This window comes from Dendrobates tinctorius, unplaced genomic scaffold, assembly GCF_039654945.1.
Source record: "Dendrobates tinctorius isolate UK_male_01 unplaced genomic scaffold, ASM3965494v1 ptg000034l, whole genome shotgun sequence".
Lineage (NCBI taxonomy): Eukaryota > Metazoa > Chordata > Amphibia > Anura > Dendrobatidae > Dendrobates > Dendrobates tinctorius.
Genome location: NW_027361702.1, coordinates 10,072,095 through 10,144,183, shown reverse-complemented (window position 1 = coordinate 10,144,183; position 72,089 = coordinate 10,072,095). Strand labels below are relative to the sequence as shown.

Sequence of the window (72,089 nt, the reverse complement as noted above, 5' to 3'; positions counted from 1 at the left end):
TTTATAGCCAGGACCTTCCGGAAGCTTCCAGATCCCTGAGATGGACCAATCAGATATGGAGAAGGACCTGGACATGTGACTCCCAATCTCCAATAGGAGATCGTCTCGTGAGCATGCTCAGTAGAGCGACGGAGGGACTTAGCATCTGGAGCGATTTGCTGCTGAGCAGCCTGCATTGCCATTGCTGACCCAAAGGTGGCAGCAATAGCCAGACCCACAGAGCAGGTCTGGGCAGAGCGTGTGGGACGCTGGGATTGCTGACCGCAGAATATGAGGCTCTGGATTCCTGTTGAACTGCTGCAGGAACCAGACGCCTAACAGGCTGATGTATATACAGGTGCTGGGGCTGGTGTATATATAGGTGCTGAATAGAGGCTGATCAGTGATGTATATACATACAGCCCATATATACATCAGCCTCAAGTCAGCACCAGTATATACATCAGCCCCAGCATCTGTGAATTACACAGGTGCTGGTGTATATACTGGTGCTGAGGCTTACGTATATACTGTTGCTGAGGCTTACATATAGATAGGTGCTGACTTGAGGCTGATGTATATACAGTGTACATACATCAGCCATTTTGGGCACAGTGGCTGGTACTGAGGAAAAGAAAGAAAGAACAGAGAGAGAAAACAGAGAGATAAAGAAAGAGGGGACATAAAAAAAGAAAAAGGAGAAAGAACATAAAGAGAAAGAATGAAAGAATAAAAGAAAGAACAGAGAAAAAGATGGGAAAGAAAGGACAGAGAAAGAAAGAACAGAGAGAGAGAAAGAAAGAACAGAGAGAGAAAGAAATAGGGAAAGAACAGAGAGAGAAAGAAAGATAGATTAGAGAGAGAAAGAATAGAGGGAAAGAAATAAAGAACAGAGAGAAAAGAAAGAAAGAGGGGAAAGTAATAAAGAACAGAAAGAAAGAAAGAAAGAACAGAGAGAGAAAGAAAGAGAGGAAATAAAAAGAAAGAAAGAAAGAAAGAGGGGAAAGAGAACAGAGAAAGAAAGAACAGAGAGAGAAATAAAGAAAGATTAGAGAGAGAGAAAGGAAGAGGGGAACGAAAGAAAGAACAGAGAGAAAGAAAAAAAGAACAGAGAGAGAGGAAAAAAAAAGAAAGATTAGAGAGAGAAAGAAGGAAAGAACAGAGATAGAAAGAAATATTCTATAAAGATACTATAGCAGCCCGGCTCCCATTGTAGTGCCCACCTGAGCCTCTCGGTGCAGGACATATCATGATCCGCTCACATGGCCGGCAACCCCGATCCAAGGCAATCCCGCTGTCCGCGCTGTCGGAGGAGGATACAGTGATTTGAAGCATTCTCTGAAGTGCCTCCATGGTTCCGTCACAATCTCCTCCCGAAATTACTTCATTTCCGGTGAGCTTCTAGCACGTCACTTCCGGTAGAACGTCACGTGCGAGTTTTAAAGTGCTCCTCGGGGCTCCGCCGTGTACTCCTGTGTCCGCGGGAAAAGTAAGCTCCCAGCTGGGGCAGTCTCTCGCTCTCAAAATCGGGACTGTCCCACTGGATACGGGACGGTTGGGAGGTATGAATGCTCCTCACCATACACCTCGTACACTTTGTATGCCTCGTACACACACGGCTCCGCTCCGTACACCTCGTGCACACGTGGCTCCACTCAGTACACACATGGCTCCGCTCCGTAAAACTCGTACACATGCAACTCTGCTCCGTTCACCTTGTACACACGTCGCCAAGCTCTGTACACCTTGTACACACATGGCTCCACTCCGTAAACCTTGTACACATGCGGCTCCACTCCGTAAACCTTGTACACATGCGGCTCCACTACATACACCTCGTACACATCTGGCTCCGCTCCATACACCTCGTGCACCTCCGGCTCTGCTCCGTGCACCTCATACACACACTGCTCCGCTCCGTACACCCTGTACACACCCGGCTCTGCTCCACTCCGTACATCTCGTACACACACGGCTCCACTCCGTACACTTCGTACACACGGCTCCGCTCCGTACACCTCGTACACACACGGCTCCGCTCCGTACACCTCGTACACACACGGCTCCGCTCCATACACCTCGTACACACACGGCTCCGCTCCGTACACCTCGTACCCACACGGCTCCGCTCCGTACACCTCGTACACACGCAGCTCCACTCCGTACACCTCGTACACACGCAGCTCCACTCCGTACACCTCGTACACACACGGCTCCACTCCATACACCTCGTACACACACACAGCTCTGCTACATCCACCCTGTAAACCCCTCCTGACCCCACACAAACTTCCCTCATCCAGCACCATGACAACCAGCACAGCAGACACCAAGAATCCGGAATGTGCGCACAGGACCTGTGACGTTTTTAGGTAAAAAAGCTACGTCGGAGAGTGGACCCTCTGGATCGCGGGTCCGGAGCCCCCGGGCCGAGCACTCCAGGTGAAGACCGACCCCTATACAGGGATCGTTTGGGGCAGGACCACAGGGGACGGAAGCACAACAGCCGGAACCAAGAGGGACGGCTCCACGGACAGAAAGGACTAGGGAGAAGGATGGCTTAGATACGGACCCAGGACTGACGGACAGAGGAATGTAACACAGGGCACGGCAGGGAGGCAGAGCACGGACAAGAGGAACAACAGAGGCATGTAACACAGGCAAGGCAGGGAGGCAGAGAGACAGGGAGTGGACAATAGAAACTACAGAGGACTGTAGCGGCCAGAGGGTGCAGGAGACTACACGATCATCAGGCGTCCTCCTTACAGCGAGGACGCCTGAAGTATCCTAACACCCGGAAGTGCGTCCCCCTGTCCTGCCCCTCAGCGCCGCCCACCGCTGGAGGGAGAGAGCGGGAGGGGGCGTGCGCGCAACAGGGAGCGGGTGCCAGGAGCCGCTGTGAGGAGGATCGCAGGACGGGGGCGCGCAGGTAAGAGGAAGCTGCGGCGTGCGCTGCTGCGCGAGGGACATCGGCAGGCATAGCCGCCGATGTCACAGTACCCCCCTCCTTACGTCCTCCCCTACTGAGATTGGCCAAGAACTTTTTCAGAATCCGGGGGGCATTGATATTCTCTCGAGGCTCCCAGGACCTTTCCTCGGGGCCAAAACCCTTCCAATCGATAAGAAAAAGGGTCTTTCCCTTGACTCTTTTCATAGCCAAGATGTCTTTGACCTCAAAGACGTTGTCCGAGGCAACTGGTGAAGGAGGGGCAATGGAAACCGGTTGGAACCGATTCAGGACTACGGGTTTCAAGAGCGAGACATGGAAAGCGTTGGGAACCCGGAGCGAAGCAGGCAACCTCAGCTTATAAGCCACTTCATTAATGCGTCCGATCACTTCAAACGGTCCAATGTACCGAGGGCTCAACTTGTAAGAGGGAACTCTCAGACGGATATGTCGAGTTGAAAGCCAGACTTTGTCACCTGGATGGTACGGAGGCACGTCCTTTCGTCTTTTGTCCGCATGTTTCTTGATCCGGTTATTGGCACTCTTGAGCGCTTCCCTGGTCTCCCTCCAAATCTGCGAGAATTCCATTGTGAGTGAATCAGCTGCGGGCACTCACGTAGGCGTGGAAAAGGGTAGCGGAATACCTGGATTTTGACCGGTTACCACAAAGAATGGTGACTTGGCGGTAGATTCGCTGGGATGGTTATTGTGCGAGAATTCAGCCCAAGGTAGGAGCGCGACCCAATTGTCCTGATGGGCGTTGGAGAAGTGACGTAAGAAGGTAGTTAACACCTGATTAATTCGCTCCACTTGCCCGTTGGTCTGAGGATGGTATGCAGAGGAGAAGTCGAGAGACGTACCCATAAGCCGGCAGAGAGCCCTCCAGAAGCGAGAGGTGAACTGGACCCCCCGATCCGACACAATCCGCTGAGGAAGACCATGTAGCCTGAAGATCTGGTGGATGAAGATCTCGGCCAACTTCGGGGCGGACGGCAGTCCCGGTAAGGGAACAAAGTGGGCCATCTTGGAAAAACGATCAGCTACGACTAAGATGGTGGTACATCCAGCTGAGCGGGGTAAATCGGTCACAAAATCCATAGCGATTTGCTGCCAGGGAGCCTCTGGAACTGGTAATGGGTGAAGAAGACCGGAGGGCAAAGCCCTAGCCACCTTGTTCTGGGCACAGGTTGTGCACGAAGCTACATAGTCCATCACATCCTGGCGAAGCGTGGGCCACCAGTAATACCGGGAAAGCAGCAAGAGAGTCTTCTTAGTCCCTACGTGTCCAGCAACTTTGGAGGAATGCCCCCAGCGTAGCACCTCTGAACGTCTGCCTTGAGAAACGAAAGTTTTACCAGGCGGAGGAGTGGAAAAATTCACAGGAGCCACGGTGAACATCTTAGTAGGCTCGATAATATAGGATGGGTCTTCATCCCTCTCTGGTGACTGTAACGACCTGGAAAGGGCATCGGCCTTGATGTTCCTATTACCAGGTCGAAAGTGAAGTTGAAAGTCAAAGCGGGAGAAATACAGGGCCCACCTGGCTTGCCGGGCATTGAGTCTTTGGGCAGACTGCAGGTAAGCCAGATTCTTGTGGTCCGTAAGGATGGTGAAGGGATGTACAGCCCCCTCGAGTAAATATCGCCATTCAGCCAAGGCCATCTTAATGGCAAGTAATTCCCGGTCTCCAATGGAGTAGTTGCACTCCGCAGGCGAAAAGGTTTTAGAAAAGAAGCCGCAAGGGACCAGGCGCCCGGATGAAGCCTGCTGGGACAGGACCGCCCCCGCTCCAGTGGAGGAGGCGTCCACCTCTAGGATGAAGGGCCTGCTGGTCACTGGCCGATGCAAGATGGGTGCCGATGCAAAAGAACGTTTCAGAGCCAGGAAGGCGTTTTCAGCTTCGGGGGACCAGCTGTTGGGTTTCGTTCCCTTACGGGTCAAGGCCGTGATGGGTCTAGTAACCGTAGAAAAATGAGGCACGAATTGACGGTAATAGTTTGCGAACCCAAGGAACCGCTGGATGGCCTTTATCCCCACTGGACGGGGCCACTTGAGTACCGCACTGAGTTTTTCTGGGATCCATCTTCAGACCGGAATCAGTGACGATATATCCCAAGAAGGGCAATGACGTCTGCTCAAAAAGGCATTTCTCAATCTTGGCATAGAGTCGATTCTCTCGAAGGCGATGCAAGACCAAGCGTACGCTCTTGCGATGCGAGGACAGATCGGGCGAGAAAACGAGAATGTCGTCTAAATACACCACCACACAGGAATAGAGCAGATCCCGGAACACCTCGTTGATAAATTCTTGAAACACAGCTGGTGCATTGCAAAGACCGAATGGCATGACTAAGTATTTATAATGCCCGTCACGGGTATTGAAGGCCGTTTTCCACTCATCCCCTGCGCGGATCCGGATCAAATTGTAAGCTCCCCGCAGATCTAACTTCGTGAAGATCCGAGCTCCTCTCAGCCGGTCAAAGAGCTCAGGAATCAACGGAAGGGGATATCGTTTTTTAACGGTGATATTGTTTAGGCCCCGGTAATCTATACAAGGCCGCAGTGATCCGTCCTTCTTCCGGACGAAGAAAAAACCCGCGCCCGCAGGAGAAGAGGACTTCCGGATGAACCCCTTGATCAGGTTTTCCTGAATGTATTCCGTCATGGCAGAGGTCTCGGCTGGAGAAAGAGGGTACGTTCTTCCTCTGGGAGGGACAGCTCCGGGAATCAGGTCGATAGGGCAGTCATAGGACCGATGTGGAGGCAGGGAATCCGCTTCCTTCTTGCAGAAAACATCAGCGTAGGCGTGGTAAGGAACAGGAAGGCCCGGAAGATCGGTTGGCTTAGGCAAAGAATGGGGACGAACAAGGGTCCGCAAACAGCGTGCATGGCAGGTGTGCCCCCAGCGCAAGATCTCCCCGGAGCGCCAGTCGACAACTGGCTCATGCCGCCTGAGCCAAGGTAACCCTAAGAGAATGGCGTGGGATAGTTGAGGCAGGACATAAAAGGCAATCTTCTCGGAGTGAAGTGCACCAATTTGTAGCTCAACTTCGGTGGTAACCGTGGTGATGAGTCCAGGCAGAGGTTTGCCATCGACGGAGGTGATAGCTCGCGGATTTCTTAAGACGACCACGGGAATCTGGAGTTTGTCCACTTCTTCCTGGCGGATGAAGTTGCCTGCTGCGCCCGAGTCCACATACGCCTCCACAGAGCCACGCCCCCGACCTGTAATAAGCAGAGCTGAAAGAGTAAGTGGAAGAGAGGGGGTCTGATCACCTAGGGGGCCCTCTCCTACCTGGCCTAGGCGGATGCGTTTCACGGTCTCTCAGGACAAGTGCGTACGAAGTGATTGGCCCCTCCACAATATAAACAGAGTCCACTAGTCATCCTCTCCTTGCGCCGTTGTTCGGACAGCTTGACGCGATCCACCTGCATAGGCTCAGGAGCGGAGTTACTAGAGGGAGCAACAGCGCGCGGAATGGGGGCTTGGTATAACCTAAAGGGCCTCCTCTCCCTGGCTGACTCTCTAGCGCGTTCCTGAAAACGCAGATCAATACGAGTAGCTAGAGAGATGAGATCTTCCAGGGTGGTTGGGGAGTCACGCCCGGCCAACTCATCCTTGATCTTACTAGAAAGACCTCTCCAAAAGGACAGGGTCCGGAAACGGATGGCGTATTGCCCTGCCGTCAGGGATCCCTGGCGAAGGTTAAAGAGGGCCTCCGTAGTGGAAGCAAGGCGCCCGGGTTCATCAAATACCTTGCGAAATGTCTCCAAAAAACTCTGGATACTGGTGACCACGGGTCATCCCTCTCCCATAAGGGATTCACCCAAGCCAGCGCCTCTCCCTCAAGATGGGACACTATAAAGGCCACCTTAGCGCGGTCCGTGGGATATTGTTGGGGCAGGAATTCAAAGTGCAGTCTGCACTGGTTTAAAAATCCCCTACACAACTTCGGGTCCCCTCTATACCTGGGCGGTTTTCCAAGGCGGGGAGGAGGAGCTGAGACAGCGTCCCGCGGTTGGGTAGAGACGGCAGCAGAGGACTGTAGAGCAAGCAGTCGATCATCCACGGACGCCATGTACCCCAGAATGTGAGATTGAGCGTTGCGCTGCTGCGCGAGCTCCTGCTGGAGACTGGCTAAGAGGGGGGCGTGCCCAGGGTCAGTGGTTTGCAGGGCGGAAAGCCGGGTGTCCATGGATTTCATGAAGGACATAATCCGGGTCTGATTTTCCCTTAAAAACAGCAGTTCCTTTTGAGTGGCAGCCACGGCACCGGCGGGGTCCATGGCCTGATGATACTGTGACGTTTTTAGGTAAAAAAGCTACGTCGGAGAGTGGACCCTCTGGATGGCGGGTCCGGAGCCCCCGGGCCGAGCACTCCAGGTGAAGACCGACCCCTATACAGGGATCGTTTGGGGCAGGACCACAGGGGACGGAAGCGCAACAGCCGGAACCAAGAGGGACGGCTCCACGGACAGAAAGGACTAGGGAGAAGGATGGCTTAGATACGGACCCAGGACTGACGGACAGAGGAATGTAACACAGGGCACGGCAGGGAGGCAGAGCAAGGAAAAGAGGAACTACAGAGGCATGTAACACAGGCAAGGCATGGAGGCAGAGAGACAGGGAGTGGACAATAGAAACTACAGAGGACTGTAGCGGCCAGAGGGTGCAGGAGACTACACGATCATCAGGCGTCCTCCTTACAGCGAGGACGCCTGAAGTATCCTAACACCCGGAAGTGCGTCCCCCTGTCCTGCCCCTCAGCGCCGCCCACCGCTGGAGGGAGAGAGCGGGAGGGGGTGTGCGCGCGACAGGGAGCGGGTGCCAGGAGCCGCTGTGAGGAGGATCGCAGGACGGGCGCGCGCCTGGACGGGGGCACGCAGGTAAGAGGAAGCTGCGGCGTGCGCTGCTGCGCGAGGGACATCGGCGGGCATAGCCGCCGATGTCACAGGACCTGTGATGAGGTCACAGGAGGGGAGGAGTTAGGAGACACATGATCAGGGGTCTGAACAGAGGCCCCTGATCATGTGACCCCCTGACTCCTCCCCTCCTGTGACCTCATCACAGGTCGTGTCCGGAGAAAAGAGCAGCCAAGCGACGCTGTGAGTGGCTGCGGAGAGGGGGGGTTTCTGGAGGGTGAGGATGGGGTGCGTGGGGGGCGTGGTGGCTTATCTCCCTGCAGTCAGTGTGGGAAAGAAAAATCCCGGAAGGGTTGGGAGCTATAACCGCCATGCCCGCAGAGGGCCAGCAGCAGGAAGAACAGCCAGGACAGTGGCCACATCAGCAGGCAAGAGGCCAGATGAGCGGGCGCTGCCAGCCCGCGGCCCACATGACAGCGGCCCAGCAAGATAATGCCCGATTGGGCACATTATCAATCCGGGCCTGCCGTCTAGCCTGGCAGAGCTGGATGGTTACGGACCTCACCGGTTACATCATCAGTGTGCGCCGTTGGATTGCACGCGTCCTCAGGAGAGCCGCTGGCCAGAATGTGCACTGTTCTGATCTCATTCCAATTTATTTTTTCTCAACTGTTTGACTGTGCCCCTACTTGTATATGTTTGAGGAAAAGGTGTGTGTAAATGGGTGTAGGGAAGTGGACTGACCTATGGTCCTGTCTGAAGCAGGAAAGTGAATGTAAAGATGGGCAGTAAATATACTTGACGTGAATTTGTATATTCGTGTGGGAAACAGCTGGAATCAGGAAGAGCTGGTGTAGAACCGGGTTTTGGTCACTAGGGGGAAACAAAGAACAGCAGGAAAGGAGACGGTGCAGTACTGAAGATTGGCCACTAGACGGAGACAAGAGAAAGCAAGGAAAGGACTTAGCAGCTAATGCTTAAGAAACCGCATAGTCATGGTGGGCAGGGTTATGGGAACTCGAGAGGGGAATTCCCAGGCAGGGGAATAAAAAGGGAGAGAAAGTTCCAGAAGGGAGCCAGTCCAGGAGGAGAAATTCAGCATCGGAAGGGACGGAAGAAGGAAGAGCTCCGGAATAGACTGGAAGGAGAGACAGTTAGGGGGGTGGCCCTGACAGGATAGCTGCAGGACAGAAGACGCCCGGGTGTACCAGACAGACGGACTCGGACAGGCGAAGCGCTGTAGTGGTAGGTCTAGGGCAGCCACAGCCATAGAACCGCGAGGGACGTCACTTTAGGAGAGAGAAGGTGCAGGGTAACCGGGCCTGTGTGTACGGAAGCTGTCATGTTGCTGTGGTCGTCGGGAGGACGACCAATAAAGAGGACCTGTTGAACGTACACCGGTTTCTGTCTCCAGTCTGTTCGCTGCAAAAAAGGGACCACCCCCAGTCGGTGCACGTATCTACATGGGTGTGGCTTAAAAAATGGGTGTGGTTTTCCTACACACAGACACAGAACCTGTTGTTAAAAATTTGAATCCCACCCCTGCACTTAGATTCCATCTAAAAAAAGAGGCGAGATAAAGAGGTTTCCTCTACATTACACCAAATAAACACTATGGAAAGAATTCACAAAAGGTTTCTGGCAGAGGCAGCCCAAAACGATCTCTTGAAGTTAAGAAATAGACTTAGAAACATCTTAAATATAAACTCAGCTAAACTCTACCAGAGAAGCAAACAGAAAATGTATTTACCCGGCTATAAAGAAAACAAACTTACATCCTCGTTACTATGTAAGAAGGAGGACTGGGCTGCGGGCACCTGATGTTATGAATGAGTCACCGTAGGAGGCAAAAACAGAAATACTAGCTAAGTCCAGAAAACCAGAGAAGTTGGCAGCTATCGGATTGCAGACCCCTGAACCTATCAACAACAACTAGCAGTAGCCGTGGGGGGTTCCTACGGTGCCCTAGACCCCTCGATCACAGCCAGAGAACTAAATAGCCTAAAGACAGAAAGGGAAATCTAAACTGCCCCAGAGCAGACCCCAAAGCAATAGGCAGCCCCCAAAATATAATGATGGTGAAGCAAGATGAAAAAACACTCACACAGATAGAAAGATAGGCTGAGCAAATGATGGGGCCCAAGCTAACTAAATAGGACAGGATAGAAAAGCTGCTGTCTGTAATCCGCCCAAAACCCTATCAAAACAAGAGCCAACAGACTGATAGGGAAAAAAAGCCCTGAAGACCCTAGGCTTCAAAAAGACTGTATCAGTACTCAGGTATTTTCTGAAGACAGAGAAAAAGGAATTCAGCTCACCCCAGCAGGGAATGGCAGAAATCCAGAAAAACAAGGCAAAACAAAACCAAAACAAAAATGCAAAAAGCAGAGCAGAAAACTTAGCTTTTGAGGAGCAGGAATCAGACTGGTATCCTAGAATCCCTCAGAGAAATCACCCGCAAGGCAGAAGGGCGTCGGCTGCCTTATATCCAGTCAGCAATTCCAGTCACCCAGTCATCATCCTGCACAGGTGCTTGGTAATCAGCCTCACTACCTTCCTTCACCAGAAGAGGGAGTTCATCAGACCTCGATGGTGAAGGGGAAAATTAACTCACAACACCTGAACTGTCGAGGCTGCATCCCAGGTTGTTTGGGGGAAAGGATAGGAGACTGGACAGACTTTGTCACCTCGACGCAGGGGGCGTGGAAAACGAAAAATCACACAGAGCGACGGACAGTTTCCCGCAGGCAGTGACTGAGCAGGCGTGTGTGCAAGCGTGCTCCACTGGATGTGCAGCGGCCCGCAACGTACCGCGGTCGGCTGTACACGAGCACGCCACTGAGCCCAGCAGAAGAGGAAGAGCCGTGGGTTTTGTTAAGTTCAGTGCCGCGCATGGGCATAGGAATGGGTGCCATGTTCAGGACGGTTCATTGTGGCCCTCTTTGCTGGACAGCATACCGCAGACCCCCTTGTTGATAGACTGTACGGAGCTCCCTTGACTTTGCCTGCACAAGTTTATGGACTATTGGCTCAACAGGTAAAAAACGGAGACCGCCCGTTGCTGCCAGAAGATATACCGTGAGCTGTGGAATCTTCTCTGAGGACACTGAATTGGATGTTTCTGGTACTACTAAGCGCTGACACGTTCCGGACGCTGGAAGCAGAGCCGCACTGCTGGGGAACGTCTGTGAGGTAAGTATTAAAAAACTTTTTTGTTTTCTTTATAAAATTAATTAAATGGGTGAGGGGAGGAGTAGGAACTGCACATGAAGTGGTGGGGTTAAAGGGGAGTGCACATGATGAAGTGGGGGGGCTAAAGGGGAGTGCACATGATGAAGTGGGGGTAGAGGGACTGCACATGATGAAGTGGGGGGAGGGGACGGAAGATTGCAAATGATTGAGAGTGAGGGACAGGAGACAGCAATTGAATTGAAGGTGGGGGGTGAGGAGAGCTAACGATGATCTGGGGGAGAGCAAATTATGAATTTTGATGGTGGGGGAGTAAATGATATATTGAATGTGGGGCGAGAGTTGTTGATAATGAATATAGGGTGGAAGAGAGAGAAGACATGACAATGAATTGGGGCGGAAAGAGCATGTAAATGAATCGAGAGAGCGGGAGGCAAATAGTGGGAGCGTTTAGGATGCAGTGACTGGTAATGAATTGGGGGAAAGAGTACAGGTGCTAATTAATTTATATTAGGTGGGGAAAGTTGTGATGTATAATGTCTGTGAGGTATGGGGTTTTGTCCACAAAATATGATGTTTTCTGTTGGAATGTGGTAGAAATTCCCTTCTGAGTTACATGGCACACTGAAGCTATAGCAGTGCCTACCCTCCCCCAAGTGTTATCACCTCTCCAGCTAGCAATAGGATACTTCCTGCTATCACCATTTGGCTCCTCTTCAGAGCGGGAAAAACTTCTTTGTTTGAAACGAATAAAACTATGAGAGACTATACCATAAGAACCAAATACCCTAGAGATATGAAAATCACATTTTTGTAATCCGGGCGGTCACAGCGTCGCTGCCGTGGTTCTTGCGAAGCCTAATCCTTTCAGAACCTGAGATATGTGTTCCAGCTAAACGGTGTATCAGAACTACTGCATATTTGGTCTTGAATTATTGTACTCAACAAATCACAACCAATGATGCCCTATATGTGTCTGTGCGGGCTGCCCCCACGGAGTTATGATAAGTATAAGTTTTCTAGTGTAATTCTAAATCCAAATGGGAGAGGTGGGATTAACCCAGCATGCATCTCTCCGTGATGTCACATAGCAAGTCTATAAAGCATTTCCTGGACAAAACCAGGGCAGAACAGCTCAAGTCGTCGTGCTAGAAAGACCCAGATGAGCGGAGAAGTGCAGCTCCGCCTCCACCCACCTTAGCCGCATGGTCTGCCTAAGGAACAATATGGAACTGTGAGTGTAATCTCTTTGTTTTCTCCACTTTTATTTTATACCTGTACTGTACATATTTTATGTCTCAATTTTATAGCAACTTTTATCTGTAATCACTGTCCTCTTTCGGAAAATAAATGAAATAATTATTTAGATCTGTCTCTATGCTCTAAGAATCGAACTATACGCCTTTGATAGATAATCGCTACTAATTCAAGGGGTTTGCCACGGACCCTCTTAATTTAACACTGTGAATTAAGTAACCGTGACTGGTGGCAGCGCGTTGTGTACGGCTATTGCGGCTTGCTGGCAGTCTAGAAGGGTCTTATATAGCTGAATGAGGGTCTGCGGCACCAGCATTCATAATTCCCTTACTGCAGAAGCCTAATTGCCGGTTCACAACTGGCAGCCCGTCCGGCGACCAATTATCCTAGGTGCAGTTCCCTGACTGACCTGAGGGTAAGGGGGCGCCGGAGAGCTGCAAGTTCCAAAGTGGAACTGAGAAAGTGGGATATACATAAATCCCCGCAGTACTTGGAAGATTGATAGCAGTGGTGGGGCATCCAAATTAAACTCCCCCTGTGGCAAATTGTAGAGCGAGATTAGCTTGCTGGATATTTTTGTCACATGGTGCCAGTGGTGGGATAACTAAGATAAGCCCCACTGTGCCTGTGATAGCCGTGTGCCGGCATTGTGTCTCGTCTCTCCGTCCGCTGATACACCCGTGTCAGTGGTGGGACTGTGACATAGTGGTGACACAGGGTCCGCTGTCCGTCGCGTTTTGGTGGCAGCGGGACCCCCGTTAGTCGCCTCCGTAAGTGGACGAACGGCCGTGGGCTGTTCGTCACATATTGGTGGCAGAGCGGTGGGATAATCCTAGAGCATTAGTGATTTGGTTTGAGCAATCATTCCTCTCACTAAAGACCTGCACGGTTCCTGCGGGAATCCTGCATCATAGGTTTTGGAGAACAGACTCAGTGGTTACTAGTCCTGAGACATTAGTGTGTACTTGCAAGTATTCCCTCCCTTTTTCTCCATTTTTCTTTTCTGTCTTTTATTTGGCAACCATGGCTACGATGGGAGCAGAGTGGTATAAGCAGCATAACAAGGCATCTCTTATTGCCCTCTGCGGGGTGTGGCGGATCGACACCACGAACAAAAACAAAGCCCAAATGATCGCGGCTCTGGTGCAACGGGAAAACGACCAGAGCCCAGCGAACGCAGAAGCGGGCTCAAGTAACAATGGGGCTGCAGCAGAGGCTCCACTCATGAGCGCTGGCCCCACATTCAACCATAACGGGGTGGACCCCTATCTGCAAATGGCCTTGGACGAACTCCCTGCCGAAGACAGTGAGGGTCGTCTGACACTGATCCGGCAATATCGGCAGGAGGCCCAGGCCGAGCGTCAAGCCCAGGCTGAGAGAGCCGAACGTGAGCGTCAATCCCAGGCTGAGAGAGCTGAGCGCCATGCAGAAGCTCAGAGGGCCCATGAGCTGGAGATGCTCCAGCGGGGGTGGAATGCCCCCACAGCCCGAACCAGTGAGCCCAGCAGCGTCCAGACTCCTAAACCCCGGACAGAGCATTTTCCCGTGATGGAAAAGGACGGGGACTTGGACACGTTTCTGCGAGCCTTTGAGAAAGCCTGCAGACAGTACCGACTGCCCGAAGACCAATGGGCCACGTACTTGACCCCAGGGCTAAAAGGCAAAGCCCTGGAGGCGTTTGCTTCTCTTCCGCAAGCGCATGATGATGACTATCGCGCCATAAAAGAGGCGCTGATCGCCAAATATCGGCTGACACCTGAGGTATACCGAAAGAAGTTCCGGCACCTCCAACGTGGCCCACATGATAGCTACAGTGATGTGGTGCAAGGACTCAGGACCCACTTTGACCAGTGGATCCATGGACTGTCCGTTGAAACCTTTGAGCAGCTACGGGACCTGATGATCAAAGACCAGTTCCTGCATCTCTGCCCAGCTGAGGTCCGACAGTTCATCCTGGACCGCGAACCAACGAACGCGGACAAAGCGGCGCAGATCGCCGACAACTACGAGGCCAACCGGAAGCCCGAGACGCGGAGGCCAGTCGCCACCAGCTGGAAAGGGGGTAAGCCAGCAACCAACCCCAGTGCCCCAGCTAGCCGTCCCTCCGGAGGCCCAGTCCCTGTTGCCAACAGCAGGCCGGCTACTGACAGTCGCCTGTGTCACCACTGCCAGCGGCCTGGTCACTTCTTTTACACCTGTCCGAATAGGCCGAAGAACCCCCCAGCCAAGGCCCCCGGGCCCAACGCCTCTGTTCTTTTGGTGGGAGGTGTGGTTGGGAGGGCTGACGACAACGTTCAACCTGTTCAGGTGGGGGCCCATCTTGCTACAGGCCTCAAGGACACCGGGGCTGAACGAACCCTCATCCGTCCTGGACTGGCGGCCCCTGAAGAGTTTGTTGAGGGGAAAACCCTGTCACCGGGATTGGAGGCACCCGTTGTCCCTTGCCAGTGGCACGAGTTTATCTCGATTGGGGTGCTGGGAGCGGGTTGAGGGAGGTGGGAGTGTCTGAAAACCTGCCCACTGATGTTTTATTGGGGACTGACTTGGGGCGGATGGTTGCATACTACGTCCCTGACACCCTTCCCCAAACTGATAATAAGGGTAACGTTAACCCTGATGATGATGATGATGACGGGAAACTGAATGTGTTAGCTGCTAATGCCTTGATGAGTAATGATGCAACTAACAACCATTCTTTCCCCAGGTATGATGCTGATGTGAATGTGCCAAAGCAAACTGATAACCATTCTTCCCCTAGGAAGGATGATGATGAGGTTGATGTATCTGTGCCGACTGAACCCGTTAACCCTTTCTTTGAAGCGGTAGATGTGTCCACAGGTACCGAAGTGCTCAGCCCCGTCACTCTGCGGAGTGAGACGGCTGAGGAACCCCTGGCAGGAGTAAGCAATAGTGCTCAAGAGAATGGGGAGGTGCATGGAGACCATGAGGAAGGTAATGCCATGCAGCTGACCAGTGCCACCGAGGAAGGTAACTGGCCCATAAGTAGCCCTGCTCCTGAAGTGTTGGGGGTGGATGGGGAGGTAGAGCCCAAGCCAGCACCGGCTGGTGGGTCTGTAGAAATCCCCAGGGAGACAGCATACATAGCAGCTGTCACACGCAGTCAGAGTGCCCAGATCGCAGGTAACGCACTGTCTTCTGGACCCTCTGCTGCTACAGGAGAGACTGAACCAGAGGTGAACCCAGAGCCGGTTCCAGAGGGTCCCAGTAAAGAGGGGACCCTGACGTCACTTCTGGCAGCCTCCAGCATGGAGTTCCAGGCTGCTCTGCACTCAGATGCCAGCCTGGAGAAATTGAGAGGTCTCGCCGAGACGCCCACCTCCAAGTCTGATAAGGAGAGGGTGTTCTGGGAACGAGGAAGGTTGTACCGGGAGACAGTACCCGGAGATCCTAAAAAGGAGTGGTTGAGGGAAAGACAGCTGGTCATCCCCTATCAGTTCAGAACTGAGTTGTTGCGGATTGCCCATGAGATTCCACTCGCTGGACACTTGGGGATCAGCAAAACAAAGGCACGGCTGTCTCAACACTTCTATTGGCCCAAGATGGGGACAGATGTAACACACTACTGCCGCTCCTGTGCCACCTGTCAAAAAGTGGGTAAGGCGGGGCCTGCTCTTAAGGCTCCCCTTATTCCTTTGCCGGTGATAGAGGAGCCTTTCCAGAGAATCGCGGTGGACATTGTAGGACCACTGTCCGTCCCCAGCAGCTCCGGAAAGCGATACATTCTCACCGTGGTAGACTACGCTACCCGGTACCCAGAGGCAGTAGCTCTGTCTTCAACCAGGGCAGATAAGGTGGCTGACGCACTGGTGACCATCTTTTCAAGAGTAGGATTTCCCAGGGAGATGCTTACCGATCAAGGGCCCCAATTCATGTCTCGCCTAATGGAGGCTCTCTGTGAGAAAATGCAGGTGACGCAGCTGGTATCGAGTCCGTATCACCCACAGACTAATGGTTTGTGTGAACGTTTCAACGGTACCCTCAAACAGATGCTCCGCATACTGGTTGAGACCCAAGGGCGCGACTGGGAGCGGTACCTCCCACACCTGCTGTTCGCTTACAGAGAAGTTCCGCAGGCCTCGACCGGGTTCTCCCCCTTCGAGCTCCTGTATGGCAGGCGAGTCCGGGGACCCCTTGGGTTGATAAGAGAATCCTGGGAAGATGAGCCAAACCCCACAGAAGTGTCCATCGTGGATTATGTCATGCGTTTCCGTGACAAGATGCAGACCTTGACGCAGTTGGTGCATGACAACATGACGCAGGCTCAGGCTGACCTGAAGCGCTGGTACGACCAGAACGCCCGGGAGCGGACCTACCAGGTGGGTCAAAAGGTGTGGGTGCTGGTCCCTGTACCAACGGATAAGCTTCAGGCAGCCTGGGAAGGCCCGTACGTCGTCCACCAACAGCTCAACCCGGTCACCTACGTGGTCACGCTTGACCATGCTCGGGGTAGGCGCAAGGCCTTTCACGTCAACATGCTGAAGGCGCACTACGAACGTGAAGCTTGCGTCCTACCGGTCTGCAATCTGCCAGAGGATGGGGAGGAAGATCCCCTCCTGGACATGCTGGCCCAGGCCAAGGCCAATGGGTCCATTGAGGACATGGAGATAAGTGGTTCGCTCACCGTGTCCCAGCGGTTGCAGTTGATGGCCACCCTGAAACTCTTCCGGCCCGTGTTCTCCAACCAACCGGGGAGGACGGAGTTAGCGGTTCATGAGGTGGACACCGGGAATCACGCCCCGTTACGGCGAACACCTTATCGGATCTCTGAAACGGTGCAACAAGTCATGCGCCAAGAGATCGATGAGATGTTAAGGCTGGGGGTGATTCGACGGTCAAAAAGCGCGTGGGCTTCACCTGTAGTCCTCGTGCCTAAAAAGGATCGAACCACCCGGTTCTGCGTGGACTACAGGGGGCTCAACGCCATCACAACCTCTGATGCCCACCCAATGCCGCGCATCGAGGATCTGCTCGAGCGGTTGACAAACGCCAACTACATATCCATCATGGATTTGAGTCGGGGATACTGGCAGATTCCCCTGAGCCCTGAGGCGCAGGAGAAATCCGCCTTTATCACCCCCTTTGGACTGTACGAGTCCACGGTCATGCCCTTCGGCATGAAGAATGCCCCTGCCACTTTCCAGCGGATGGTCAACCACCTGCTTCGGGGACTGGAGGAGTACGCGGTGGCGTACTTAGACGATATTGCCGTCTTCAGTTCCACCTGGGAGGAACACCTTCAGCACCTCCAGGAGGTGCTCAAGCGTCTTCACCAGGCAGGCCTGACCATCAAGCCGGGGAAGTGCCAGATAGGCATGCGCAAGGTCCACTACCTGGGGCACCGGGTAGGTGGGGGTTCCATGAGTCCGGAGCCAGAAAAAGTGGACGCAATCGTGTCCTGGCCCACCCCCAGGACCAAGAAACAGGTGAAGTCCTTCTTGGGCACTGCAGGGTACTATAGGCGGTTCGTACAGGACTATAGCGCCCTTGCCAAACCCTTGACTGACCTCACCAAGCAGAGGCTACCCCAAACAGTCAACTGGACAGATGACTGTGAGGCGGCTTTCCAAGCTTTGAAAGCAGCCCTGTGCAACTCTCCAGTGTTGAGAGCAGTTGACAGCAGTCGCCCGTTTCTGGTACAGACCGACGCCAGCGAGTTTGGCCTCGGTGCTGTGCTTAGCCAGGTCGACTCGGGGGACCAAGAACACCCCGTGTTGTACCTGAGCCGGAAACTTTTGCCGAGGGAAGTGGCATACTCGACCATCGAGAAGGAGTGTCTGGCCATGGTGTGGGCACTGCAACGTTTGCAGCCCTACCTGTACGGGCGCGCCTTCACGGTGGTAACTGACCACAACCCTCTGAGCTGGTTGCACACAGTGTCCGGAACCAATGGAAGGTTGCTCCGCTGGAGCCTTGCCCTTCAACAGTACGACTTCACTGTAAAACACAGGAAGGGCAGTGAAAACGGCAATGCCGATGGGTTGTCCCGCCGGGGCGAACCCGCTGAGGTGCGCATGGCCGATTACCGAGAGGTAATGCCTCCTTAGCGCCCTCTTAAGGGGGGAGGTGTGATGTACAATGTCTGTGAGGTATGGGGTTTTGTCCACAAAATATGATGTTTTCTGTTGGAATGTGGTAGAAATCTCCCCTTCCCTTCTGAGTTACATGGCACACTGAAGCTATAGCAGTGCCTACCCTCCCCCAAGTGTTATCAGTGTTATCACCTCTCCAGCTAGCAATAGGATACTTCCTGCTATCACCATTTGGCTCCTCTTCAGAGCGGGAAAAACTTCTTTGTTTGAAACGAATAAAACTATGAGAGACTATACCATAAGAACCAAATACCCTAGAGATATGAAAATCACATTTTTGTAATCCGGGCGGTCACAGCGTCGCTGCCGTGGTTCTTGCGAAGCCTAATCCTTTCAGAACCTGAGATATGTGTTCCAGCTAAACGGTGTATCAGAACTACTGCATATTTGGTCTTGAATTATTGTACTCAACAAATCACAACCAATGATGCCCTATATGTGTCTGTGCGGGCTGCCCCCACGGAGTTATGATTAGTATAAGTTTTCTAGTGTAATTCTAAATCCAAAAGGGAGAGGTGGGATTAACCCAGCATGCATCTCTCCGTGATGTCACATAGCAAGTCTATAAAGCATTTCCTGGACAAAACCAGGGCAGAACAGCACAAGTCGTCGTGCTAGAAAGACCCAGATGAGCGGAGAAGTGCAGCTCCGCCTCCACCCACCTTAGCCGCATGGTCTGCCTAAGGAACAATATGGAACTGTGAGTGTAATCTCTTTGTTTTCTCCACTTTTATTTTATACCTGTACTGTACATATTTTATGTCTCAATTTTATAGCAACTTTTATCTGTAATCACTGTCCTCTTTCGGAAAATAAATGAAATAATTATTTAGATCTGTCTCTATGCTCTAAGAATCGAACTATACGCCTTTGATAGATAATCGCTACTAATTCAAGGGGTTTGCCACGGACCCTCTTAATTTAACACTGTGAATTAAGTAACCGTGACTGGTGGCAGCGCGTTGTGTACGGCTATTGCGGCTTGCTGGCAGTCTAGAAGGGTCTTATATAGCTGAATGAGGGTCTGCGGCACCAGCATTCATAATTCCCTTACTGCAGAAGCCTAATTGCCGGTTCACAACAGGCAGCCCGTCCGGCGACCTATTATCCTACGTGCAGTTCCCTGACTGACCTGAGGGTAAGGGGGGCGCCGGAGAGCTGCAAGTTCCAAAGTGGAACTGAGAAAGTGGGATATACATAAATCCCCGCAGTACTTGGAAGATTGATAGCAGTGGTGGGGCATCCAAATTAAACTCCCCCTGCGGCAAATTGTAGAGCGAGATTAGCTTGCTGGATATTTTTGTCACATGGTGCCAGTGGTGGGATAACTAAGATAAGCCCCACTGCGCCTGTGATAGCCGTGTGCCGGCATTGTGTCTCGTCCCTCCGTCCGCTGATACACCCGTGTCAGTGGTGGGACTGTGACATAGTGGTGACACAGGGTCCGCTGTCCGTCGCGTTTTGGTGGCAGCGGGACCCCCGTTAGTCGCCTCCGTAAGTGGACGAACGGCCGTGCGCTGTTCGTCACACACGTCGGCGCTGGAGCCCGGGAGCATTCTCGGACCTGTGCACAGCTGTCTTACCTTGACGGCTGCGCAGCTCCTGCTCCCTCCGTCTTCTGTGCACTTCCTGTCAGGTGACGGCGGCGGCACGTACGCGATGACGTCATCGCATAAGCGCTGACACGTTCCGGACGCTGGAAGCAGAGCCGCACTCCTGGGGAACGTCTGTGAGGTAAGTATTAAAAAACTTTTTTGTTTTCTTTATAAAATTAATTAAATGGGTGAGGGGAGGAGTAGGAACTGCACATGAAGTGGTGGGGTTAAAGGGGAGTGCACATGATGAAGTGGGGGGCTAAAGGGGAGTGCACATGATGAAGTGGGGTAGAGGGACTGCACATGATGAAGTGGGGGGAGGGGACGGAAGATTGCAAATGATTGAGAGTGAGGGACAGGAGACAGCAATTGAATTGAAGGTGGGGGGTGAGGAGAGCTAACGATGATCTGGGGGAGAGCAAATAATGAATTTTGATGGTGGGGGAGTAAATGATATATTGAATGTGGGGCGAGAGTTGTTGATAATGAATATAGTGTGGAAGAGAGAGAAGACATGACAATGAATTGGGGCGGAAAGAGCATGTAAATGAATCGAGAGAGCGGGAGGCAAATAGTGGGAGCATTTAGGATGCAGTGACTGGTAATGAATTGGGGGAAAGAGTACAGGTGCTAATTAATTTATATTAGGTGGGGAAAGTGGCTACGTATAGTTAGTGGGGCACAGTGACGGATTATAATTTATAATAGGAATGGTGGGTTGCATAATAACCAATTATATATTAATGGTGGGTGCATTTCTGTTTTCAGATGTGTAGCATAGAAGAAAGGAAAAAGTGGGGAATGTGTTCTGGAAGCTGTGCTCTAGGTAACTGTGTGTTATTTTATGCAGAGATGAGTGCTGGCTGGAAGAAGTGATGGCGGTCTGCACTGCATGAAAAAGAAAAGCAAAGATGAAGGACTTCAGCTAGAGACATCACTGGTGAGTCAGTGGGTCGCCCTCCCAGGGCTGTGGGGTACTCGGTACCGGGCCGGTATCAGTGGGACGTGTCACAGCGGCGGTGACCCGGACCGTGGCCCTGGGCGCCCAAGTAATAAGATGTTGAATGGTGGAATGTAGTTAAATTAATAGTTCGTGACGCCACCTGTGGTGTTCGGCAAGGGAGGTGTTAAACCGACGCTGCTGACAGATCCTCCTGGACAGATGGTGAGGTGCAGCAATGATTGATGTTATAGCCCTCCACAGGCAGGGCTGTTGTCCCAGGGCAGTGTAGATGTGGAGACACTTAGATGGCGTAGTGTTTGGCGCAGGGAATGTAGCAGTGCCAGTCGGACGGACGCAGAAAGGAATGGAGGACACCAGGGCATGTAGTTCCAAAGCTTTACTCACAGTCTGTAGTGCCCGCTTCTGTGCCATGTCATCCGGGTCAGGGACTCAGTCAACCTCCAGGCAAGATGGAATGCTCCCTTCCACGCTCCGCCAACTTATGTGCCTTTTCTGAACGTCTCCTCTATAGCGCCTTTAAGTGTGAAGATCTTCTAGTACTGTGTTACACTGGAGTTCCTCCTGACAGATGTTCCCAAGAACTCTACTTGCATGGCAAACAGCTGTAGCCTGCTTCGGGGACTCTCTACTCCTAAGTCCCGGCTCTCTATCCAAATTGCTGTTGTGCCCCCAAGCCTTAGATGGGAGTAGTGAATTTGCAGCCCACTACTCCACCGGTGTCTGCTCCAGAACCATTAGTGTACATACAACCTTGGGGACTGGGCCCCGGCCTTGCGCTTAGAACTTCTAGGCAGGGTTCTTCCTCTAACCCACGTCCTCTGTGTTCCCTTTAACTCCTATGTTCCGTACTTGTCTTGGCTTCGGTTCAATGTCCTTCTTCTTTCCTTTCCCGTGCCAGCTGGCTCAGATCACTAAGGCAGCTGCAGCACTCCTTCCTCCATCCCTCTTCCAGGGATCCCCACTCCTCCCGAGTGGCTTCCTCTCTTCTACTCAACTGAACCACAATCCTGGAACCATCCCACTCTTTTATATGTATTCTAATCTCCACCCACCTCCCAGCACGTCTAGTGTTCCAAGCAGGGAACCACCAAAGGTGCTCTGCCTCTCTCTAAGCAAGGAGCCGCAATGTGGTTTTGCTGAGCTACTCTATTGTGTGGGGTGCGAGTGTTGGAGCGTGGTCAGGAGCCTCCAACTTACCTGGATGGTGGGGCACCACACCTTAGGAGAAGGTGCAGTACCTCTGTGGCGACTGAGCCTCAGGGGCGCCACATCAGTGTGTATACTATACGCTGTATACTATATACAGAGGTCCTGTATATAATGTCCCTAGTGATCACTGTATTATGTGTGCACTGACACTCAGCGTCAGACTGCCCCACTGGAGAACCGGAGGATTTTCCGGTGGGCCCTGGCACCTGCTCGCATACAGGGCCAGCAGTTGCCTAGGGCCCCCGCTGCTCCAGGGGCCCCCAGCCAGCAGTGTGTCGCTAATAGCGGCACATCACGCAGCTGCCATGAGGGCACAGCCAGCTAAGCAGCAGCGGGTGACACTAGGCAGGAGCCCCTGTCCCCGCTGCTAAAGAGAAATGAATATTCACTGCTTCCCACGCCAGCAGTGAATACATTTCACTTTTGGTCTCCACTCCCCCAGGGGCCCCGCCCCCCAGCCCAGTAAGTCGCTATGAGAGAGAGCACACAGCTGGTCTTCCCTTCTCACACAGCAGACCTCACCTTCTCACACCTCACCTCACACTGCCGGCCTCACCTTCTCACACAGCCGGCCTCCCCCTCTCACACAGCCGGCCTCCCCTTCTCACACCTCACACAGCCGTCCTCCCCCTCTCACACCGCCTGCCTCCCCTTCTCACACAGCCGGTCTTCCCTCCTCACACAGCCATCCTCCCCCTCTCACACAGCCAGCCTCCCCTTCTCACACAGCCGGTCTTCCAATCTCACACCTCACACAGCCGTCCTCCCATCAACGGCCTCCCCTTCTCACACAGCCGGCCTCACCTCCTCACACCTCAAACAGGCGGCCTCAACCTATTACACAGCCAGCCTCCTCTTCTCACACCTCACACAGCTGGCCTCCCCTTCTCACACCGCTGGTCTTCCCTTCTCACACCTCACACAGCCGGCCTCATCTCCTCACACAGCCGGCCTCCCCTTCTCACACCTCACACAGCCGGCCTCCCCTTCTCACACCTCACACAGCCGGCCTCCCCTTCTCACACCGCCGGTCTTCCCTTCTCACACCTCACACAGCCGGCCTCATCTCCTCACACAGCCGGCCTCCCCTTCTCACACCTCACACAGCCGGCCTCCCCTTCTCACACCTCACACAGCCGTCCTCCCATCAACGGCCTTCCCTTCTCACACAGCCGGCCTCACCTCCTCACACCTCAAACAGGCGGCCTCAACATATTACACAGCCAGCCTCCTCTTCTCACACCTCACACAGCTGGCCTCATCTCCTCACACAGCCGGCCTCCCCTTCTCACACCTCACACAGCCGGCCTCACCTTATCACACAGCCGTCCTCCCCCTCGCACACCGCCGGTCTTCCCTTCTCACACCTCACACAGCCGGCCTCCCCTTCTCACACAGCCGGCCTCTCCTACTCACACCTCACACAGCCGGCCTCCCCTTCTCACACCTCACACAGCCGGACTCCCCTTCTCACACCTCACACAGCCGGACTCCCCTTCTCACACCGCACACAGCCGGACTCCCCTTATCACACCTCACACAGCCGGCCTCTTCTCACACCGCACACAGCCGGCCTCACCTTCCCACACCACCGACCTCCCCATCTCACACCTCACACAGCCGGCCTCCTCTTCTCACACCGCACACAGCCGGCCTCCCCTTCTCACACCACACACAGCCATACTCCCCTTCTCACACCGCACACAGCCGGCCTCCTCTTCTCACACCGCACACAGCCGGGCTCCCCTTCTCACACCGCACACAGCCATACTCCCCTTCTCACACCTCACACAGCCGGCCTCCTCTTCTCACACCGCACACAGCCGGCCTCCCCTTCTCACACCGCACACAGCCGGACTTCCATTCTCACACCACACACAGCCGGCCTCCCCTTCTCACACCACACACAGCCGGCCTCCCCTTCTCACACCGCACACAGCTGGCCTCCCCTTCTCACACCGCCGACCTCCCCATCTCACACCTCACACAGCCGGCCTCCTCTTCTCACACCGCACACAGCCGGACTCCCCTTCTCACACCTCACACAGCCGGCCTCCCCTTCTCACACCTCACACAGCCGGCCTCCCCTTCTCACACCGCACACAGCCGGCCTCCCCTTCTCACACCGCACACAGCCGGCCTCCCCTTCTCACACCTCACACAGCCGGCCTCCCCTTCTCACACCTCACACAGCCGGCCTCCCCTTCTCACACCGCACACAGCCGGCCTCCCCTTCTCACACCGCACGCAGCCGGCCTCCCCTTCTCACACCGCACGCAGCCAGCCTCCCCTTCTCACACCGCACACAGCCGGCCTCCCCTTCTCACACCGCACACAGCCGGACTCCCCTTCTCACACCTCACACAGCCGGCCTCCTCTTCTCACACCGTACACAGCCGGCCTCCCCTTCTCACACCTCACACAGCCGGCCTCCCCTTCTCACACAGCCGGCATCCTCTTCTCACACCTCACACAGTTGGCCTCCCCTTCTCACACCTCACACAGCCGGCCTCCCCTTATCACACCGGACACAGCCGGCCTCCCCTTATCACACCTCACACAGCCGGCCTCCCCTTCTCACACCGCACACAGCCGGCCTCCCCTTCTCACACCGCACACAGCCGGTCTCCCCTTATCACACCTCACACAGCCGGCCTCCCCTTATCACACCTCACACAGCCGGCCTCCCCTTATCACACCTCACACAGCCGGCCTCCCCTTCTCACACCGCACACAGCCGGCCTCCCCTTCTCACACCGCACACAGCCGGCCTCCCCTTCTCACACCGGACACAGCCGGCCTCCCCTTCTCACACCGGACACAGCCGGTCTCCCCTTCTCACACAGCCGGCATCCTCTTCTCACACCTCACACAGCCGGCCTCCCATTCTCACACCGGACACAGCCGGCCTCCCCTTCTCACACCTCACACAGCCGGCCTCCCCTTCTCACACTGGACACAGCCGGCATCCTCTTCTCACACCTTACACAGCCGGCCTCCCCTTCTCACACCGCACACAGCCGGCCTCCCCTTCTCACACCGCACACAGCCAGACTCCCCTTCTCACACCGCACACAGCCGGACTCCCATTCTCACACCACACACAGCCGGCCTCCTCTTCTCACACAGCCGGCATCCTCTTCTCACACCGCACACAGCCGGCCTCCATTTCTCACACCTCATACAGCCGGCCTCCCCTTCTCACACCTCACACAGCCGGCCTCCCCTTCTCACACCGCACACAGCCGGCCTCCCCTTATCACACCGCACACAGCCGGCCTCCCCTTATCACACCTCACACAGCCGGCCTCCCCTTATCACACCTCACACAGCCAGCCTCCCCTTCTCACACCGCACACAGCCGGCCTCCCCTTCTCACACCGCACACAGCCGGCCTCCCCTTCTCACACCCCACACAGCCGGCCTCCCCTTATCACACCTCACACAGCCGGCCTCCCCTTCTCACACCGCACACAGCCGGCCTCCCCTTCTCACACCGCACACAGCCGGCCTCCCCTTCTCACACCGGACACAGCCGGCCTCCCCTTCTCACACCGGACACAGCCGGTCTCCCCTTCTCACACAGCCGGCATCCTCTTCTCACACCTCACACAGCCGGCCTCCCCTTCTCACACCGGACACAGCCGGCCTCCCCTTCTCACACCTCACACAGCCGGCCTCCCCTTCTCACACCGGACACAGCCGGCCTCCCCTTCTCACACCTCACACAGACGGACTCCCATTCTCACACCACACACAGCCGGCCTCCTCTTCTCACACCTCACACAGCCGGCCTCCCCTTCTCACACAGCCGGCATCCTCTTCTCACACCGCACACAGCCGGCCTCCATTTCTCACACCTCACACAGCCGGCCTCCCATTCTCACACCTCACACAGCCGGCCTCCCCTTCTCACACCGCACACAGCCGGGCTCCCCTTCTCACACCTCACACAGCCGGCCTCCCCTTCTCACACCGCACACAGCCGGCCTCCCCTTCTCACACCGCACACAGCCGGCCTCCCCTTATCACACCTCACACAGCCGGCCTCCCCTTCTCACACCGCACACAGCCGGCCTCCCCTTCTCACACCGCACACAGCCGGCCTCCGCTTCTCACACCGGACACAGCCGGCCTCCCCTTCTCACACCTCACACAGCCGGCCTCCCCTTCTCACACTGGACACAGCGGGCATCCTCTTCTCACACCTCACACAGCCGGCATCCCCTTCTCACACCGCACACAGCCGGCCTCCCCTTCTCACACCGCACACAGCCGGACTCCCATTCTCACACCACACACAGCCGGCCTCCTCTTCTCACACCTCACACAGCCGGCCTCCCCTTCTCACACAGCTGGCATCCTCTTCTCACACCGCACACAGCCGGCCTCCACTTCTCACACCTCACACAGCCGGCCTCCCCTTCTCACACAGCCGGCCTCCCCTTCTCACACCGCACACAGCCGGACTCCCCTTCTCACACCACACAGCCGGCCTCCCCTTCTCACACCACACACAGCCGGCCTCCCCTTCTCACACCGCACACAGCTGGCCTCCCCTTCTCACACCGCCGACCTCCCCATCTCACACCTCACACAGCCGGCCTCCTCTTCTCACACCGCACACAGCCGGCCTCCCCTTCTCACACCGCACACAGCCGGACTCCCCTTCTCACACCTCACACAGCCGGCCTCCTCTTCTCACACCGCACACAGCCGGCCTCCCCTTCTCACACCGCACACAGCCGGCCTCACCTTCTCACACCGCCGACCTCACCATCTCACACAGCGGGCCTCCTCTTCTCACACCGCACACAGCCGGCCTCCCCTTCTCACACCGCACACAGCCGGCCTCACCTTCTCACACCGCCGACCTCACCATCTCACACCTCACACAGCCCGCCTCCTCTTCTCACACCGCACACAGCCGGCCTCCCCTTCTCACACCGCACACAGCCGGCCTCCCCTTCTCACACCGCACACAGCCGGCCTCCTCTTCTCACACCGCACACAGCCGGACTCCCCTTCTCACACCTCACACAGCCGGCCTCCCCTTCTCACACCTCACACAGCCAGCCTCCCCTTCTCACACCGCACACAGCCGGCCTCCTCTTCTCACACCGCACACAGCCGGCCTCCCCTTCTCACACCGCACACAGCCGGCCTAACCATCTCACACAGCCGGCCTCCTCTTCTCACACCGCACACAGCCGGCCTCCCCTTCTCACACCGCACACAGCCGGCCTCCCCTTCTCACACCGCACACAGCCGGCCTCACCTTCTCACACCGCTGACCTCACCATCTCACACCTCACACAGCCCGCCTCCTCTTCTCACACCGCACACAGCCGGCCTCCCCTTCTCACACCGCACAAAGCCGGCCTCCCCTTCTCACACCGCACACAGCCGGACTCCCCTTCTCACACCTCACACAGCCGGACTCCCCTTCTCACAACTCACACAGCCGGCCTCCCCTTCTCACAACTCACACAGCCGGCCTCCCCTTCTCACACCTCACACAGCCGGCCTCCTCTTCTCACACCGCACACAGCCAGCCTCCCCTTCTCACACCGCACACAGCCGGCCTCCCCTTCTCACACCTCACACAGCGGGCCTCCCCTTCTCACACCGCACACAGCCGGCCTCCCCTTCTCACACCGCACGCAGCCGGCCTCCCCTTCTCACACCGCACGCAGCCGGCCTCCCCTTCTCACACCGGACGCAGCCGGCCTCCCCTTCTCACACCGGACGCAGCCGGCCTCCCCTTCTCACACCGCACACAGCCGGACTCCCCTTCTCACACCGCACACAGCCGGCCTCCCCTTCTCACACCGCACACAGCCGACCTCCCCATCTCACACAGCCGGCCTCCCCTTCTCACACCGCACACAGCCGGACTCCCCTTCTCACACCGCACACAGCCGGCCTCCCCTTCTCACACCGCACACAGCCGGCCTCCCCTTCTCACACCGCACACAGCCGGCCTCCTCTTCTCACACAGCCGGCATCCTCTTCTCACACCTCACACAGCCGGCATCCTCTTCTCACACCGGACACAGCCGGCCTCCCCTTCTCACACCGGACACAGCCGGCCTCCCCTTCTCACACCTCACACAGCCGGCATCCTCTTCTCACACCTCACACAGCCGGCCTCCCCTTCTCACACCGCACACAGCCGGCCTCCCCATCTCACACAGCCGGACTCCCCTTCTCACAACGGACACAGCTGGCCTCCCCTTCTCACACCTCACACAGCCGGCCTCCCCTTCTCACACCGGACACAGCCGGCCTCCCCTTCTCACACCGCACACAGCCGGCCTCCCCTTCTCACACCTCACACAGCCGGCCTCCCCTTATCACACCGCACACAGCCGGCCTCCCCTTATCACACCGCACACAGCCGGCCTCCCCTTCTCACACCGCACACAGCCGGAATCCCCTTCTCACACCGGACACAGCCGGCTTCCCCTTCTCACACCGCACACAGCCGGCCTCCCCTTCTCACACCTCACACAGTCGGCCTCCCCTTCTCACACCGGACAGAGCCGGCCTCCCCTTCTCACACCGCACACAGCCGGCCTCCCCTTCTCACACCTCACACAGCCGGCCTCCCCTTATCACACCGCACACAGCCGGCCTCCCCTTATCACACCGCACACAGCCGGCCTCCCCTTATCACACCGCACACAGCCGGACTCCCCTTCTCACACCGGACACAGCCGGCTTCCCCTTCTCACACCGCACACAGCCGGCCTCCCCTTCTCACACCTCACACAGCCGGCCTCCCCTTCTCACACCGGACACAGCCGGCCTCCCCTTCTCACACCTCACACAGCCGGCCTCCCCTTCTCACACCGCACACAGCCGGCCTCCCCTTCTCACACCGCACACAGCCGGACTCCCATTCTCACACCGCACACAGCCGGACTCCCATTCTCACACCACACACAGCCGGCCTCCTCTTCTCACACCTCACACAGTCGGCCTCCCCTTCTCACACAGCCGGCATCCTCTTCTCACACCGCACACAGCCGGCCTCCCCTTCTCACACCTCACACAGCCGGCATCCTCTTCTCACACCGCACACAGCCAGCCTCCCCTTCTCACACCACACACAGCCGGCCTCCCCTTCTCACACCTCACACAGCCGGCCTCCCCTTCTCACACCGCACACAGCCGGCCTCCCCTTCTCACACCGGACACAGCCGGCCTCCCCTTCTCACACCGCACACAGCCGGCAGTCTCTTCTCACACCGCACACAGCCGGCCTCCCCTTCTCACACAGCCGGCCTCCCCTTCTCACACAGCCGGCCTCCCCTTATCACACCGGACACAGCCGGCCTCCCCTTCTCACACCTCACACAGCCGGACTCCCCTTCTCACACCTCACACAGCCGGCCTCCCCTTCTCACACCGGACACAGCCGGCCTCCCCTTCTCACACCGGACACAGCCGGCCTCCCCTTCTCACACCTCACACAGCCGGCCTCCCCTTATCACACCGGACACAGCCGGCCTCCCCTTCTCACACAGCACACAGCCGGCCTCCCCTTCTCACACCTCACACAGCCGGCCTCCCCTTCTCACACCTCACACAGCCGGCCTCCCCTTCTCACACCTCACACAGCCGGCCTCCCCTTATCACACCGGACACAGCCGGCCTCCCCTTATCACACCGGACACAGCCGGCCTCCCCTTCTCACACAGCCGGCCTCCTCTTCTCACACCGCACACAGCCGGCCTCCCCTTCTCACACCGCACACAGCCGGCCTCCTCTTCTCACACCTCACACAGCCGGCCTCCCCTTCTCACACCGCACACAGCCGGCCTCCCCTTCTCACACCGCACACAGCCGGCCTCCCCTTCTCACACCGCAGACAGCCGGCCTCCTCTTCTCACACCGGACACAGCCGGCCTCCCCTTCTCACACCTCACACAGCCGGCCTCCCCTTATCACACCGCACACAGCCGGCCTCCCCTTATCACACCGCACACAGCCGGCCTCCCCTTATCACACCGCACACAGCCGGCCTCCCCTTCTCACACCTCACACAGCCGGCCTCCCCTTATCACACCGGACACAGCCGGCCTCCCCTTCTCACACCTCACACAGCCGGCCTCCCCTTCTCACACCGAACACAGCCGGCCTCCCCTTCTCACACCGCACACAGCCGGCCTCCCCTTCTCACACCGGACACAGCCGGCCTCCCCTTCTCACACCTCACACAGCCGGCCTCCCCTTCTCACACCGCACACAGCCGGCCTCCCCTTCTCACACCTCACACAGCCGGCCTCCCCTTCTCACACCGCACACAGCCGGCCTCCCCTTCTCACACCGGACACAGCCGGCCTCCTCTTCTCACACCGGACACAGTTGGCCTCCCCTTCTCACACCTCACACAGCCGGCCTCCCCTTCTCACACCGGACACAACCGGCCTCCCCTTCTCACACCGCACACAGCCGGCCTCCTCTTCTCACACCGGACACAGTTGGCCTCCCCTTCTCACACCTCACACAGCCGGCCTCCCCTTCTCACACCGGACACAGCCGGCCTCCCCTTCTCACACCGCACACAGCCGGCCTCCCCTTCTCACACCTCACACAGCCGGCCTCCCCTTATCACACCGCACACAGCCGGCCTCCCCTTCTCACACCGCACACAGCCGGCCTCCCCTTCTCACACAGCCGGCCTCCCCTTCTCACACCGCACACAGCCTGTCTCCCCTTCTCACACCGCACACAGCCGGCCTCCCCTTCTCACACAGCCGGCATCCTCTTCTCACACCGCACACAGCCGGCCTCCCCTTATCACACCTCACACCGCCAGCCTCCTCTTCTCACACAGCCAGCCTCCCTCTTTTACACCGCACACAGCTGGCGCTGCCCTTCTCACACCGGACACAGCCGGCCTCCCCTTCTCACACCGCACACAGCCGGCCTCCTCTTATCACACCGGACACAGCCGGCCTCCCCTTATCACACCGGACACAGCCGGCCTCCCCTTATCACACCGCACACAGCCGGCCTCCCCTTCTCACACCTCACACAGCCAGACTCCCCTTCTCACACCTCACACAGCCGGCCTCCCCTTCTCACACCTCACACAGCCGGCCTCCTCTTCTCACACCGGACACAGCCGGCCTCCCCTTCTCACACCGCACACAGCCGGCCTCCCCTTATCACACCTCACACAGCCGGCCTCCCCTTCTCACACCTCACACAGCTGGCCTCCCCTTCTCACACCTCACACAGCCGACCTCCCCTTATCACACCGGACACAGCCGGCCTCCCCTTCTCACACCGCCGGACTCCCCTTCTCACATCTCACACAGCCGGCCTCCCCTTCTCACACCGCACACAGCCGGCCTCCACTTCTCACACCTCACACAGCCGGCCTCCCCTTCTCACACCGCACACAGCCGGCCTCCCCTTCTCACACCTCAAACAGCCGGCCTCCCCTTCTCACACCGCACACAGCCGGCCTCCCCTTCTCACACCTCACACAGCCGGACTCCCCTTCTCACACCGCACACAGCCGGCCTCCCCTTCTCACACCGCACACAGCCGGCCTCCCCTTCTCACACAGCCGGCCTCCCCTTCTCACACCACACACAGCCTGTCTCCCCTTCTCACACAGCCGGCCTCACCTTCTCACACCGCACACAGCCTGTCTCCCCCTTCTCACACAGCCGGACTCCCCTTCTCACACCGCACACAGCCTGTCTCCCCTTCTCACCCAGCCGGACTCCCCTTCTCACACAGCCGGCCTCCCCTTCTCACACCGGACATAGCCTGTCTCCCCTTCTCACACCGGACACAGCCGGCCTCCCCTTCTCACACCGGACACAGCCGGACTCCCCTTCTAACACCGCACACAGCCTGTCTCCCCTTCTCACACAGCCGGCCTCCCCTTCTCACACCGCACACAGCCGGCCTCCCCTTCTCACACAGCCGGCCTCCCCTTCTCACACCGCACACAGCCGGACTCCCATTCTCACACCACACACAGCCGGCCTCCTCTTCTCACACCTCACACAGCCAGCCTCCCCTTCTCACACAGCCGGCATCCTCTTCTCACACCGCACACAGCCGGCCTCCCCTTCTCACACCGCACACAGCCGGCCTCCCCTTCTCACACCGCACACAGCCGGCCTCCCCTTCTCACACCGCACACAGCCGGCCTCCCCTTCTCACACCTCACACAGCCGGCCTCCCGTTATCACACCGGACACAGCCGGCCTCCCCTTCTCACACCTCACACAGCCGGCCTCCCCTTCTCACACAGCCGGCATCCTCTTCTCACACCGCACACAGCCGGCCTCCCCTTCTCACACCTCACACAGCCGGCATCCTCTTCTCACACCGCACACAGCCGGCCTCCCCATCTCACACCACACACAGCCGGCCTCCCCTTCTCACACCTCACACAGCCGGCCTCCCCTTCTCACACCTCACACAGCCGGCCTCCCCTTCTCACACCGGACACAGCCGGCCTCCCCTTCTCACACCGGACACAGCCGGCATCCTCTTCTCACACTGGACACAGCCGGCCTCCCCTTCTCACACCTCACACAGCCGGCCTCCCCTTCTCACACAGCCGGCCTCCCCTTCTCACACCGGACACAGCCGGCCTCCCCTTCTCACACCGGACACAGCCGGCCTCCCCTTCTCACACCGCACACAGCCGGCCTCCCCTTCTCACACCGGACACAGCCGGCCTCCCCTTCTCACACCTCACACAGCCGGCCTCCCCTTCTCACACCGGACACAGCCGGCCTCCCCTTCTCACACCGCACACAGCCGGCCTCCCCTTCTCACACCTCACACAGCCGGCCTCCCCTTATCACACCGCACACAGCCGGCCTCCCCTTATCACACCGCACACAGCCGGACTCCCCTTCTCACACCGGACACCGCCGGCTTCCCCTTCTCACACCGCACACAGCCGGCCTCCCCTTCTCACACCTCACACAGCCGGCCTCCCCTTCTCACACCGCACACAGCCGGCCTCCCCTTCTCACACCGCACATAGCCGGCCTCCCCTTCTCACACAGCCGGCCTCCCCTTCTCACACCGCACACAGCCTGTCTCCCCTTCTCACACCGCACACAGCTGGCCTCCCCTTCTCACACAGCCGGCATCCTCTTCTCACACCGCACACAGCCTGTCTCCCCTTCTCACACCGCACACAGCCTGTCTCCCCTTCTCACACCGCACACAGCCGGCCTCCCCTTCTCACACAGCCGGCATCCTCTTCTCACACCGCACACAGCCTGTCTCCCCTTCTCACACCTCACACAGCCGGCCTCCTCTTCTCACACCGGACACAGCCGGCCTCCCCTTCTAACACCGCACACAGCCGGCCTCCCCTTATCACACCTCACACAGCCGGCCTCCCCTTCTCACACCTCACACAGCCGGCCTCCCCTTCTCACACCGCACACAGCCGGCCTCCCCTTCTCACACCGCACACAGCCGGCCTCCTCTTCTCACACCGGACACAGCTGGCCTCCCCTTCTCACACCTCACACAGCCGGCCTCCCCTTCTCACACCGGACACAGCCGGCCTCCCCTTCTCACACCGCACACAGCCGGCCTCCCCTTCTCACACCGCACACAGCCGGCCTCCCCTTCTCACACCTCACACAGCCGGCCTCCCCTTATCACACCGCACACAGCCGGCCTCCCCTTCTCACACCGCACACAGCCGGCCTCCCCTTCTCACACCGCACACAGCCTGTCTCCCCTTCTCACACCGCACACAGCCTGTCTCCCCTTCTCACACAGCCGGCCTCCCCTTCTCACACAGCCGGCCTCCCCTTCTCACACAGCCGGCCTCCCCTTCTCACACCTCACACAGCCGGCCTCCCCTTCTCACACCGCACACAGCCGGCCTCCCCTTCTTACACAGCCGGCCTCCCCTTCTCACACCTCACACAGCCGGCCTCCCCTTCTCACACCGCACACAGCCGGACTCCCCTTCTCACCCCGCACACAGCCGGCCTCCTCTTCTCACACCGCACACAGCCGGCCTCCCCTTCTCACACCGCACACATCCGGCCTCCTCTTCTCACACCGCACACAGCCGGACTCCCCTTCTCACACCGCACACAGCCGGCCTCCTCTTCTCACACCGCACACAGCCGGCCTCCCCTTCTCACACCGGACACAGCCGGCCTCCCCTTCTCACACAGCCGGCATCCTCTTCTCACACCGCACACAGCCTGTCTCCCCTTCTCACACCGCACACAGCCTGTCTCCCCTTCTCACACCGCACACAGCCGGCCTCCCCTTCTCACACCGCACACAGCCTGTCTCCCCTTCTCACACCTCACACAGCCGGCCTCCCCTTCTCACACCGGACACAGCCGGCCTCCCCTTATCACACCTCACACAGCCGGCCTCGCCTTCTCACACCTCACACAGCCGGCCTCCCCTTCTCACACCGCACACAGCCGGCCTCCCCTTCTCACACCGCACACAGCCGGCCTCCTCTTCTCACACCGGACACAGCTGGCCTCCCCTTCTCACACCTCACACAGCCGGCCTCCCCTTCTCACACCGCACACAGCCGGCCTCCCCTTCTCACACCGCACACAGCCGGCCTCCCCTTCTCACACCGCACACAGCCGGCCTCCCCTTCTCACACCGCACACAGCCGGCCTCCCCTTATCACACCGCACACAGCCTGTCTCCCCTTCTCACACAGCCGGCCTCCCCTTCTCACACAGCCGGCCTCCCCTTCTCACACAGCCGGCCTCCCCTTCTCACACCTCACACAGCCGGCCTCCCCTTCTCACACAGCCGGCCTCCCCTTCTCACACCTCACACAGCCGGCCTCCCCTTCTCACACCGCACACAGCCGGACTCCCCTTCTCACCCCGCACACAGCCGGCCTCCTCTTCTCACACCGCACACAGCCGGCCTCCCCTTCTCACACTGCACACATCCGGCCTCCCCTTATCACACCGCACACAGCCGGCCTCCCCTTCTCACACCGCACACAGCCGGCCTCCCCTTATCACACCGCACACAGCCGGCCTCCCCTTCTCACACAGCCGGCCTCCCCTTCTCACACAGCCGGCCTCCCCTTCTCACACAGCCGGCCTCCCCTTCTCACACCTCACACAGCCGGCCTCCCCTTCTCACACAGCCGGCCTCCCCTTCTCACACCTCACACAGCCGGCCTCCCCTTCTCACACAGCCGGCCTCCCCTTCTCACACCTCACACAGCCGGCCTCCCCTTCTCACACCGCACACAGCCGGCCTCCCCTTCTCACACAGCCGGCCTCCCCTTCTCACACCTCACACAGCCGGCCTCCCGTTCTCACACCGCACACAGCCGGACTCCCCTTCTCACCCTGCACACAGCCGGCCTCCTCTTCTCACACCGCACACAGCCGGCCTCCCCTTCTCACACCGCACACAGCCGGCCTCCTCTTCTCACACCGCACACAGCCGGACTCCCCTTCTCACACCGCACACAGCCGGCCTCCTCTTCTCACACCGCACACAGCCGGCCTCCTCTTCTCACACCTCACACAGCCGGACTCCCCTTCTCACACCGCACACAGCCGGCCTCCTCTTCTCACACCGCACACAGCCGGCCTCCCCTTCTCACACCGCACACAGCCGGCCTCCTCTTCTCACACCGCACACAGCCGGCCTCCCCTTCTCACACCGCACACAGCCGGCCTCCTCTTCTCACACTGCACACAGCCGGACTCCCCTTCTCTCACCTCACACAGCCGGCCTCCCCTTCTCACACCGCACACAGCCGGACTCCCCTTCTCACCCCGCACACAGCCGGACTCCCCTTCTCACCCCGCACACAGCCGGCCTCCTCTTCTCACACCGCACACAGCCGGCCTCCCCTTCTCACACCGCACACAGCCGGCCTCCCCTTATCACACCGCACACAGCCTGTCTCCCCTTCTCACACAGCCGGCCTCCCCTTCTCACACAGCCGGCCTCCCCTTCTCACACCTCACACAGCCGGCCTCACCTTCTCACACAGCCGGCCTCCCCTTCTCACACCTCACACAGCCGGCCTCCCCTTCTCACACCGCACACAGCCGGACTCCCCTTCTCACCCCGCACACAGCCGGCCTCCTCTTCTCACACCGCACACAGCCGGCCTCCCCTTCTCACACTGCACACATCCGGCCTCCCCTTATCACACCGCACACAGCCGGCCTCCCCTTCTCACACCGCACACAGCCGGCCTCCCCTTATCACACCGCACACAGCCTGTCTCCCCTTCTCACACAGCCGGCCTCCCCTTCTCACACAGCCGGCCTCCCCTTCTCACACAGCCGGCCTCCCCTTCTCACACCTCACACAGCCGGCCTCCCCTTCTCACACAGCCGGCCTCCCCTTCTCACACCTCACACAGCCGGCCTCCCCTTCTCACACAGCCGGCCTCCCCTTCTCACACCTCACACAGCCGGCCTCCCCTTCTCACACCGCACACAGCCGGCCTCCCCTTCTCACACAGCCGGCCTCCCCTTCTCACACCTCACACAGCCGGCCTCCCCTTCTCACACCGCACACAGCCGGACTCCCCTTCTCACCCCGCACACAGCCGGCCTCCTCTTCTCACACCGCACACAGCCGGCCTCCTCTTCTCACACCGCACACAGCCGGACTCCCCTTCTCACACCGCACACAGCCGGCCTCCTCTTCTCACACCGCACACAGCCGGCCTCCTCTTCTCACACCTCACACAGCCGGCCTCCCCTTCTCACACCGCACACAGCCGGCCTCCTCTTCTCACACCGCACACAGCCGGCCTCCCCTTCTCACACCGCACACAGCCGGCCTTCTCTTCTCACACCGCACACAGCCGGCCTCCCCTTCTCACACCGCACACAGCCGGCCTCCTCTTCTCACACCGCACACAGCCGGACTCCCCTTCTCACACCTCACACAGCCGGCCTCCCCTTCTCACACCGCACACAGCCGGACTCCCCTTCTCACACCTCACACAGCCGGCCTCCTCTTCTCACACCGCACACAGCCGGACTCCCCTTCTCACACCGCACACAGCCGGCCTCCCCTTCTCACACCGCACACAGCCGGCCTCCTCTTCTCACACCGCACACAGCCGGACTCCCCTTCTCACACCTCACACAGCCGGCCTCCCCTTCTCACACCGCACACAGCCGGCCTCCTCTTCTCACACCGCACACAGCAGGACTCCCCTTCTCACACCTCACACAGCCGGCCTCCCCTTCTCACACCGCACACAGCCGGACTCCCCTTCTCACCCCGCACACAGCCGGACTCCCCTTCTCACCCCGCACACAGCCGGCCTCCTCTTCTCACACCGCACACAGCCGGCCTCCCCTTCTCACACCGCACACATCCGGCCTCCTCTTCTCACACCGCACACAGCCGGTCTCCTCTTCTCACACCGCACACAGCCGGACTCCCCTTCTCACCCCGCACACAGCCGGACTCCCCTTCTCACCCCGCACACAGCCGGCCTCCTCTTCTCACACCGCACACAGCCGGCCTCCCCTTCTCACACCGCACACATCCGGCCTCCTCTTCTCACACCGCACACAGCCGGTCTCCTCTTCTCACACCGCACACAGCCGGACTCCCCTTCTCACCCCGCACACAGCCGGACTCCCCTTCTCACCCCGCACACAGCCGGCCTCCTCTTCTCACACCGCACACAGCCGGCCTCCCCTTCTCACACCGCACACATCCGGCCTCCTCTTCTCACACCGCACACAGCCGGTCTCCTCTTCTCACACCGCACACAGCCGGCCTCCCCTTCTCACACCGCACACATCCGGCCTCCTCTTCTCACACCGCACACAGCCGGACTCCTCTTCTCACACAGCCGGCCTCCCCCTTTTACACCGCACACAGCCGGCCTCCCCTTCTCACACCGCACACAGCCGGACTCCCCTTCTCACACCGCACACAGCCGGCCTCCCCTTCTCACACCGCACACATCCGGCCTCCTCTTCTCACACCGCACACAGCCGGCCTCCCCTTCTCACACCGCACACATCCGGCCTCCTCTTCTCACACCGCACACAGCCGGACTCCTCTTCTCACACAGCCGGCCTCCCCCTTTTACACCGCACACAGCTGGCGCTGCCCTCCATCACTTTGCAGATAGCAGAAATTGAAAACAACGCGTCCGGGAGGCGCTAGGACCGCGCACCTTTAACCCCTTTCCCGCAGTGCGCAGGCGCACGCTCCTTATAATAAAGCGCCGTGTGTTATTCTAGGGGAGCGCTCGCCGTGCGGCACCGATGGCGTCTCCGAGGACCGTCACCATATTCGCTCTGTCAGCGGCGCTCGGACTTTTCTTTGTTTTTATGGGAACCATAAAGCTGACACCGAAACTCAGCAAGGATGCGTACAGCGAGATGGTAAGAAGGAGGCTGCGGTACCGCGCTAAGCATCTTCGTCCTGCACAGTGCTGCGGCTACAGAAAGGGCCGGACATCTCCGTGCTGCGCTGTCCTCCCCGGGTGTATTCATATTGACGGCCTGGGTGCGAGGCTTCACTTGAGAGACTGCGGGATGTATGGGGAGGAGGGCGACCTGATGGGCTGTGGGGTGTATGGGGAGGAGGGCGACCTGATGGGCTGCGGGATGTATGGGGAGGAGGGCGACCTGATGGGCTGCGGGATGTATGGGGAGGAGGGCGACCTGATGGGCTGCGGGATGTATGGGGAGTAGGGCGACCTGATGGGCTGCGGGATGTATGGGGAGGAGGGCGACCTGATGGGCTGCGGGATGTATGGGGAGGAGGGCGACCTGATGGGCTGCGGGATGTATGGGGAGGAAGGCGACCTGATGGGCTGTGGGCTATATGGGGAGGAGGGCGACCTGATGGGCTGCGGGATGTATGGGGAGGAGGGCGACCTGATGGGCCGTGGGCTATATGGGGAGGAGGGCGACCTGATGGGCTGCGGGATGTATGGGGAGGAGGGAGACCTGATGGGCTGCGGGATGTATGTGGAGGAGGGCGACCTGATGGGCTGTGGGGTGTATGGGGAGGAAGGCGACCTGATGGGCTGTGGGGTGTATGGGGAGGAGGGCGACCTCATGGACTGCGGCTGCGGGGTGTATGGGGAGGAGGGCGACCTGATGGACTGCGGGGTGTATGGGGAGGAGGGCGACCTCATGGGCTGTGGGGTGTATGGGGAGGAGGGCGACCTGATGGGCCGTGGGCTATATGGGGAGGAGGGCGACCTGATGGGCTGCGGGATGTATGGGGAGGAGGGCGACCTCATGGACTGCGGCTGCGGGGTGTATGGGGAGGAGGGCGACCTGATGGGCCGTGGGCTATATGGGGAGGAGGGCGACCTGATGGGCTGTGGGGTGTATGGGGAGGAGGGTGACCTCATGGACTGCGGCTGCGGGGTGTATGGGGAGGAGGGCGACCTGATGGACTGCGGGGTGTATGGGGAGGAGGGCGACCTCATGGGCTGCGGGGTGTATGGGGAGGAGGGCGACCTGATGGGCCGTGGGCTATATGGGGAGGAGGGCGACCTGATGGGCTGCGGGATGTATGGGGAGGAGGGCGACCTGATGGGCTGCGGGATGTATGGGGAGGAGGGCGACCTGATGGGCTGTGGGGTGTATGGGGAGGAAGGCGACCTGATGGGCTGTGGGGTGTATGGGGAGGAGGGCGACCTCATGGACTGCGGCTGCGGGGTGTATGGGGAGGAGGGCGACCTGATGGACTGCGGGGTGTATGGGGAGGAGGGCGACCTCATGGGCTGTGGGGTGTATGGGGAGGAAGGCGACCTGATGGGCTGTGGGGTGTATGGGGAGGAGGGCGACCTGATGGGCTGCGGGGTGTATGGGGAGGAGGGCGACCTGATGGGCTGCGGGGTGTATGGGGAGGAAGGCGACCTGATGGACTGCGGGGTGTATGGGGAGGAAGGCGACCTGATGGGCTGCGGGGTGTATGGGGAGGAGGGCGACCTGACGGACTGTGGGGTGTATGGGGAGGAGGGCGACCTGATGGGCTGCGGGGTGTATGGGGAGGAGGGCGACCTGATGGGCTGCGGCTGCGGGGTGTATGGGGAGGAGGGCGACCTCATGGGATGCGGGATGTATGGGGAGGCGGGCGACCTGATGGGCTGCGGCTGCGGGGTGTATGGGGAGGAGGGCGACCTGATGGGCTGCGGGGTGTATGGGGAGGAGGGCGACCTCATGGGCTGCGGGATGTATGGGGAGGAGGGCGACCTCATGGGCTGCGGGATGTATGGGGAGGAGGGCGACCTCATGGGCTGCGGGATGTATGGGGAGGAGGGCGACCTCATGGGCTGCGGGATGTATGGGGAGGAGGGCGACCTCATGGGCTGCGGGATGTATGGGGAGGAGGGCGACCTCATGGGCTGCGGGATGTATGGGGAGGAGGGCGACCTCATGGGCTGCGGGATGTATGGGGAGGAGGGCGACCTCATGGGCTGCGGGATGTATGGGGAGGAGGGCGACCTCATGGGCTGCGGGATGTATGGGGAGGAGGGCGACCTCATGGGCTGCGGCTGCGGGATGTATGGGGAGGAGGGCGACCTCATGGGCTGCGGGATGTATGGGGAGGAGGGCGACCTCATGGGCTGCGGCTGCGGGATGTATGGGGAGGAGGGTGACCTCATGGGCTGCGGGATGTATGGGGAGGAGGGCGACCTCATGGGCTGCGGCTGCGGGGTGTATGGGGAGGAGGGCGACCTGATGGACTGCGGGGTGTATGGGGAGGAGGGCGACCTGATGGGCTGCGGGGTGAATGGGGAGGCGGGCGACCTGATGGGCTGCGGGGTGTATGGGGAGGCGGGCGACCTGACGGGCTGCGGGGTGTATGGGGAGGAAGGCGACCTGATGGACTCCGGGGTGTATGGGGAGGCGGGCGACCTGACGGGCTGTGGGGTGTATGGGGAGGAGGGCGACCTGACAGGCCGCGGGTTATATGGGGAGGCGGGCGACCTGATGGACTGCGGGGTGTAGGGGGAGGAGGGCGACCTGATGGGCTGCGGGGTGTATGGGGAGGAGGGCGACCTGATGGGCTGCGGGGTGTATGGGGAGGCGGGCGACCTGATGGACTGCGGGGTGTATGGGGAGGAAGGCGACCTGATGGACTGCGGGGTGTATGGGGAGGAGGGCGACCTCATGGGCTGCGGGATGTATGGGGAGGAGGGCGACCTCATGGGCTGCGGGATGTATGGGGAGGAGGGCGACCTCATGGGCTGCGGGATGTATGGGGAGGAGGGCGACCTCATGGGCTGCGGGATGTATGGGGAGGCGGGCGACCTCATGGGCTGCGGGATGTATGGGGAGGCGGGCGACCTGACGAGCTGTGGGGTGCATGGGGAGGAAGGCGACCTGATGGACTGCGGGGTGTATGGGGAGGCGGGCGACCTGACGGGCCGTGGGGTGTATGGGGAGGAGGGCGACCTGACGGGCCGCGGGTTATATGGGGAGGAGGGCGACCTGATGGACTGCGGGGTGTATGGGGAGGCGGGCGACCTGATGGACTGCGGGGTGTATGGGGAGGAGGGCGACCTGATGGGCTGCGGGGTGTATGGGGAGGCGGGCGACCTGATGGACTGCGGGGTGTATGGGGAGGAGGGCGACCTGATGGACTGCGAGGTGTATGGGGAGGAGGGCGACCTGACGGGCCGCGGGTTATATGGGGAGGAGGGCGACCTGATGGACTGCGGGGTGTATGGGGAGGCGGGCGACCTGATGGACTGCGGGGTGTATGGGGAGGAGGGCGACCTGATGGGCTGCGGGGTGTATGGGGAGGCGGGCGACCTGATGGACTGCGGGGTGTATGGGGAGGAGGGCGACCTGATGGACTGCGAGGTGTATGGGGAGGAGGGCGACCTGACGGGCCGTGGGCTATATGGGGAGGAGGGCGACCTGATGGACTGCGGGGTGTATGGGGAGGAGGGCGACCTGATGGACTGCGGGGTGTATGGGGAGGAGGGCGACCTGATGGACTGCGAGGTGTATGGGGAGGAGGGCGACCTGACGGGCCGTGGGCTATATGGGGAGGAGGGCGACCTGACGGACTGCGGGGTGTATGGGGAGGAGGGCGACCTGATGGACTGCGGGGTGTATGGGGAGGCGGGCGACCTGATGGACTGCGGGATGTATGTGGAGGAGGGCGACCTCATGGGCTGCGGGATGTATGGGGAGGAGGGCGACCTCATGGGCTGTGGGGTGTATGGGGAGGAGGGCGACCTCATGGGCTGTGGGGTGTATGGGGAGGCGGGCGACCTGATGGACTGCGGGGTGTATGGGGAGGAGGGCGACCTGATGGACTGCGGGGTGTATGGGGAGGAGGGCGACCTGATGGACTGCGGGGTGTATGGGGAGGAGGGCGACCTGATGGACTGCGGGGTGTATGGGGAGGAGGGCGACCTGATGGACTGTGGGGTGTATGGGGAGGAGGGCGACCTGATGGACTGCGGGGTGTATGGGGAGGAGGGCGACCTGATGGACTGCGGGGTGTATGGGGAGGAGGGCGACCTGATGGACTGCGGGGTGTATGGGGAGGAGGGCGACCTGATGGACTGCGGGGTGTATGGGGAGGAGTGCGACCTCATGGGCTGCGGGATGTATGGGGAGGAGGGCGACCTCATGGGCTGCGGGATGTATGGGGAGGAGGGCGACCTCATGGGCGGCGGGATGTATGGGGAGGAGGGCGACCTCATGGGCTGCGGGATGTATGGGGAGGCGGGCGACCTGATGGGCTGCGGGGTGTATGGGGAGGAGGGCGACCTGTTGGGCTGCGGCTGCGGGGTGTATGGGGAGGAGGGCGACCTCATGGGCTGCGGCTGCAGGGTGTATGGGGAGGAGGGCGACCTCATGGGCTGCGGCTGCGGGGTGTATGGGGAGGAGGGCGACCTGATGGACTGCGGGGTGTATGGGGAGGAGGGCGACCTCATGGGCTGTGGGATGTATGGGGAGGCGGGCGACCTGATGGGCTGCGGGGTGTATGGGGAGGAGGGCGACCTGATGGACTGCGGGGTGTATGGGGAGGAGGGCGACCTCATGGGCTGCGGGATGTATGGGGAGGAGGGCGACCTGATGGACTGCGGGGTGTATGGGGAGTAGGGCGACCTGATGGACTGCGGGGTGTATGTGGAGGAGGGCGACCTGATGGGCTGCGGGGTGTATGGGGAGGAAGGCGACCTGATGGGCTGTGGGGTGTATGGGGAGGCGGGCGACCTGATGGGCTGCGGGGTGTATGGGGAGGCGGGCGACCTGATGGGCTGCGGGGTGTATGGGGAGGAAGGCGACCTGATGGACTGCGGGGTGTATGGGGAGGAAGGCGACCTGACGGGCTGCGGGGTGTATGGGGAGGAGGGCGACCTGACGGACTGTGGGGTGTATGGGGAGGAGGGCGACCTGATTGGCTGCGGGGTGTATGGGGAGGAGGGCGACCTGATGGGCTGCGGCTGCGGGGTGTATGGGGAGGAGGGCGACCTCATGGGCTGCGGGATGTATGGGGAGGCGGGCGACCTGATGGGCTGCGGCTGCGGGGTGTATGGGGAGGAGGGCGACCTGATGGACTGCGGGGTGTATGGGGAGGAGGGCGACCTCATGGGCTGCGGGATGTATGGGGAGGAGGGCGACCTCATGGGCTGCGGGGTGTATGGGGAGGAGGGCGACCTCATGGGCTGCGGGATGTATGGGGAGGAGGGCGACCTCATGGGCTGCGGGATGTATGGGGAGGAGGGCGACCTCATGGGCTGCTGGATGTATGGGGAGGAGGGCGACCTCATGGGCTGCGGGATGTATGGGGAGGAGGGCGACCTCATGGGCTGCGGGATGTATGGGGAGGAGGGCGACCTCATGGGCTGCGGGATGTATGGGGAGGAGGGCGACCTCATGGGCTGCGGCTGCGGGATGTATGGGGAGGAGGGTGACCTCATGGGCTGCGGGATGTATGGGGAGGAGGGCGACCTCATGGGCTGCGGCTGCGGGGTGTATGGGGAGGAGGGCGACCTGATGGACTGCGGGGTGTATGGGGAGGAGGGCGACCTGATGGGCTGCGGGGTGTATGGGGAGGCGGGCGACCTGATGGGCTGCGGGGTGTATGGGGAGGCGGGCGACCTGATGGGCTGCGGGGTGTATGGGGAGGCGGGCGACCTGATGGGCTGCGGGGTGTATGGGGAGGAGGGCGACCTGACAGGCCGCGGGTTATATGGGGAGGCGGGCGACCTGATGGACTGCGGGGTGTAGGGGGAGGCGGGCGACCTGACGGGCTGCGCGGTGTATGGGGAGGAAGGCGACCTGATGGACTGCGGGGTGTATGGGGAGGCGGGCGACCTGACGGGCCGTGGGGTGTATGGGGAGGAGGGCGACCTGACAGGCCGCGGGTTATATGGGGAGGCGGGCGACCTGATGGACTGCGGGGTGTAGAGGGAGGAGGGCGACCTGATGGGCTGCGGGGTGTAGGGGGAGGAGGGCGACCTGATGGGCTGCGGGGTGTATGGGGAGGAAGGCGACCTGATGGACTGCGGGGTGTATGGGGAGGAGGGCGACCTCATGGGCTGCGGGATGTATGGGGAGGAGGGCGACCTCATGGGCTGCGGGATGTATGGGGAGGAGGGCGACCTCATGGGCTGCGGGATGTATGGGGAGGAGGGCGACCTCATGGGCTGCGGGATGTATGGGGAGGAGGGCGACCTCATGGGCTGCGGGATGTTTGGGGAGGCGGGCGACCTGATGGGCTGCGGGGTGTATGGGGAGGAGGGTGACCTGATGGGCTGCGGGGTGTATGGGGAGGCGGGCGACCTGATGGGCTGCGGGGTGTATGGGGAGGCGGGCGACCTGACGGGCTGCGGGGTGCATGGGGAGGAAGGCGACCTGATGGACTGCGGGGTGTATGGGGAGGCGGGCGACCTGACGGGCTGTGGGGTGTATGGGGAGGAGGGCGACCTGACGGGCCGCGGGTTATATGGGGAGGAGGGCGACCTGATGGACTGCGGGGTGTATGGGGAGGCGGGCGACCTGATGGACTGCGGGGTGTATGGGGAGGAGGGCGACCTGATGGGCTGCGGGGTGTATGGGGAGGCGGGCGACCTGATGGACTGCGGGGTGTATGGGGAGGAGGACGACCTGACGGGCCGTGGGCTATATGGGGAGGAGGGCGACCTGATGGACTGCGGGGTGTATGGGGAGGAGGGCGACCTGATGGACTGCGGGGTGTATGGGGAGGCGGGCGACCTGATGGACTGCGGGGTGTATGGGGAGGAGGGCGACCTGACGGGCCATTGGGTATATGGGGAGGAGGGCGACCTGATGGACTGCGGGGTGTATGGGGAGGAGGGCGACCTGACGGGCCGTTGGGTATATGGGGAGGAGGGCGACCTGATGGGCTGCGGGTTGTATGGGGAGGAGGGCGACCTGATGGACTGCGGGCTGTATGGGGAGGAGGGCGACCTGATGGACTGCGGGCTGTTTGGGGAGGCGGGCGACCTGATGGACTGCGGGGTGTATGGGGAGGCGGGAGACCTGATGGACTGCGGGGTGTATGGGGAGGAGGGCGACCTGATGGGCTGCAGGGTGTATGGGGAGGAGGGCGTCCTGATGGGGTGTATGGGGAGGAGGGCGACCTGACGGGCCGTTGGGTATATGGGGAGGAGGGCGACCTGATGGGCTGCAGGGTGTATGGGGAGGAGGGCGACCTGATGGGCTGCAGGGTGTATGGGGAGGAGGGCGACCTGATGGGCTGCGGGGTGTATGGGGAGGAGGGCGACCTGATGGGCTGCGGGGTGTATAGGGAGGAGAGCGACCTGATGGGCTGCGGGGTGTATGGGGAGGAGGGCGACCTGATGGGCTGCGGGGTGTATGGGGAGGAGGGCGACCTGATGGGCTGCGGGGTGTATGGGGAGGAGGGCGACCTGATGGGCTGCGGGGTGTATGGGGAGGAGGGCGACCTGATGGGCTGCGGGGTGTATGGGGAGGAGGGCGACCTGATGGGCTGCGGGGTGTATGGGGAGGAGGGCGACCTGATGGGCTGCGGGGTGTATGGGGAGGAGGGCGACCTGATGGGCTGCGGGGTGTATGGGGAGGAGGGCGACCTGATGGGCTGCGGGGTGTATGGGGAGGAGGGCGACCTGATGGGCTGCGGGGTGTATGGGGAGGAGGGCGACCTGATGGGCTGCGGGGTGTATGGGGAGGAGGGCGACCTGATTGTCAGAAACACCGCACTGCACTTGCTCACTGAGCCAGTGCGTGTGTCCTGAGAACAAAAACAGTGCTCAAAGAAACCTGTGGAGCGGGCAGCAGCGGTGACGATGCATGCTCCAGGACCTGAAGCATGTGACTGCTGGGGGGGTGGCCTAAGCTCCACAGAGCTAGGAGCTGCAGGGAAACTCCTAGAAAGGTAACTACAGGACAATGTTACCAAGGGGCATAGACAGAGACAGAAACCAGATCAAGCCGGGTCAAAGCACGAGATAGCTGGACAGTACCAAAGGGTTAGACAGAGCGAATAGTCAGGACGTAGCAATAGATCAGAAAACCAGAACGGGCAATGGACGGTACAATAGGGACAACCTGCAACAGAGTAACAGTAGCCAAGCCAGGAGATCAGAACCAGAGAAGACAATAGTACAAAAACGAGAGACGGAGTACAGAGTGAGGGAAAAGGCCGGGTCATACGTGGGAATCAAACAAGCAATGCATAATACACGCACACCAGGGGGGGGTCGGTCAGACACACAGCCAGAATAACAGTATAGCTGACAGAGAATGCTAGTCTGGAGTGAGTATAAATACCCCTCCCAGATCCAAAGAGAGGCCGGCAAAAGTTAACCCTGTGAGAACAGGACATTAACCGTTCCTAACCATGACACTGATGGGCTGCGGGGTGTATGGGGAGGAGGGCGACCTGATGGGCTGCGGGATGTATGGGGAGGAGGCGCGATGTATGGGGAGGAGGGTGACCTCATGGGCTGCGGGATGTATGGGGAGGAGGGTGACCTCATGGGCTGCGGGATGTATGGGGAGGAGGGCGACCTCATGGGCTGCGGGATGTATGGGGAGGAGGGCGACCTCATGGGCTGCGGGATGTATGGGGAGGAGGGCGACCTCATGGGCTGCGGGATGTATGGGGAGGAGGGCGACCTCATGGGCTGCGGGATGTATGGGGAGGAGGGCGACCTCATGGGCTGCGGAATGTATGGGGAGGAGGGCGACCTCATGGGCTGCGGGATGTATGGGGAGGAGGGCGACCTCATGGGCTGCGGGATGTATGGGGAGGAGGGCGACCTCATGGGCTGCGGGGCACAGTCTGCCATCATGCGACACACTCGCATACACATTTTTATATGCATACACACATGGTCAAAATTGTTGGTACCCCTCGTTAATGACATAAAAACCCACAATGGTCACAGAAATAACTTGAATCTGACAAAAGTAATAATAAATAAAAAGTCTATGATGATGAACAAACGAAAGTCAGACATTGCTTTTCAACCATGCTTCCACAGAATTATGAAAAAAAAATAAATAAATAAAACTCATGAAATAGGCCTGGACAGAAATGATGGTACCCCCAAAAATAATGTGACAAAAGAAACATGTTAAGGCTGGTTTCACATTAGCGTTGAAACAACACTGCGTCGGTAACATGTTTCATTTCGGCGCGCACGGCGCACCGTCAAAAGTGCGCAGCACGCTACTTTCACACTGGCAGCGCATGATCTGCGCACCCTATGCTAAAGATAGGGTGCGCCGATCGCATGCGTGCAAATGCGATAGTAGGCGGTGATCCCGGATGGGGCGGGCAGGGAGCCGGATCGGGGCGGGGCTTACCGACGCAGTGCGCAGCGTTGTTTCAACGCTAATGTGAAACCAGCCTTAATCAAGGTGTGTCCACTAATTAGCATCACAGGTGTCTACAATCTTGGAATCAGTGAGTGGGCCTGTATAGAGGACTACAGATACTGCTATTTGGTGACATGGTGTGTATCACACTCAACATGGACCAGAGGCAGCGAACGAGATCAGAAAGAAAATTATAGACAAGCATGTTAAAGGTAAAAGTTATAAGACCATCTCAAGCAGCTTGATGTTCCTGTAACTACAGTTGCACATATTATTCAGAAAATTAAGCTCCATGGGACTGTAGCCAATTCCTGGATGTGGCCGCAGGAGGAAAATTGATAACAAATCAAAGAGACGGATAATACGAATGGTAACAAAAGAGCCCAGAAAAACTTCTAAACAGATTAAAGGTGAACTTCAAGCTCAAGGAACATCAGTGTCAGATCGCACCATCTATCGAATGAGCCAAAGTGGACTTCATGGGAGACGACCAAGGAGTTCACCATTGTTGGAAAAAAAAATCATAAAAAGGCCAGACTGGAATTTGCCAAACTACATGTCGACAAGCCACAAAGCTTCTGAGAGAATGTCCTATGTACAGATGAGACAAAAATGGGACTTTTTGGCAAAGCACATCAGCTCTATGTTCACAGATGGAAAAATGAAGCCTATCAAGGAAAGAACACTGTCCCTACTGTCAAACATGGAGGAGGCTCTGTTATGTTCTGGGACTGCTTGCTGCATCTGGCACAGGGTGTCTAGAATCTGTGCAGGGTACAATGAAATCTCAAGACTATCAAGGGATTCTAGAGAGAAATATGCTGCCCAGTGTCAGAAAGCTTGGTCTCAGTCACAGGTCAAGGGTCTTGCAACAGGATAATGACCCAAAACACACAGCTAAAAACACCCAAGAATGGCTAAGAGGAAAACATTGGACTATTCTGAAGTGGCCTTCTATGAGCCCTGACCTAAATCCTATTGAGCATCTTTGGAAAGAGCTGAAACATGCCGTCTGGAAAAGGCAACCTTCAAACACGAGACAACTGGAGCAGATTGCTCTCGAGGAATGGACCAAAATACCTGTCAAGAGGGTGCAGAAGTCTCATTGACAGTTACAGGAATCGTGTGATTGCCTCAAAAGGTTGTGCAACAAAACATAAAGTTAAGGGTGCCATCATTTCATGAGTTATATTATTTGTTTTTATTTTTTTTTTTCAATTCTGTGGAAGCATAGTTGAAAAGCAGTGCCTGACTTTGACTTTCACTTGTTCATTTTCCTAGGTTTTTGATTTATTTTGTCAGATTCAAGTTATTTCTGTGACCATTGTGGGTTTTTCTATCATTAACCCCTTTCTGACAATTGACGTACTATCCCATCCACGGGACCCGGGCCCCTATGACGGACATCACGATCAGCGGCGCTCCTGGGGGGGGGGGCGCCGCTGATCGCAGCCAGGTGTCAGCTGATTATCACAGCTGACACCCGGCACTATGTGTCAGGGGCAGTCACGGACCGCCTCCGGCACGTTAACCCCTGACACACTGCGATCAAACACGACCTCACTGTATCGGGGGTTTAGAGAAGCATCGGCAGGAAGGGGCTCCCTCCGTGCTTCCCTGAAACCCCCACAGCAGCGCGATGTACAGCGCTGCTGCTGGGGCCTCCTTCCCTGCAGGTCCCCGAATCCAATATGGCCGCGGGGGCCTGCAGGGAGGCGGCTTCCTCAGTGCCTGCAGAGCGCAGGGCTGAGGAAAGCCTGTGCAGCGCCTGTCAGATCGCTGATCTGTCACAGCTCTGTGTGACGTGTCAGATCAGCGATCTGACACATGACAGTGATGTCCGCCCCCCCCCCCCCCCCCCCCCCGGGACAATGTAATAAAGTTAAAAAAAAAAAAGTGTAAAAATTATTTATAAAAAAAAAAAAAAAAAATCGCTAAATAAAAAAAAAAACCTAATAAATTCGTTTTTTGGAAATAAAAAAAACAAAACAAAGTACACATTTAGTATCGCCGCGTCCGTAACGACCCGCCCTATAAAACTGTCCCCTTAGTTAACCCCTTTAGCGAACCCCTTAAAAATTAAAAATAAAAATCAAAGCAAAAAACAATCCTTTATTATCATACCGCCAAACAAAAAGTGCAATAATGCGCGATCAAATAGACGCATATAAATAACCATGGTACCGCTGAAAACGTCATCTTGTCCCGCAAAAAACGAGCCGCCATACAGCGTTATCAGCGAAAAAATAAAAAAGTTATAGCTCGCAGAATAAAGATGCAAAATTTTTTTTAGATAAAATTGTTTTCATTGCATAAAAGTGCCAAAACATAAAAAAAAGACATAAATGAGGTATCGCTGTAACCGTACTGACCCGAAGAATAAAAGGGCTTTATCAATTTTACCGCACGCGGAACGGTGTAAACGCACCCCCCAAAAGAAATTCATTAAACGCCGGTTTTTGTTCATTCTGCATCCCAAAAATCAGAATAAAAAGCAATCAAAAAATGTCACGTGCCCGAAAATGGTACCAATAAAAACGTCAACTCGTCCTGCAAAAAATAAGAACTCACATGACTCGGTGGGTCAAAATATGGAAAAATTATAGTTCTCAAAATGTGGTGATGCAAAAACTATTTTTACAATAAAAAGCGTCTTTTAGCGTGCGACAGCTGCCAAACATAAAAACCGCCATAAATAGTAAATCAAACCCCCAGTTATGACCCCCTTAGGCTAATTTCACACTTGCTTTTTTTTGCAGCGCGTTTTTCCCGCAAAAAAACGCATTGAAAAAACGCATACAAAAGCATACAACTGCTGCGTTTTTTTCAAGCATTTTTATGAGCATGCATGAAAAAAACGCAGCGTTTGTATGCGTTTTTAGTGCGTTTTTACCGCGTTTGCGTTTTTTCCAACATTAGGTGGCCCCTCACACTAACCCAAACCATGACTTTACTAACCCTGACCCTAACCCTTAACCAAACCATACTTAACCCTGACCCTAACCCTGACCCTAACCCTTAACCAAACCATACTTAACCCTAACCCAAACCCTAACTAGCCCTGACCCTAACCCTGACCCTAACCCTTAACCAAACCATACTTAACCCTAACCCTGACCCTAACCCTGACCCTAACCCTTAACCAAACCATACTTAACCCTAACCCTGACCCTAACCCTTAACCAAACCATACTTAACCCTAACCCCAACCCTGACCCTGACCCTAACCCTAAACCCCCTTAACTAACCCTAACTCTAACCCAAACCCCTAAATTCCATGGTTAACAAAAAAAAACGCATGTGCAAAAAAACGCATACATGAGCATGCCAGTGTGCATGTATGCGCATCCATAGGCTATAATGGCCATTTTTAGCGCAAAACGTGCGCATATGTGCGCATGCGCTTTTTTGCAGGGCCAAAAAATGCAACATGCTGCGTCTGGAAAATACAAACGCACACCCCAAAAAAACGCAGCGCATGAAAATCGCATACATGCGCTTACCAGCTCGCAGGTATGCGCACCCATGTTAAATATAGGGGGAAAAACGCATGCGCACGTATGCGTTTTTTTCCAGCGCAAAAAAACGCAAATGTGAAACCAGCCTTACTTAGGGAAAAATAATAAAATTAAAAAAATGTATTAATGTCCATTTTCTCATTAGGGTTAGGGCTGAGATTAGGGTTAGGGGTGTGTTGGGGTTAGGTTTGGCATTAGAATTGGGGCGGTTTCCACTGTTTGGGCACATCAGGTGCTCTCCAAACGCAACATGGCGTCTGATCTCCATTGCAGCCAATTCTGCGTTGAAAAAGTCAAACGGTGCTCCTACCCTTCCAAGCTCTGCCATGCGCCCAAACAGTGTTTTACCCCCACATATGGTGTATCAGCCTACTCAAGACAAATTGCAAAACAACTTCTAGGGTCCAATTTCTCCTGTTACCCTTAGGAAAATAAAAAACTGGGGGCAAAAATATCATTCTTGTGAAAAAAATATGATTTTTATTTTCACGCCCGGGCGTTATAAACTTCTGTGAAGCACTGGAGGTTCAAAGTGCTCACCACTCATCTAGATAAGTTCCTTGGGGGGGTCTAGTTTCCAAAATGAGTTCACTTGTTGGGGGTTTCAACAGTTTAGGCACATCAGAGGCTCTCCAAACGCGACATGACACCCGCAGACCATTCCAGCAAACTCTGCATTCCAAAACGTCACTACTTCCCTTCCGAGCCCCGACGTGTGCCCGTACAGTAGTTTTCTCCCACATATGGGGTATCAGTGTACTCAGGATAAATTCTGGACAACAACTTTTGGGGTCCAATTTCTCCTGTTACCCTTTGGAAAATAAAAAAAATTGGGGACTAAATGATCATGTTTGTGGCAAAAAATGATTTTTTTTTTATTTTCACTTCCAGGCGTTATAAACTTCTGTGAAGCCCTTGGGGGTTCAAAGTGCTAGCCACACATCTAGATAAGTTCCTTGGGGGGTCTAATTTCCAAAATGGTGTCATTTGTGCGGGGTTTCCACTGTTTAGGCACATCAGGGGCTTTCCAAACGCGGCATGGCGTCCGATCCCAATTCCAGCCAAAAAAGTCGAATGGTGCTGCTTCCCTTCTGAGCTCTGCCATGCACCCAAATAGTGGTTTACCCCCACATGTGGGGTATCAGCATACTCAGGACAAATTGCACAATAACTTTTTGGGTCCTGTTACCCTTGGGAAAATAAAAATTCATTTTTGTGGAAAAAATATGATTTTTTTAATTGTACGGCTGTACGTTATAAACTTCTTTGAAGCCCTTGGGGGTTCAAAGTTCTCACCGCAGATCTACATAAGTTCCTTGGGTGTCTAGTTTCCAAAATGGGGCTCTTGGGGGGGGTTTCCACTATTTTGGCACATCAGGGCCTCTCCAATCGTGACATGGCGTCCGATTGAATTCCAGCCAATTTTGCATTGAAAAAGTCAAACAGCGCTCCTTCCCTTCTAAGGTCTGCCATGCGCCGAAACAGTAGTCCCCCCCCCCCCCGACATATCGGGTATCGGCGTACTCAGGTCAAATTGCGTAATAGCTTTTGCAGTCCAATTTTTCCTGTTACCCTTGGTAAAATAAAAAAAATTGGACCTGAAGTAATTTTTTTTTTTTTTTAAACATTCAAAAAATTCCGGGTTAATAATCTTCTTGAATGTGGTTTTGAGCACCTTGAGGGGTGCAGTTTTTAGAATGCTGTCACTTTTGGGTATTTTCTATCATACAGACCCCTCAAAGTGACTTAAAATGTGATGTGGTCCGTAAAAAATAAAATGGTGTTGCAAAAATGAGAAATCGCTGGTCAAGTTTTTTAACCCTTATAACGTCCTAACGAAAGAGAAAATTTTGGTTCCAAAATTGTGCTGATGAATAAACACATGTTGGAAATGATACTTAAGTTTTTTTGTGTGCCATATCTCTGTGATTTAAGGGCATAAAAATTCAAAGTTGGAAAATTGCGAAATTTACCTCATAAAGGGACAGTGGTCAAAATTGTAAAAATTGGCCCGGTCATGAACGTGCAAACCACCCTTGGGGGGGTAAAGGGGTTAAATGAGGGGCACCAAGAATTTTGAACACGTGTGTACACACAGCCCCGTTCTCTGCCACCCGCTACTGTTTGGGGTGGTCTCCTTAGACAGATGGTTTGCAGGACGCCTGCAGCGAGCACATGACAATCCTTTTTCCTGGATGAGATGATTATTTTTTTTTTTATTTATTTTTTTTTTTTTTTTACATGCGCATATAACGGGGAAAAAAATCTATATATATAAAAATGAGTGTGTGTGTGTGTGTGTCAGCCACGCCCACTCCACATAGCCCCACCCAATCACTAAGCATCTTTCATTTCACCAGAGTTGTTTAAAAGAAGCTGGGCTGTGATTGGTTGCTATGAGCAACAGTTTTCCCACTCCACAACACCTCAGCACACACTGACTGGGTGGGAGAAATCTTGCATCCCTGGGAACATAAGCTCCCTGCCATTCTCTGCCCACCAGAAAGGAGCAGAGAGCACATGACAGAAATGAGTCTCCCCCTCCCTGCCCATGTACCCATCACACATCCCTCCATCCCATAGGCACATCTTCCCTCTTAAAGGGATCCCCGGTATGGAATTTGGGGCAAATCCCTCAGCGCTCTGATTCTGACCCCAGGGTTCTATTAAAGGGATCTCCAGTATGGAAGTTGGGGCAAATCCCTCAGTGCTCTGGTTTTGACCCCAGGCCCCTCTTAAAGGGATCCCCGGTATAGAAGCTAGGACCGTACCACTCAGCTCTCTGGTTCTGACCCCAGGCCCCTCTTAAAGGGAACCCCGGTATGGAAGTGAGGGCAAATCCACTCTGCGCACTGGTTCTGGTCCAAGGCCTATCTTAAAGGGATCCCCGGTATGGAAGTCAGGACTGTTCCACTCGGCGCTCTGGTTCTGACCCCAGGATGATGGGATGATGTGGCATATTAGGGGTAGTAGTCCGGTAGCTCTGACTGACAGGATGATGTGGGATATTACGGGTAGTAGTCCGGTAGCTCTGACTGACGGGATGATGTGGGATATTAGGGGTAGTAGTCCGGTAGCTCTGACTGACAGGATGATGTGGGATATTAGGGGTAGTAGTCCGGTGGCTCTGGTTGACAGGATGATGTGGGATATTAGTGGTAGTAGTCCAGTGGCTCTGACTGACGGGACGATGTGGGATATTATAGTGAATGTGGCTATGCGGAGTGGGTGGGGCTCTACACTCAGCTATATATATATATATATATATATATATATATCATAATTTGTTATAACTAACCGTAGTTAGTTACTATGCCCAGGTAGCGCCGGGCTCTTCAGCTAGTAAAGTATAAAATCGAATAACGTCCTGTGTTAGGCCTCTTTCACACATCAGGTTTTCGCCGTCAGGCGCGATCCGGCGCTTTTGACAAAAACCGGATCCGGCATTGCATTTCCCCCCCATTGACTTGCATTAGAGCCGGATCGAGCCGGATGGCCATGCGTTTCATCCGGTTTTCGCCGGATCCGGCAATGCGTCGCCATCCGGCGTCTGGAAAAAACGGCTACTGTAACGTTTTTTGTCTCCGGCGAAAAAGCCGGACACGCCGGATCCGGCGTGTCCGGCTTTTACACACAATGAAAGCCTATGAGCGCCGCAATGCGCCTGATCCGGCGACAGCCGGATCCGGTGGCCGGATCCGTTTTTTTTGGTCTGAGCATGCTCAGTAGCTCTGCCCACAAGACATATATAAAAGCAAGACAGTGGGACCCTCAGCCACACCCAACATGCCACCCAAGACAGCAACCAGGCGCAGGAGAAGGCAGGAGACATCTGCAGCAGCACCATCAGCACCACCCCAATTGGAGCAGCATGCTGAGCAACGGGAGGGGAGTCCAGCAGCAGATGAGAGACGGTAATTATCAAATCCCCCATTCCTCCAAACTAGGGCCATGGAATATCAAGATATTCATTGGCCCTTTGTTTATCTTTATTCAACTGCCGCCCAATAGATGCAGCAGCAATGGCAGCAGCAGGAACACCACCCACAGCCATGCAGTCTGGCCAGCAGGAAGACAGCACATCTTCTTCTGGGAGCCCTCCCTCGCATCGTCAGCGTTTGACGGTAAGTTTTTATTTCCAAAATCCATCATCTCTGTAATATATGTCTATTCATTGCCTTTTATTTCAAAACAGGAATCACAAGATGAAGAGGAGCTCCCAGAAGAAGGAAGGGGTGGACAGACACCTGGAGTGGGCTCACAATTGGTAAGTTTTTTGCATCAAACGCAGAAACACAACATCAGACTACACACAACATATAGAAAACAATGTTCTGCAGACCACACACAGCAAACAAATGCCTACATCCAAAGACATAACATTTTTTGTTTTCTTCTCTAGTCTTCCCAATCTGGTGCTCGGCCAAGAGGTCCTCGCAGTGCCTTCCAGGGTCGTCGGCGACAGCAACGCGGCGGTCACCAGCGTGTAAGTATAAATATTTTTGCTTTGTTTTTTTGCACTTTTTATTTCATTTCTTTTGTGGAGGCTAATTATGTTATTTTTGTCTTTTTCTTTAACAGCCTTCACAGCGTGCTCCCGATGACGGTGAGGATGGAGGAATTGATGTGGACTACCTCATCGATCTTGTCAGAGAAAGGGAGCCGCTCTGGAATATGGCTGACTGCCGCCACGCTAACCTGATCGTTACCCGACGACTCTGGGAGGAAATCTGTTCGCTCCTTGTGGGCCGCTGGGAGGACCTCGATGCTCGGGCCCAGATTAAAGAGCGTAAGTATATACAGTACCGGTTGCTTGATGTAAACCAGTGTTTCCCGAACTCCAGTCCTCGTGGTCCCCACGGATCATGTGTTCAGGATTTCTATTTACTATGGAAATCCTGAAAACATGACCCCTGGGGACCATGAGGACTGGAGTTTGGGAAACACTGATGTTGTATACTAACCACTTTGTCCTTTCTCGTTTCAGGGAACAGAATTGTGAATCGGTGGCGGTCTGTGAGGGATCGTTTCAAGAAGGAGTTCAATAAAGAGATGCGGGCCCCGAGTGGATCTGGAGGACGCAGGAGCAAGTACAAGTACGCACAAGCCCTGTCGTTCCTCCGGGAAACAATGGTCACTAGAAGGTAAATATTACACACCACATGTGAAAAAAAATGTTAGATGTAACTTTTTTTTTTTTCAGCCAGGGCCATACCATGTCACTATTTTTATTGTTTTTTTTTTCTCTTTATTCCACAGCACGGTGAGCAGCACTCGGAAGCCTGCACGACTGGACCCTTCTGAGGCGATCCCTGAGGAGACCGGCACCGAGGGACACTTCGACCGCCCCGGTACATCTGCACCTTCCCAGCCTTCCCACACATTCGACCCATCTGTCCCATCCACCAGCACAGGAGCATCGTGGCCGCCTACATTACATGAAGATGCTGGTGAGGAGATCGCTTTCCCTTTACCCCACCCTTCTGCCCCTGCCACCTCTAGTACACCTGCGGGTACTGGGCGGCAGCGGCAGAGGGGTCAGGAAAAGACTTATGCGCCAGAGTTCTTGCATCTGAATGCATCTTTCCAGAACTGTCTAAAAGTCTTGTCAGAGCAAATCTCCGCAGGCTTTCAGCAGATCAACTCCAGCATTCTGGAGGTGAAGACACTTCTGCAAACCATGCATTCAGAAGCAAGATCTTCGCCAAACCACACCTTTTTCAGGTCTGTTGTGGAGCGCATGGAAACGCTATCTCCTACCCAGCAGATGCATGTAATGCATTCATGCCACGGTGCTCTCCAGCAAGTTACCTCCCAACCTCCTCCTCCCACCACAGTAGTTCCTCCACCTGCACCCCCTCCAGCCACTTTCCATCCTCCCCCTCCTATTACATCTGCACCCCCTCCAGCCACTTTCCATCCTCCCCCTCCTATTACATACCATCCACCTCCCCAGTACCAGCAACCTCCCCAGTACCAGCAACCTCCCCACTTCCAGCAACCTGCCCCGTACCAAACTCCTTCCCCATACAACTTGCCATAAACATCATCTGCTCCTACAGTCCCTGCCCAACCCTCCACTCCACCGCCCACCACCTCTTCTGCCTCCCACATGTCCACCCATTCTGTAGCTTTTTCCACACCATCACCTCTAACTGTTCCTTCCCCACCACGATCCCAATCCTCTCTCCACACTCCCAGTGTCGAAGTGTCCCGCAGCCCCTCCAGCAGTATTTCCACCCCACACTACACAGATTTATGATGTGTTTTGTAATAAAAATGCCCAGTTGGTTTCAAACCTTTATTAAAAAAGTTTTTTTAACTTTAAAAACAGTTTACAAAAAAAAAATATTTTAAATAAAAGTTAAATTATTGTTTACTCTGGTTGTCTGTCATTTCTTTCTGCGGCGAAATATGTTTTAAAAAAAAAAGGTTAAATACAGGGTATTTAAAAGGTAAAAAGGTATTCAAAACCAGGTATATAACTGTGGGTAAATTTTAGCTTTTTGCCACAGTTGTGTTCCTGGTTGTGTTTGAAGCAAAGTATTTCATCTAAAAAGTTGTGTTTATTGTTGGTGATTTCCTAACAATGTACACAACTTTTGTTAAAAGGTGAAATACTTTGCATAAAACACAACCAGGTACACACCTGTGGCCTAAAGCTAAAAATAGAGACCATGACAAGATAGCCAACTTTGGTTGGCAAAGGTATATACTGTTGGTACAGAAGGTACACAAGTTTGGTTAAGGGCACAAATCTTTCACACTCTGTCATCCTGCCAGTGTACTCTGCCTTGAGGTGACATAAAGTATAGTGCAAAATTGTCCCTCATTACTGAAACCGTCACAGAACTTCTAGTGGTAATGTCCTGGTAATCTTGCAAGGTGGTTTCTTCAGAGGTGTCCTCAATGGAAATGGGTTCCTTGCAGATAACAAAATTGTGGAGTACCACGCAAGCTTTGATCACCTCGTCCACAGTTTCTGTCTTGAGGTTGATCGCAGTCAATAGGACCCACCATTTGGCTGTCAGAATACCAAAGGTACATTCAACCATTCTTGCTCTTGTGAGGCGGTAATTAAAAATGCGTTTTGTTCTTGTCAATCCTCTGCTAGAGTATGGTTTCAAAAGGTGTTCTGACAGCTGGAAGGCTTCATCCCCTACACAGACAAATGGTATAGGTGGACCAGATGTTTGCGGCAGCGGTCTAGGGGGTGGGAACTGGAAGGTGTTTCCATACAGTTTACGCCCCATGGCAGTCAGTTTGAAAACTTGAGAGTCATTGGAGCGGCCATAGGCCCCAATATCAACAGCAATAAATTTGTATTCCGCGTCAGCGATGGCCATGAGGACAATTGAAAAATATTTCTTGTAATTGAAATATTCCGATCCCGATCCGGCTGGCTTTACAATGCGGATATGTTTCCCGTTCACAGCGCCCAAGCAGTTCGGAAACTGACATATCTGTTGAAACTTTTCTGAAATTTCAATCCACCTCTCTGTTGTGGGCTCTGGTAAAAACTGTTCAGCTTAGGAGTCCCACAGTGCACGGCATGTGTACTTCACTATTCCAGATATGGTGGAAATACCGAGTCTGTACTGGAAATGCAGTGACGAAAGGGATTCTCCAGTTGCAAGAAATCTGTGGGGAATTAAAAAACAATAAATTAGTTTTAAATCACAGCATTACATACCAAAACTCAGCTATAACACTTGGAGATACAAACTACCACCAACAAGATTGTAGTGAAAGTGTGCTCTGATGCGAGCATATCCAATAAATGTGGCTTACCTTAAAGTCACCATCAGACGCTCTGCGGGTGAAACAGAGAAGCGGCAATAGGTGTCCGATTTTCTTATGAGGTGTGCAATGCGCTCCACCAAGTAATCAAAATTCTCCATTTTCATCCGAACATATCCAAAAAATGTATCCGGGTTTCGTCGAAGGTCCATGCAGAGTGTAGAATAGACCCCACGCGTCATTCTCTTGGCTGTGATGGGGTGGATCCACAAACGTCGTCTACGATGCCTGATGCGCTGCTGTCTCGCTCTCTCCTTCTCCAGAACAATCACCCTCAAACGATTCGCCTCCGCTGTAAAATCCGCCAAATTCTTCAAAATATTTCCAATGACAACATCCATCTTCGCCAGTAACTTGCTCTTCTCTCCAACTTGCACTTTCTCCTCTACAACCTGTCAAAGAAGGGCTGTAGGAACACGCTATATATAGTTTTCCAGTAGCCAATCCCGTTCGGAAGGCCACAAGGGGTGTTTTTAAAAACCGGATCCGGCGTAATCCATAGAAAAACGGATAGAAAAACGGATGAACCGGATGAGACGGATCCGGTTTTGTCTGTCAAGAACAAGACGGATCCGGCAGAAAACCGGATCCGTCACATCCGCTTTTACAAAACATTTGCCGGATCCGGCGTTCCGGCACGACGCCGGATCGCGCCTGATGCCGAAAACCTGATGTGTGAAAGTAGCCTTAATTGTAATTAGTAAAAAAAAAATCCTATGTGATGTGTGTGGGATCCTATAGGTTATTTTGTCCACCTATACGTGTGAATAGGGAAGTCTAATCCACTATATGGGAGGTCCAGTGCCAGCCGTGGTTCTCTGTCTCCAGCAACACAGAGGCACAGAGCAAGGGTTAATAGGGGTTTGCTTTAATAATCACTGGAAGGATTCTCCTCGCAGGGAGCAAGAGGAGTTAACACAGATTTTAGGCTAACCAACGCAAAGAACAGATAAACTTAACACCTTAGTGACAGAGCCAATTTTTAGCATAACCCCTTAACATGTATAGACGTGCACAGTCCGTCATGGGCGGTTGTAACTTACCGCACCAGGACAGACTGTGCACATAATGCCTTTGAATTGTCACGCAGTGACAGTTCAGTGCCAACAGCTGTCTATTATAGCTGAGAGGCACGGTAAGGGGTGCAGGGACCCTTGCAGTTGGTCCCTGCACCCCGAGCGCAGTGATTGGTCAGTCAGATTGATTGACCAAACATAGCAGCGATCGGGCAGGAGATTTCTAAATTTCAGCATCTCCTGCCCGATCAATGCAGGAGCTCAGCGCTGCAGTGGCTGAGCTTCCTGCACTGACAGCCAGGAGCGGCGTCCAAAGGGGGAGGCAGAGGGTCGGGGACTCCCTCTACCTCAGATCGGCGTCCCCGCAATGTAATCGCTGGGCCCGATCTATGCCATGATCACCCGATCTGTGCCATGATGACAGCATGGTCTCAGCAGCTTTCAGCATAAGGAATAATACATTGCAGTGAAAGTCTCTAGGTAAAAAAACAAACATTTTTTAAAATATGTAAAAAAAAAAAATAATTTTAAAAAATCCCCTAAAGATTCCCCTTTAAAATACACATTTTTATGTAAAAAAATAAACAATTTCACATTCGGTATCGCCGCGTCCATAAAAATCCCATCTATAAAAGTGTCACCCTAGCTAACCCCTTCAGTGAACAACGTAAAAAAAAAAAAAGTAGCAAATTATACTTTTTTCAAGCGGTATCAAAATACCGCTTGGAAAAAGTGCAATAACACGCGATCAAAAAGACTGACATAAATAAACATGGTACCGCTGAAAACGTCATCTTGTCCCGCAAAAAACAAGTCGCCATACAGTTCCATCAGCGGAGTAATTATAGCTCGCAGAAAAAAGTGATGCAAAAATAATTATTTTTTCTGTAAAGGTTTTTATTGTCTAAAAAAAACCAAAAAAAAAACACCAAAACATAAAAAAAAGTATAAATGAGGTATCGCTGTAAACGTAGTGAGCGATACCGTCCGATACTTCAAAGTATCATATCGGATGGTATCGGCCGATCTTTAAAAAAAGTATCGGTATCGCCGATTCCGATACCGGAAGTCCCATTCAAGTCTATGGGACTTCCGGTATCGGAATAAGAAAAACCCTTTCCTGCCCTTGTACAGCCTCTCTGGGGTCTGTACGGGCCTTTCGGGGGGCTGTGCCGGCCTGCCAGGGGGTCTGTGCAGGCTCCGGTGGTCTGTGCCGGCCTGCCGGTGGTCTGTGCAGGCTCCGGGGGGCTGTGCCGGCCTGCCGGGGGGCTGTGCCGGCCTGCCGGGGGGCTGTGCAGGCTCCGGGGGGCTGTGCCGGCCTGCCGGGGGGCTGTGCCGGCCTGCCGGTGGTCTGTGCAGGCTCCGGGGGTCTGTGCAGGCATCGTCCGATGGGACTACAAGTCCCATCGGGCGATGCCTGCTACCATGACAGTGATTGACACATTAGCCAATGATGGGACAGTAGTAGTCCCATCATCCGGCTAATGTGTTAAATGAAAAAAAAAAAAAAAAAAATTACATGCTACATACATACAACATGCATACTACATACATGCTACATTCATACTACATACTACATACATGCTACATTCATACTACATAAATACTACATGCAACATACATACTACATATATACTACATGCATGCTACATACATACTGCATGCTACATACATACCACATATATACTACATACATACTACATGCATGCTACATGCTACATACATAACACATATATACTACATGCATGCTACATACATACTACATGCTACATACTACATATATACTACATGCATGCTACATACTACATGCTACATACATACTATATATACTACATGCATGCTACATACATACTGCATGCTACATGCATGCTACATACATACTACATACATACTACATGCTACATACATACTACATATATACTACATACATACTACATACATACTACATGCATGCTACATACATACCACATACATAACACATATATACTACATGCATGCTACATACATACTACATGCTACATACATACCATATACATACTACATGCATGCTACATACATACTACATGCATGCTACATACATACTACATGCTACATACATACTACATATATACTACATGCATGCTACATACATACTACATGCTACATACATACTACATATATACTACATGCATGCTACATACATACTACATGCTACATACATACCACATACATACTACATATATACTACATGCATGCTACATACATACTGCATGCTACATGCATGCTACATACATACTACATACATACTACATGCTACATACATACCACATATATACTACATACATACAATACATTCATACAATACATACATAGACATACAGTACATATAACATAGAGTAACATACTTACCAATACTTGTCACATTGTTCCCCGAAGCCATTGTCTTTTCCGGAATAAATATTAACATAACAAACCACAAAAATACTCACCCACGATCCGAAGCAGTCCACGAGTGTGTCCCACGACGATCTTGGGTAGAGAACTGCAGCATCAGCTGTTGCTGCCGTTCTCTACGGGCTGCAGGAATCCAATGACGGAAGGTAGGTATCCTTCCGCACTGTATTCCTCCGCCACTTAAAAAAAAAAAAAGTCCCTAGTCTCACTTTATGCCATTGCTGTGTGGGAAATTCCCACGCAGCAATGGCATAAAGTGAGACTAGGGACTTTTTTTTTTTTAAGTGGCGGAGGAATACAGTGCGGAAGGATACCTACCTTCCGTCATTGGATTCCTGCAGCCCGTAGAGAACGGCAGCATCATCTGATGCTGCAGTTCTCTACCCAAGATCGTCGTGGGACACACTCGTGGACTGCTTCGGATCGTGGGTGAGTATTTTTGTGGTTTATGTTAATATTTATTCCGGAAAAGACAATGGCTTCGGGGAACAATGTGACAAGTATTGGTAAGTATGTTACTCTATGTTATATGTACTGTATGTCTATGTATGTATTGTATGAATGTATTGTATGTATGTAGTATATATGTGGTATGTATGTAGCATGTAGTATGTATGTAGCATGCATGTAGCATGTAGTATGTATGTAGCATGCATGTAGTATATATGTAGTATGTATGTAGCATGCATGTAGTATATATGTAGCATGTATGTGGTATGTATGTAGCATGTAGTATGTATGTAGCATGCATGTAGTATATATGTAGTATGTATGTAGCATGTAGTATGTATGTGGTATGTATGTAGCATGTAGTATGTATGTAGCATGCATGTAGTATATATGTAGTATGTATGTAGCATGTAGTATGTATGTAGTATGTATGTAGTATGTATGTGGTATGTATGTAGCATGTAGTATGTATGTAGCATGCATGTAGTATATATGTAGTATGTAGTATGTATGTAGTATGTATGTGGTATGTATGTAGCATGTAGTATGTATGTAGCATGCATGTAGCATGCATGTAGTATGTATGTAGCATGCATGTAGTATGTAGCATGCATGTAGTATGTATGTAGTATGTATGTAGTATGTATGTAGCATGCAGTATGTATGTAGCATGTATGTAGTATGTATGTAGTATATATGTAGTATGTATGTAGCATGTAGTATGTATGTAGCATGCATGTAGTATATATGTAGTATGTATGTAGCATGCATGTAGTATGTATGTATGTAGTATGTATGTAGCATGCAGTATGTATGTAGCATGTATGTAGTATGTATGTAGTATATATGTAGTATGTATGTAGCATGTATGTAGTATGTATGTAGCATGTAGTATGTATGTAGCATGCATGTAGTATGTATGTAGCATGTAGTATGTATGTAGCATGCATGTAGTATGTATGTAGCATGTATGTAGTATGTATGTAGTATATATGTAGTATGTATGTAGCATGTAGTATGTATGTAGCATGCATGTAGTATGTATGTAGTATTTTTTTTTTATTTTTTTTTTTTTTATTTTTTTTAACATTTAACACATTAGCCGGATGATGGGACTACTACTGTCCCATCATTGGCTAATGTGTCAATCACTGTCATGGTAGCAGGCATCGCCCGATGGGACTTGTAGTCCCATCGGACGATGCTTGCACAGACCCCCGGACATCAGCACAGCCCCCCGGCAGGCCGGCACAGCCCCCCGGCAGGCCGGTACAGACCCCCACAGGGTGCACAGACCACCGGCAGGCCGGCACAGCCCCCCGGCAGGCCGGTACAGACCCCGGGCAGTCCACACAGCCCCCCGGCAGGCCGGCACAGCCCCCCGGCAGGCCGGCAGAGACCCCCGGAAGGCCCGAAATGACGGCGCATCATGATGCGCACACACCGCGCATCATGATGACGTCAGGCCGTCAATCAACTGAACTTCCGATTCCGATGCCGAATTCCGATATTGAAAAAATATCGGAAGTCGGTATCGGAATTCCGATACAGCAAGTATCGGCCGATACCCGATACTTGCGGTATCGGAATGCTCAACACTAGTAGTGACCCGAAGAATAAAGCTGCCATACTAATTTTACCACACGCGGAACGGAGGGAACAAAAACAATTCCTGAATTGCTATTTTTTTGTTCGTTCTGCCTACACAAAAATCGGAATAGAAAGCGATCAAAAAAAGTCATGTGCCCGAAAATGGTACCAATAAAAACATCTCGTTCCGCAAAAAACAAGCCCACACATGACTCTGTCGGCCAGAATACGGAAAAATTATAGCTCTCAAAATACGGCGATGCAAAAATTTCTTACAAAAAATTCTTCCAAAATAAAAGCGTCTTTTAGTGTGTGACAGAAACTAAACACGAAAAAAGTATATAAATCTGGTATCGCTGTAATCGCACCGACCCGAGGAATAAAGTCGCCTAATCACAATACCACACGAGGAAAGGCGTAAAAAATAAAACCAATTCTTCACCATTTGTGAATTCTGCCTCCCAAGGACCGCAGTAAGGTGATCACTGTGGTGTACCCCCACATATGGGGTATCAGCGCACTCAGGACAAATTGCACAACAACTTTGGGGTCCTATTTCTCCTGTTACTCTTGTGAAAATAAAAAATTGGGGGCAAAAAGTTCATTTTTGTGGAAAAAAATGATTTTTTTATTTTCACGGCTCTACGTTATAAAGTTCTGTGAAGCACTTGGGGGTTCAAAGTGCTCACCACACATCTAAATAAGCTCCTTGGAGGGGGGGGGTAGTTTCCAAAATGGGGTCACATATGGGGGGTTTCCACTGTTTAGGTACATCAGGGTCTCTCCAAACGCGACATGGCGTCCGATCTCAATTCCAGCCAATTTGACATCCAAAATCTCAAATGATGCTCCTTCCCTTCTGAGCACAAAAGATTGGTCTTCCTCCACTCATGGGGTATCAGTGTACTCAGGAGAAATTGCACAACAAATATAGAGGTTCATTTTCTCCTGAAACCCTTGAAAAGATAAAAAAAAATTGTGTCCAAATAAAAATTTTGGGGAAAAAAGTTACATTTTGTTGGAAAAATGAGAAATCGCTGGTCAACTTTTAACCTTTATAACTTCCTAACAAAAACAAACTTTGGTTCCAAAATTGTGCTGATGTAAAGTAGACATGTGGGAAATGTTATTTATGAACTATTTTGTGTGACACATCTCTCTGAATTAAGGGCATAAAAACTAAAAGTTTGAAAACTGCAAAATTTTAAAAAATTTGCCATATTTCTGTTATTTTCATAAATAAATACGTCATATCGAAGAAATTTTACCATTAACGTGAAGTACAATATGTCACGAGAAAGCATTCTCAGCAGCAGGATCCGTTGAAGTGTTCCAGAGCTAAAGTCACCGTGGTCCGATCTTAAAATTAAGGCCTGGTCATTAACCTACAAAGTGGCTTGGTCCTTAAGGGGTTAATGACCAGGCCAATTTTTACAATTTTGACCACTATCACTTTATGAGGTAATAACTCTGGAACGCTTTAAAGGATCCCACTGATTCTGAGATGGTGTTTTTGTTTTTTTTTTGTTTTTTTTCGTGACATATTGTACTGGTAAAAATTCTTCGATATGATTTGCGTTTTATGAAAAAAACGGAACTATGGCAAAAAAATTTAAAATTTTGCAACTTTAAAACTTTTGTTTTTTATGCCCTTAAATCAGAGAATTATGTCACACAAAATAGTTAATAAATAACATTTCCCACATGATTACATCAGCACAATTTTGGAAACCAATTTTTTTTTTTCTGTTAGGAAGTTATAAGGGTTGAAAATTTACCAGCGATTTCTCGTTTTTACACCAAAATTGGCAAAACTATTTTTTTAGGGACCACATCACATTTACATGACAGAAAATACACAAAGTGACACCATTTTAAAAACTGCACCCCTCAAGGTGCTCAAAACCACATTCAAAAAGTTTATTAACCATGTGGGTGCTTCACAGAAACTAAAGCAATGTATAAGGAAAACATTTAACTTTTTTTAAAAAAAATTTTACTTCAGACCCAAATTTTTTTATTTTCAAAAGTGTAAAAAGAGAAAATGAACCACAATATTTGTTGTGCAATTTCTCCTGAATATGCCAATACCCCATATGTGTGGGGGAACCACTGTTTAGGCACACGTCAGGGCTCGGAAGGGAAGTAGTGACGTTTTGAAATGCAGACTTTGATGGAATGGTCTGCGGGCGTCATGTTGCGTTTGCAGAAGCCTTGATGTGCCTAAACTGTAGAAACCCCCCACAAGTGGCCTCATTTTTTTAAACTAGACCCCCCCACCAAGGAGCTTATATAGATATGTGGTGAGAACTTTGAACCCCCAAGTGCTTCACAGATGTTTATAACGAAGAGCTGTGAAAATAAAAAAATCATTTTTTCCACAAAAATGATTTTTTTTTTTTTAGCCCCCAATTTTTTATTTCCCCAAGGGTAATAGGAGAAATTAGACCCCAAAAGTTGTTGTGCAACTTGTCCTGAGTACGCTGATGCCCCATATGTGGGGGTAAACCACTGTTTGGGCGAACTGCAGAGCTCAGAAGAGAGGGAGCACCGTTTGACTTTTTGAACGCAAAATTGGCTGGAATCAATGGTGACACCATGTCGCGTTTGGAGACCCCCCTGATGTACCCAAACAGTGGAAACCTCCCAATTCTAACTCCAACCATAATCCTAACCCCAACACACCCCCAACCCTAATCACAACTCTAACCCCAACACACCTCTAACCCTAATCCCAACCATAACCCTAACCACAAACCTAGCCCTAACTTTAGCCCAACCCACTTTAGCATAACTCTAACCCTAATGGGAAAATGGAAATAAATATATTTTCTTTTTTTTATTATTATTTTTTCCCTAACTAAGGGGGTGATAAAGGGTTTGATCACTGTGATAGGGTCCATCACAGTGACCAAAATGAACCAATAGGCAAAATCTCCCTGTTGTTGCGATCACAACACCAGGGTTGGTAAAAACCGACCCGAATCATGTTCTCTGGGGTCTCTGCAACGCCCAGCAGCCAAGACCCCGGAGAAATTCTGACTCTGGCGGACGCTATACACTTTTTCCTCTTTTTCTGTGGTTTATGTACCCTTAACTGACGCCGTTAAAAGCCGTATCTGCGGTCGTAAAGGGGTTAAAGCCACAGTCTAGGCATTTAACTGTTTCACTTTTCAGGAGTCCATGGTTGTTCACTTTTCCAAAGATGAAAGTAGGCAGCAAACTGATGCCGGTGTTGCGATCTTCAGGCTTCCCCGCCGAACAGATCGGTATGTACTCTTCTGGCGGCAACGGACAGTCTCTGGTCTGACCCATTGAGCTCATAGTACATCACACTGCTCAGTAGCCGGGAGTCTTTCACCACAATCTCTCATAGGGCAGGGTCAAACAGCCGTATAACTCATGCGAAAATCGCATCGCACTGCACGTACCGGCCCGGGACCTCTCCTGACCTGAGCAAGACAGCGTGATGGATTACTATGCAGCTCTCAAGCTCAGGTCAGGAGAGCCGACAGCCAGTACGAGGTTTACGATGCGATTTTCGCACGAGTTATATGGCCGTCTGACCCTGCCCATACGGTGTCATCTGCAGACGGGAGCTCCGCACAACACTCTCCCGCTCGGCATGCTCTGCAATCGGGAGTCCCGCACAACATTCTCCCACACGGTCCTGTCTGCGCTCGTCCCCTCTCACCAGTGCGCGGACTAACTCTCCCCGTGGCACGCTGCAGGTCCCTGCCCTTTTGCTTCTGCGGTGGGAACTCTGTCTTCCCACGCAAAAAGTCCTGTCTCCCTCTCGCTTACCACGCCTCTCCTCATCAGGTTATGGGTCCTCTCCGTCTTCAGTTTCCTTCCCCCTTGCAACAAGAGACACGGCCCCAGCAGTTCCGGACCTGGTGCTCTGTCAGCACCCACAGCCCAGTCTTCTTCCTTACAATGCAGTGACCCCTAATTTTTGCATCTGTGTCCTGGCAGCCATCACATGATCCGAGTGCTCTTCACACCCTGAGGAAGTATCTCGAATTTAAAGCTGGTACCAATGTATGATGACCTCTCTACAATGGCAAGCGAGACCTTAGCTCCTCTCTGTTTGTTACTGCCCCCCATAGCTCCAGGCCCCTAATGGGTCATTGTGCACATGTGTAATGATTGGGGGCCACCAGGCATCTTGTCATGTGACCCGTGTGGCTCCTACCCAGTCACGTCCTCTTTGCCTTGGGGATGAATGCTTGTAACTAGAGATGAGCAAATCTGTTCACAGAACCCTTGTCTATCGGCCACGTTCATAGTCCCTTCCTACCACATGAAAGCCTTGCAAACCGCCTACTTGCCGGTGTCCCTGGCATTTTTTCTGACTTGTAGGTCCAACATGACGTCATGCCGCACCACGCGGTATTGATCACAGCGCTCTGGAGCTACAAATCAGAAGAGTCTACGCAAAGCCTGGTGCAAAAGAGGATGTGGAAACTGATACATCCACATGGCTGCCACCATTGTGAGCTCTCTGGGCACGGATATCACCACTGTCTGTGGTTTACACACTGACACTATGGGCAGCCAGCGGCCTGGAACTGGTGGGGGGGTGCATTAAAAAAATGAGGGTGTTGGAGTCGTTTCTGCCAATGTAAGGGGTTTTCATCAGAAAGTAGCCAACCCTTCCCTAACAAGGCTGTGTTTTATATTATTGTTCTGGAGGCCGAGCTTTATCAGAGCTTGTTTCTGTGGAATGAGATGACGTTCTGAAGGACTCCATCCCCATAGCCATATGAGGCTTTGCAGGTCCAATTGTACCTTTCAATGACACTATTAATTTTATCATGTGATGTACTGTAAAGCAGGAAAAAAATTTCAAGTACATTGAAATTGCAAAAAAAAGTGCAATTTTACAATTGTTTTTTAGTTTGTTTTTTTTTATTTACCATGTTCACTATATGATAAAACTGACCAGGCAATATGATTCTCCAGGTCAGTACATGTACGGAGATAACTTATAGTCTGGTGCTTAAATTTATTTCTTGTTACGCCGTTTACTGATCGGATTAATTTATTTTGTATTTTGATAGATCAGACTTTTACGAATGCGGTGATACCAAATATGTGTATTTTTAATGAGGCAAAAAAGGAGTAATTTAAACTTTTACCTTATTTTTAGAACTTTTTACTGGCTTAATAGTCCCCTTAGGTGACTTGAAGCTGCGATCGTCCGATCGCTTGCACTATACATGGCAGGGCATCAACACTACTATGTTTAGAGAAAATCAGGATCTCCTATGAACACGGGCCTCGTGTTGGCTTTCATTTTAATGACAGGCATAGGGGTCTTCAGCAGACACCCGGCTGTCATGGCAGCTTAGTAGCACCCCACGATCACGTCACAGGCGCGCCGATCGGTGGGATTGTATATTATGAGGAGGTATTGGGCTGCAGAGGACCCTCATATTCTTACAAAGGGGCCCTTGTCTGTCCACCACTGACTATACCGCACCCATGTATGACAGTACAAATTAAGATGTCGACCATTGACTGATTTCCGGCTTCCTTTTTCTTGTAGAAACGGGCATATAAGAGTTATCTGAAGGCTCTCCCAGGACTGAAACGTCTTGGCATTACCTCTGTGCTATTAAGGAAAACCGTCGGCTCCCTGGAACTTGCAAGTGGAATAGTCCTGACTTTGGTCCCTGGACGTCCTAAAGATGTCGCCAACTTTGTCCTTCTTCTTCTAGTCCTCATTGTTCTCTTCTTCCACCAGCTTGTTGGAGATCCCTTGAAACGTTATGCCCACGCGCTTGTTTTTGGGATTCTCCTCACTTGTCGCCTGCTTGTTTCACGCCAACCCGAAGAGGAATCGCGTAACAAGAAGGTGACACATGGTGAAAACGGGGCCATCCCTCGGGACCCCAAGAAGATCAAGGTTTCTTAACCACAAGATTGGTTTTCTTCACAACACAGTTTATAAGGATTCCTTGGAGTTGTTTTATAATATTCCATTTGACCTCATATTATTAAGTAATTTTAAAGTAACTTTGTATTCAGTACCTCAGGAAAGTCTCTGGGAAAATGGGCTGGAGACATGCTGAATATTAGCAATGTAGTGTGCGAGCTGGAACACAGGAACGTCAACAACGGGCAAGCTTCTGCCAGCAAGTAATGACAGCCGGAACAGATGTGGACGGGAGTCTGCGTTACGATGATGTGCTGACGCGATCCTGACGATGGATTACAATTCTGTCCATTTCTATTATCATTCACAAGGATGTTAAAAATCACTGGACATTAAACCATAGCTGGTCCACTCTGTCCTATTATCCATTCATGTATGGCACAGATGCAACAACAATAAAGACAAAGAGTGAAATCCAGAATTGTGTCTGCGTTATTGTGAATTTTTAGTTATCTTCTATTTATTTCTCTTTCTGACATATGACATTCACAACTAGGCCCACGATTTTGAGAACATCAAAGACTGGAGAAAAATGGGTTAATTCTGCGCTGCCAGTCGATGAATGATGAACAGGAGTCAGAGATCCAGGAATCAACATGGTTTGTCCTGAAGAAGTTTGAGACCTCAAAACACGTTCATCATTCATCGACTGGCTGCTCAGAATTAACACTTTTTTTTTCTCCAGGCTCAAAGGTGAGGTTGTAGAAGACAGTTCATGTCCGGGGTCATACACCATGACAAAACTGGTTAAACTAACAAGACACAAGGTAGTTATATTTCATCAGCAAGGTCTTTCTCTCTGAAAGATTTCAAAGCAGACTGGGGTTTCAAAATGTATTGTTCAAGAAGCACCAAGAAAGGGGCAATATTGAGGACCGTAGGCACGGTGGTCTGTCATGGACCCCATTAATCCTGACAATCTCCATTTGCTGAAATGCATGCCCTGACCTGCAAAGACCCTCCACCATGTTTCACTGCTGCCTGTAGACACTCATTATCAGAGCATCTCCTGCCATTTTTCTGCACCCCAGTTCCTATGTTTTTATGTATAGTTGAGTTGCTTAGTCTTGTTTCCATGTTGATGTTATGGATTCTTGGCAGCAATTCTTCCATGAAGGCGGTTTCTGGTCGAATGTCTCCACATAGTAGATGGCTTAGCTGAGTCCCTTTGGTTGCTGCCAGTTCTGAGATGAGGTCACTGCTGGACATCTCTTGATTTCATAGGGAAGTAAGCACGATGTGTCTTTCATCTGCTGCACTAAGTTTCTTTGGCCGATCACTGCGTCTACAGTTCTCAATGTTGCCCATTTCTTGGTGCTTCTTCAAAAGAGCTGGAACAGTACATCTTGAATGCCCTGTCTGCTTTGAGACCTTTGCCTGGGAGACTTTTCTGTTGCAGTATA

The 72,089-nt window shown here is 54.2% G+C and overlaps 1 protein-coding gene across 1 annotated transcript; it reads left to right on the top strand.

The window, feature by feature from the left end:
- Positions 1 to 38,116: 38,116 nt before the first annotated feature.
- Positions 38,117 to 71,107, top strand: TMEM35A (transmembrane protein 35A). Its single transcript, XM_073573090.1, has 2 exons — positions 38,117 to 38,506; positions 70,297 to 71,107. Exons 1-2 carry the CDS (start codon positions 38,387 to 38,389, stop codon positions 70,663 to 70,665), a joined length of 489 nt encoding a protein of 162 aa, XP_073429191.1. The 5' UTR covers positions 38,117 to 38,386; the 3' UTR covers positions 70,666 to 71,107.
- The last annotated feature ends 982 nt before the right edge of the window (positions 71,108 to 72,089 follow it).

Coding starts and splice junctions, on each gene's coding strand:
- TMEM35A (XM_073573090.1), top strand. CDS start 38,387: ATGGCGTCTCCGAGGACCGTCACCATATTCGCTCTGTCAGCGGCGCTC. Junction 38,507..70,296: donor AGGATGCGTACAGCGAGATG/GTAAGAAGGAGG, acceptor TTTTTCTTGTAG/AAACGGGCATATAAGAGTTA.